Below are 63,740 nucleotides of genomic sequence, written 5' to 3' on the forward strand. Positions count from 1 at the left end.
CAAGATGCAGCTGCTTAACCGAAACAAGATAAAGTTGCTTATCCCCAGCTCAAGCGTGTGATGGGCTTTTGGTTATTCAAATTTGAGGGATGTTTCATTTATCTGTATGTTCGGGTCTTGCCATCAAATTTGAGAATATGACAGCGATGGGCAGAAAAGACGATTCCATAATATTAGCCTATGGTTCCTGCATTTGTAGAGTTGGTGGCCTATGGCAAACAACCTCTTCATAATTCTGTGTAAGTGTACCGTTTACCTTGAAACAACCAAATTATTTATTTCACTTTATTTCCTCTGTAAGTTTTGAGAAGGTTGTAGATATATTCCAATGAAGTTAGATCTATAATTTTTGAAAACAATAAGTACAAGTGGGAAAGCCTTAAGATTTTTCTGGGATAGGGGGCAGCATTTTCACTTTTGGATTAAATGCGTGCCCAGAGTAAAGAGCCTCCTACTCAGTCCCAGATGCTAAAATATGCATATCACTAGTACTATTTGATAGAAAACACTCTGAAGTTTCTGAAACTGTTTGAATGATGTATGTGAGTATAACAGAACTCATATGACAGACAAAAACCTGAGAGGAAATCCAAACAGGAAGTGAGAAGTCAATTTTCAAAACACTGCCTATTGAAATCCCTGTTAGTTATGGACGTGCATGCACTTACTTCCTAGGGCTTCCACTAGATGTCACCGTCTTTAGATCCTGGTTTTAGGATTCTACTATAAAGGAGGGGCTCATAGGAGCTCTTTGAGTGAGTGGTCGGACAGAAAGCATCGGTCTAATGACGAGAGAGTATGCTCCCGTTCCAATGCTTTTCTTCAGGCAATGAAATTCTCCGGTTGGAATCTTATTGATGTTTAATGTTAAAAACATCCTAAAGGTTGATTGCATACATCATTTGACTTGTTTCTACGACCTGTAACAGAACTTTGAGTTTTTGTCATGGAGGAAGTGCACGCATCATGAAGATGGATTACTGGGCTGAACACACTAACAACAAGTGGCTAAATGATGGACTTTATGGAACTTTATGGAACAAATCAGTCAAATCAGTCATTTATTGTCGAACTGGGATTCCTGGGAGTGCCTTCTGATGTAGATCATCAAAGGTAAGTGAATATTTATTGTGTTTTTTCTAGCTTCTGTTGACTCCAACATGGCAGATATTTCTCTGGCTGATTTGGGCTCTGAGCGCCGTTCTCAGATTATGCTTAAGTTTTTTTTTAAATCTGACACAGTAGTTGCATAGAGGATAATTCTATCTTTAATTCTGTGAATAACACTTGCATCTTTTATCAATGTTTATTATAAGTATTTCTGCAAAATCACCGGATGTTTTGGAATCAAAACATTACTGCACGTAACGCGCCAATGTAAACTGAGATTTTTGGATATAAATATGCACATTATCGAACAAAACATACATGTATTGTGTAACATGGTGGCCTATGAATGTCATCTGATGAAGATCATCAAAGGTTAGTGATTGATTTTATCTATATTTCTGTGTTTTGTGACTCCTATCTTTGGCTGGAAAAATGGCTGTGTGTTTTTTTGACTCTGCTATGACCTAACATACCTTAAGGGAACATTTCGGCAGTTGCTGTATGGTTAGTGAGAAAGTCCATATTGCAAATGTACGGTCCCTTACTAGACGTCCGAAAAAGTTTGTAAAATTCGCGGACGGCGTCGGGCCGAGCGGCAGGGCCGGACCTACCGGGAAGTCATCAAATGAACTTTGTCGGACATTCGGTTTCCGTTTTATAAAATAAATACAATTTTGGTCATTTTTCCGCTGTCCCGGAAAATCCCACGAGGGCATAAGCAATCATATTGCTATTGGACAAACCATCACGTATCACGACGGGGCCTTATCTCGAAAACGGAAAATATTTCGAAGCCGAAACTTGGTGAGCGTAGGTTTGGCATAATGGACAGTTGGCCCCGAACAAGATGGCGTCTAGTCCTCAACGGTTTTTGAGTTATGGCCATTTTCTCTGGGATTAAAGGTCCATAGTGAAAATAGAGAAATTATTTTTCCACCACGTCAAAGTCAAGGAGCCTCCGGTGTCAATAAAAAAGAACCAGCCATTTATCTATCGTACAATGACAGATTAGTGATGTTCAAAGATAGGTGTTTTTTTTCACCGGTTACAGATCCAGTTGCAGGGTGTTCATACGAATCTTTTTAAAGTGTGCTGCGGAGCTCTGCGAGATTTCTCTGATTTTCTATGATTTTCTGAAATAACACACACTCACTAAACCCTCCGTAAATAACTCAGTTCTTAACGTAAAGACTTAAAACTCAGGATTCTGTAAAGGCATACCCCAATCAGGATATGAGTTTATTTATAGCTTCCTGTGCCAACCGGAAGTGCCTTAAATGGTGTCACAGTGGCAGTTTCCAAGGGTTAAAAATGTCAGATCTTTTCAAAACTTCATACGTGTGATTAGGCAACCCCCATAAACTGTAAGTCAGTCATTTCTCCCAACAGATGTCAAAGAAAAGCTCTCTGTCACACACACACACACACACACACACACACACACACACACACACACACACACACACACACACACACACACACACACACACACACACACACACACACACACACACACACACACACACACACACACACACACACACACACACACACACACACACACACACAGAGAGATACACACACACAGCAAGGATGGAGTGACAAAGTGCTGTGGTTAAAGACACACAGAGCCTGCAATGGCATTTCCATATTCTCTAGGCTGTGCCGAGTTCAACGAGATATCCCGCTTAACCGTAGCTCGCTCGGTCTAAGCGCAGCGACCATTAGAAAAGTAGGCCCAAAATGAAGCCTTGACCTAAATGTCATTTGTTTTGGGTGACAGTGAGAGAACTGTTAGGGTGAGAAGCACAATTCGACCTCAGGTATGTTCCTAAGGTCCTCCCGATCCGTGCAAGCCTAACCTTGACCGTGTGGCATTAACCCTTACCAGTTAAAAGAAGGTGTTTACATCAAACAGTTTGCATTGACTTCTCTTTGCCTGCACCTCTAAATTCAACCTGAAGCCTATGTGGGTTATGAATGCCTTATGAACCTGTGTTCTATGACAGTCCATCAGACCACTATGAGGTCTACCTGTGTCGATTCTAAGCTTCCTGGACCAACCGGAAGTGGTGAAATTGACCCAAAAGGTGTTTTGATGTACATCACATTCAAAGGTGAAAATGACTACATTCATCCCTGTGTAGATCAGTCAATTCTTACCTTAAAGACTTAAAACTCAGGATTCTGTAAGAGGATACCTCAGTCAAGACATGTGTTTACCTATAGCTTCCTGTGCCAACCGGAAGTTTCTTTAATTGGGTCACACTGTCTGTTTTGAAGGGTTAGAAAAGTCACATCTCTCCAAAACTTCATATGTGTGACAAGGTAACCCTCCTAAACTGTAAATCAGTCATTTCCCCCAGCAGATGTCAAAGAAAAGCTCACACACACACACACAGCAGGGATGGAGTGAAAAAGTGCGGTGCTCAAAGACTCAGAGAGCAGGCAATGGAATAAACATTATCTCTAGGCCGTGCCGAGTTCAACGAGATATCCCGCTTGACCGTAGCTCGCTCGGTCTAAGCGCAGCGACCATTAGAAAAGTAGGCCCAAAATGAAGCCTGCCCCACAACGTCATTAGCTTTTGGGTGACAGAGAGAGAACCGTTAGGGTGAGAAGCACAATTCGACCTCAGGTACGTTCCTATGGTCCTCCCGATCCGTGCAAGCCTAACCTTGACTGTGTGGCATTAACCCTTAATAGTTAAAAGAAGGTGTTTACTTCAAAGAGTTTGCATTGACTTCTCTCCCCATAGGAATACATTGCCTGCACCCCTAAATTCAACCTGAAGCCTATATGGGTTATGAATGCCATATGAACCTGTCTTCGGTAACAGTCCATCAGGCCACTATGAGGTCTACCAGTGTTGATTCTAAGCTTCCTGGACCAACCGGAAGTGGTTAAAATCGCCCAAAAGTGTAAATCCATACCCTGCCTGCAGTTTGATAGACATAGTGCATTCAACCCTGTGTAAATCAGTCAGTTCTTAACGTAAGGACTTAAAACTCAGGATTCTGTAAAAGCATACCCCAATGAGGATATGTGTTAACTTATAGCTTCCTGTCCCAACCGGGAGTGCCATAATTGGTGTCTCTTGGGCTGTTTCGAGGGGTTAAAAAAGTCAGATCTTTCCAAAACTTCATATATGTGATTAGGCAACCCCCATGAACTGTAAATCAGTCATTTCTCCCATAGAATTTCAAAGGAAAACTAAATCACACACACACACAGCTTGGAAGTAGGGACCCATTGGGGTGCGTAGAGACATACACTCCCTGCATTAGTTAACCTTGTTGGAACTTTTAAAGAACCGTCAGACCTAGAGTTCCGAAACTTTAGAATCCTGTTCTAGACCTCAGGCCGATAGAGTTACGTGGCTCTAGAAGGTTCTCGGACCGACAAACAGCCTCGTACATTTGCAATGACTTCAATTAATTTTTGCATCACGAAAATGACGACATTTAGAAATGTCCCAGAGTCGCAAGACTAGGTGCATTGCGACCGTCTCGGCCCATATAGACAGACCCCAACGTTTCTGTCCGTAGCAAGTCATGGAATAAAGTGGATTTTCAGCACCAATTAGGGTTTTGCTCGGACACCAAATGACCGATCGAGCCGAAACTTGGGATTCGGGGTCGCCTCAGCTAGGCCTACACATAACATAAGAAATGCACCCGCAGCTAGAACGTAACTACGTGTTTTATGTTTTTTTTTATGGTTTGAACCGAAGGCGTTGTGAATTTTGGGCCAGCTCTGAAGTATATGATAGTTGGCTACTAAACAAGTTGGAAAAAGTGGGTTTGGTGTCAGTTTGTATCAGTTTGGTGTCAGAATGATATCTAATTGACTGATGGACGGTGACTTGCTGGTGACTCTTGTCCATTTGCAATATGTTTAAACAGTGAGGTACCATCACCAAAGTGACATTCTGAAATCAAACCAAACGAGCGATTAGATGAACCAGAATCACGGCCCAGCCATCCCGAGTTCATCGGGCCAGTCAATTTCGCATTCCCGCAGGATTTTTATAGCATGACAAATTTGTGATGGTACCTGCCCATTGCACAGTGACTTTGTAAAAGTAAGAAAACATAAACAAATGGACATAATGAAATCACCATATTTTTATTTTTGGGTTACCAGTTGCACAACAATGCACGTGCATTTGCAATATGATTCTATAGTGAAAAAACATCACAAAATGGACATGATGAAGTCAACACAACGAGCGATGGAAAGGAGCAACTATCACTGCCAGGCCATCCTGTGTTCACCAGGCCAGTCAATTTTGCATTTCTGCAGGATTTTTGAGCATGTCAAATTTCTTATGGTAAATGCCTATTGAACCATATTGCAAATGCACGTGCACTTGCAATATGATTCAACAGTGAAAAAACGTCACAAAATGGACATGATGAAGTCAACACAACGAGCGATGGAAAGGAGCAACTATCACTGCCAGGCCATCCTGTGTTCATCAGGCCAGTCAATTTAGCATTTCTGCAGGATTTTTGAGCATGTCAAATTTCTTACGACATTTGGCCCCAAAAAAGTGACTTTTGACTTTGACTTTTGACTTCCTATGAAATCATATTGAAAATGGACAAAATATTCCTTATGCGCATGTAAAAGAAAAAAATTATGATAATAAAATTGGACAAAAGTGTGTTGATACAGTTCTTATACGTGTGTAATTGACACAAAATTCGAAAGAATTTTGAAAACGGTCCAGAAGGCACTTTTTTTAAGGGTGTGTGAAGTTCTTTACAAAATTTTGACATTTTTTACTTTTGACTTTTGACTTCCTATGAAATCATATTGAAAATGGACAAAACATATTACTTATGCCTGTAAAAATCTCTCTATATATATATGATAATAAAATTGGACAAAAGTGTATTCATACAGTTCTTACACATGTGTAATTGACAAAAAAAAAATCGAAAGAATTTTGAAAAACGGTCCAGAAACCACTTTTTTCAGGGGTGATAAGTTTTTGACAAAAAAAATCATTGTTGACTTGGGTTACATTTCCAATATGAAAAACCAAGGTGGAGCGGATTCGCCACCTGTTGGATTTTTTAAGTGTTACAACTGGCAATTGCCATTAAGGCATTTGCAATACACTTTGGATGAATCAACGCCGAATTGGGTGGTATTGGACAATGTGTATATGGTTTGTCCGATGCCAATGACATCCCATTCAATTTTTGTCCAATACAGAGGGGTAATTCCCTTACATAATCATCATATTTTTGACTTTTGCTGTAAATCGTTTTTGAATTCGGACACCATGGGTAGATTAACAAGAAGTTTCTTTCATTTGCTGTATTGGACTTGTTAATGTGTGAAAGTTGCATATTTTTGAATTTCGCGCAACGCCTGCCCTAGAAAGGAATAGACTTGTTTAGAGAGAACATTTCAAATAATTTTTGAGTAAAGTAATAAGATGTTGAATGAGTGTGTTGGGGGCAACTCCCCCCCCCCCCCCCCCAGGCCAGGTTCCCTTTCATGGTTATGAATGTGTATTGAGCTGTCATTTGGACAATGACTAGCCCAGTTCTTGCTAGTTTATGGTAAGTTGCTAGCTAGCAACTTCACTAGCAGTAAATGCTAGCAGGCTAGCTAATTAGCATAAGCTACTAGGAGTACTAGCTAGCACCATTACTATCAGATCGTCTTGAAGTAAAATACATTTAAAAAAGATAACGTAACTTAATTTCAGTTGTAAATGTTTCCACTAGTGACTGATAGCTTTACAGTTAAGGCACCTTTATTGCCTTTTCACTATTTTACAAAGCATTTTATGTCATATAGCTAGATGCCTATCTAAGTTTATAAGAGAGCTTTTCAAATGGCATCTTTCCCCTGTTTTTAGTCACAGGTGGGGACTGGATTAGGTGTGAGCAGTGGAGGACGTGGGCTCACAATTTCACTGGGGATAGCTTTATTTGTGACCTACAGGTACAAATTACAAGCGTGCAATAGCAGAGCATCAGAGAGTTGCCACATCAATGTTATACTGACTTAATTAGTTAAGTTGTTGTTATTAAATGTTATATTCCAATGTTATTTAATGTTATTATTTATATGTAATGTATATGTAATTTTAAAGACTGCTGGGATTTAAAATATTGTATTTTAATAATCATATTCAGTGCAATTGTACATCATGGATTGTATTGAAAGGAACAACAAAGAAAGAACAAAGAAAATGTATGTGCAGGTGAGTGAAAAACAGGGACAGTTTTCCAAAAATAACATTCATGAAATGAAACTGTAGCCATTTATTTCCCTTTATAGTTTATTCGCCTAAGCAAATATTAATCCACATACAATGTTCTTCCCAACGTTGCTTAGACATTGTTCTTAGCAGGGGCTAGTTACACCTAGTACCCTATAATTCTATTTTAACATCTTTTTACCAGATAATGTATATGATCACCAAAATTAGTAGCCTAGTAAATACAGCAGAGGTATTTTAAGTATGTTTCCACGTTATTATCTTGTTGTGCTGTAATGTAAAGTATTACCCAAATGTCTTATTAACAGCCTTTTTTTTTCTCTACACTTCCAAAGAAGGCCCTTTAACAATATGGTCAACTGTTACATTTTATTTAAAGCCAATGAAATACCCACAACAACTATATATAATACTATAAAATAAATTAATAATACAATTTATACTTTCATCCAAAATACAGAATACTAGATGAGTAAAACCAATAATAAATTCATAAAAAGCTAGTCCACAGAATTACAACATTGAATTAACAAGAAATGTACTTCTTGTTAAAATGTGGTAGGTAACTGTTACTTCCTAAACACACACAGGCTTGCCACTGAAAATTCACTTGGTGTCTTAAATGGATGAACCTTATTATTTTACTGTGTTGAATAAGATAGGAGAGTACTCTCTTATCAATGTAAAACAAAAAGGCTGGGATATAGTCTCATTGTGCTTTGTCGGCTACAGCGTTGACAGTTTGTTAGCTACATGCAACAGGATGTTTTTGTTACACACATTTAACCTTTGATGCTAGTTCACAAATCACAGTAGAGTGTTACTATATTAGCCGTGTTTATGTCAAAGATAGATATTTGAAATGGTCATACTGTAGGTGTTTTGTTCTTTGCTCAGATCAGTACGTCATTACTTACAGCCATGGTGAACTATGAACCTTAAATGGTATATTAAAATGCTGTAAATTAATAGTAACATAACATAGGTGATCGTAGATAATCTAGCCAAAATCAATGGTCCCGATTGATAAGATGGAAAATCAAATCCAATCAAGCTTTATTTGTATAGCACATTTTAGACATAGATGCAACACAATGTGCTTCACAGGAAGAAACTCTTGGCAGTGACCAGACATTTTTGGAATCCATGCGGATCAAAGCTTACTAGCTATAATTATTCAAGCACCACTACCAAATCTTATGAAGCTACCTGTAGCTGTCTGCAAAAATGGTATGTTTATTGGGAATCAAAATTGGGGGTGTCTGTGTGTTCTTGTGTGGATTTATTGTAATGTATTATTGGCTGGTGCAATCAAATTGACCTTTTGAGGGATTTATAGTACCATCTTATCTTATTTACTAATGCATTATTGGGTTTTACTGTCATCCATAGCTGTCTTTTACATTTAGTGGTCATTTCTTCAGGTTCTCCCCAGCTAGTTATCTAATAGTGGTGGGATAATCATTCTTGGTTTATCCCAGATTACCCTTTACAGGATAAAACATGCATTCTTAGAGTTATATATATTTTCAAATTAGTGACGGGAAGTGAACAAGTGCACTCTTTGGGAGGAAGGAGAAATAAGTAGATAATATAATTGGAACATACCACTTTTCAACAACCACAGGAAATGACATCACATTGGAGGAGCAGAAAAAACCACAAGGCCCAACTGACAGTGTTTCACCTCACATCATCTCTGCTCCAACTAAACACAATTATCTTCAGGTTCAATAGAGGACACATCAGAATCATCATAGAAATGTCCCTAGGCCTTGTGGTCATTCTTTATTCACTTTATTTAAGTAAGTGTTTGTCCATCCATCACTTACAATATTTTTTTCTCTCCTTCAATGCACCCTGGCCATGGAGCGACTGGAAATGACTTGTGGAAAATGTTCTCTCTGTCTGAATTTAGCCTATGATTGATGCAAAGATTGTGGACACGTAATTACTTGTAACTTTTGCTAATGTATTTTTGACTGAGTGTGTTGTTATCATGTTGCCATTGCAGTGTCTGTGGCAGGGCAGAAATTGGACCAGGAGATATCATGGACTAGGACACAGGGACAGGCTGTCTCCTTCAGCTGCAAAGACAAGGACCAGTGTGAAACGTATGTCTTCTGGTACCAGAAGAAGAAGGGAGAACCTTTTACCTTGATTCTCGACATCGAAAAGGATAACTGCGCTGTCGATGCAAGTTACAACCATCCTCAAAAATATGATTTCTCATCCGTGAGAAATAACAGATGTGATCTGAAGATCCAGTTAGTTAAAGTCTCTCATTCTGCCACCTACTACTGTGCCTGCTATCTTTCTAGGAGCCCACAGTGAGAACTGATCCACACACCCTGTACACAAACTCTGTGGTTATAATCAAGCTCTGAACTAATGGAGGAGAAAAAACAAGTTATTTTTGAACAGTAGGGAGGAACTGTTTGAAATGACACTCCCAGCTGGTGTTTCACCTCTGATCTTCATTATCGACTGTATGATACAAACCATACTTCAGTAAAGATCTGTGAAATCAATTAGATTTTCAGTGATCAAGATGACTTCTCAGTAACAACTGTGAATAACAACTGATCTAAAAATCCAGTCTGTTAAAGTCTCCCATTCTGCCACCTACTACTGTGCCTGCTGGAACCCACAGTGACAACAGATCCATTCACCCTGTACAAAAACTCTGTGGTTTTAGTCAAGCTGTGAATTTATAAAAATAAAAAAACATAATCAGAGGAACATTTTTAGATGTCTCTCCCAGCTGGTGTTTCACCTCTCATCTTCATAATCGACAATATGCTGAAAACCATACTTCAGTAAAGATCTGTGTAATAAATGTGACTTTTACTGATATTGCTTAATGTTATATCGAACACGTAGCTTTTCATTTCTTAAGCACAAATTCACTGAACATGGACTGTGGTATAATAATATTCTCTTTTTCTAGGTAAGTGGTTCATCCAACCTGCATCCAACTGGTATCTAATATTTGAATGTAGTAACTCTACTGTGAGTTCTTTAGTGATCCACTTCTGTTTCGCAGTGGCTGCTTCAGGACAACAGCTACAACAGGACCTGATATCGGAGACTAGGAGAGAAAGACAGTGTCTCCTTCGGCTGCAATGTTTCTGGTAGCAATGTTTTTGGGTAACGTAGTCCACTGGTACCAGAAGAGAGAGTGTGAATCCTTCACCTGGATTTTATACATTGTTTTTGATGACAATTGCATCACCTCAGATAGCACTCATCCTTAGAGAGCAGATTTCACTTTTGAGAGGGAGTCTGACTCAATAAGCTGAAAATCCAGTCAGTTAAAGTGCCCCGTTCTGCCACCTATTACTGTTCCTGCTGGGCCTTGGGACCCCAGAGGGAGAACTGAAGTGACATAAGAGGTTAGAGTAGATAGTGTCTTTCACAAATTCAAAGTTAAATCCTATTCTAAAAGGAATTCTAAATACATAGGCGAGATGTCTCGCCAATGAGCAAACCGTGTCTAAACTGCTTCTTCCTGATGTGTCCTGTATAAATCATGTGCAGAGATTGGGCAGAGGTTTGTGTGCTATCTGGGTATATCGTGAATATAGGATGGCTAAGGGGTGTTCTTAGGCATGGCAGAGTTGAAACGCCCAGTGATAGGTTGGTCCTGGCTGACAATACTCATGGATCAGCAATATTAATTGTGTTTCAGGTACATTACACAGATGATAGGCAGAATCTACCGCAAATCCATACCAGAGTTGTAATTTCTTAGTTGACAAATAAATTAAATAAACACAAACCAACGGACTTTACACAAATACACATTTATCCCACATTTATCCCACAACCTTTCCCACCCACAGGATCTTCTTACTTAGGTACTTATATTAAAGTGATGATTTTATAGTGTCAAGTGTTAATATTCTCAGATTATGCCAGTTCAAATTGAGCTACAGTATATTCAAGTTGAGCTACAGTATTCTCTTGGCTGCTGTTAGGACAGCAAGCCAAATCCTTGTCTGCCTCTGTTAGGTTCATCATTAAGAAGTAGCACATGGGCCTTCCCTGTGGCGCAGCAGTCTAAGGTACTGTATCACAGTGCTAAAGGCGTTACTACAGACCAGGGTTCATTCCTGGGCTGTGTCACAACTGGCCATGGCTCGGAGGATGGTGCACAACTGGCTCAGAGTCATCCGGATTAGGGGAGGAATTGGCTAGGGGGGCTTTACTCGGTACATCACGTCCTAGTGACTCCTCGTTGTGGGCAGACAAGATCGATATTGGTGAGAAAAAGTGGGGTACAAAAATAAAACATTTTAAATACGTAGAACATTGGGAAGACATTGGATGGATGAAAACAAGTTGCCTGATAATGATGAAGCCACAGATTGCCAAAAGGAGAAGACCTCTGGGCACTCCCAGATAGTATGAATGGATGTGCCAGGAGTACCCTGGGGGCGAAGCATACAGACAGGGGTTGAGTTTACGTTAAACTGAAAAAGTTTTGGAAGTCATAATTGTTGCGGGTGATTTGGGTTTCTGTCGTGGAATACCTAATCAAAGGGAAGAGAGAGACTGCAGGTTCTTTCAAACAACACTTTATTATAAGATTTGCAAAATGGAGAATCAACTATCCACTCAACAGCGTATAGTTGAAAAGATCAATGAACAATGCCGATTCAATGCTTCATATAAAAAATACATGCAACCCCTTTTTGTATACGTGGCAGTCAGCAGATAGTGTGTAAAAGGTCATTTGTTGTCTGTATAAACTTAAGATAGCACAAGGTTGATAGCCTGAGGGCTCAACCATCTAACTGCATTCACAACAACAAACACTATATTGTACTCCTTTCTGCAAGGTTCCATACATGTGACTTTCTGTAGATAATAAACCCACAGGATTTCACATGCTGCAGTTGCACCCAAATGTTTCTTATTACATTAATTTTATTAAACTCGGCCTACCCCAGCTAAACCCAGACAACACTGGGCAAATAGTGCACCGCCCTATGGGACTCCCAATCAAAGCCAGATGTGATGAAGCCTGGATTCAAACTAGGCACTGCAGTGACACCTCTTGCACTGAGATGCAGTGTCTTATACCACTCAGGACTTACCTGTAAACCCAGTCTTATGACTAAGTCACACCAAGACAGGTTTGCATCAGGTTAGGAAAAACACCAACATATAACAAGAGTCTATTCTTTAAGCAGTAAAACACGGGATAGCATGACTAATTATGCAATTTTCCACGACATTTCCTCCCTTTTAAGACTAAGTCTCAACCTAATAGAAAATTACTTTCAAGCATTTCCATTAAACACGCATTAAGATGAGGGAAAATAAAATACTTTCTTACACTTAGTACATTACTATTGTAAATTACCTCCGTTGTCATTGGGTTTCAACCCACCCTTCATTCTCAGAAGGGGGAAAGGAATATATGAATTCAAACATCCGTACAAACTATGACTACACACAAGCAATAGCTTCGTTGAGACTGTCCATTTTGCCACAGGGTCACCATGACGGTAGGCCCTTAACCCTACCTTGGGAGCACCATTCACATAACTCCCGCCGTGAGCATGGCCTATGGACATGCTGCACCATTAACTCAATATGTTTACGTCTGTGTTATGGATTATCATAAGTCTTCAACAGACATGTAATCAGGCATAGGGAAAAAAATCAGCTAAATAGGGTTATGAGGGGTCACTCAAATTCAAGACCCTCAACTTAGCACACACCAATAAAGTTAGAAAATACATTTGCAAATGGGATCAAATATAGACGGTTTGTACTAATTACCAGTATTAACTTTTTATCATTACATCCCCTGTTTTACACTGTCTTGAGTGGCATGTTAATGACAGATGGGTATCTCAATGTATTGTTAGCCTAAATAACTATACATTTAGCAGTGTGTAAACCTCCTCCGTGAATCTGATACCCCAAAATAACAATTTTAGACAAGTCTAACTCAATAGCAGATGACCATTCAATCTCTGGCATTTCTCATGTTTCTTCATATAGCTTCACAGTTCAAAGTGGATGGCCCCACTACAACTCTCACCTGAACCCCACCACAACCCCTATTATGGCTTGTCCATTGTCCATGCTCACTTGTCTTCTGTTCACCATGCTCAAAAGGCAGTTGATAAATTTAACTGGATGCTGTACACTGGTTGCTGGGTCGGACTCAGGTCTCTTGGTAGAAGTGGTGCAGGACAGGGCAGTAGTGAACGACATTTCTTCAGCCGGTGAGAGGGGGTTTGGAGGTCCACACAGTTTGGTCAAATTATCCCTTTCAATGCATCTAGATACCATATCGTCCAAAACCTTGTGAATGGACAGATCAGAACAACAATTCAGTTCATATCTGATTCAGGAAATCCAGACAAATGATCTACTTTATGACAAACTATTACTTCGGACAAATATTATTAATACAAACCTCTTTAAAATGTCAAAGAGAATACCAACACATTCTATTGTAACATTTTTTCCAAATTGGTTATACTCACTTTATCACACTGTCAACGTCATCGCAGAGACATAGGATCAGGAAATTATCCCGATCATCCAGCAGACCCAATCTGGTGAGATTTATTGAAAACAAAACAGAACAAACAATACAATTACACTCCTTCATATATCAGTCATTACATCCCTACATATCACTCAAGGTGTATAAACTTCAATCCAAAAACCTCAAAACACTGGTTATTCCCCATTTTGACACATACTCACCATCGTGATTAATGTGTAAAAAACATAAAACAAAACAACAGTGAATTAGAATCACTACCCATAATAACTCCATAAAGAAAAATGTATATACCCATAACGTGATTCAAGGAATAGAAAAATAGACTAGAGACAGGACTATCCATCTTGTGGTCCGAATCACACATATAACTATTAAATATATACTTTTCTGTAATTATCAGTATTATAAATGACCTTCAAATCAGTATTACAAATTACCTTAAATCATCAAATCATCAACCAACCATCTCTTGGCTTTCCAGTGAGGGCGATCAAACCACACTAGAAAGTGTTTCTTTCTGTATTAGATTAATTATTTAAAAACAGTCAAACATGTCATACATTTCATATTCCAGATTACAGTTGCTTCAGTACATTCTTTACCAAAAGAATACACATGTTCAATTAAAACTCAGAAATTCTATTTGTGTAACCCTTTCAAGGTACCTTAGCTATAACTGGTGAAAAACCCACTGAAATCTAATAAAAATAACCCCACGCAATAAATCAAATGGTATTGAAACACTAACAAGCATTCTTGATGTAGGTGTAACGATCGTTGTAAGAAGTAGACCAAAGCGCAGTGTGGTGTGTACCCATTATTTTATTGAATGACAAAAAACAAGAAGAATACTTAACCAAAACAACCGTGACGCTACGAAACCGTGTGCAGACACAGGCAACTACACAGACAATCACCCACAACCCACAATGACAAAACAGGCCTAAATATGGTTCCCAATCAGAGACAATGACTAACACCTGCCTCTGATTGAGAACCATAGCAGGCCAAACACAGAAACAGACAAACTAGACATCCAACATAGAATGCCCACTCAGATCACACCCTGACCAAACAAAACATAGTAACATACAAAGCAAACTATGGTCAGGGCGTGACAGTAGGGTAAAAACAAACAACATTCCCAGGCCTTATTTAATGTGGGAGTTCCCTTAACATACATGTGGTAGTGGACTTCCATCAGTCCTGGAAGAAAGAATCCTACTCAAAACAGATAATATAGTCACATTACGAGGAATAGACACCTTCCAAAGTAAACAATCCCAGAGCCCCTTTCTGGCAATCCTATCCTTTTAACCTATTGGATTGATTTAGTCAAAATATAAAACATTTTTTAAACAAATCTAGGACCTTCAAAAAGTTGGTGCCATCAGCTCAGTATTTATCAGCTCAATATTCAGTGTTAAAACATTCACTTTATATACTTGCCACTGTTCCACGTAATGGAAACAGACTTGGTTTTCGTTTTAAATTACATTACCTTCCTGCTCAAATTCACTGGTCTTACTTTATTAAAGTACAAAACCGAGCAACAGTAATCAGAAACTGTCAAAGATCGTTTGATTCAACTATTCAGACCTATGCTTCAAATGTCCCACTGCGTCCCTTACAGCCTGATATAGCCCAGCGAACAAGACTCGCTTTCACCCACGGATTGAAACTTGCCGTTATTAGTCTATCCAAAAGCCACTAATAACTAATAACATATTTCCTATTCAGATCATTAGAAGGCATTGTTTTAATTTCATTCCATCCTAACAATATTACTCTATATTTTTAATACCAACTTCTGCTGGGTATTCCCTTTCTTCTTCACACTTATTAAACCTGTATTATTATAAGATGAACATATAATGCACCAAATCCACGAAATACATCAGCCAATTCCTAAGGAAAAAGAGAGTGACCTCAAAAAATAAAACAATTCTAAATGGTTTGTCCTCGGGGTTTCGCCTGCCAAATAAGTTATGTTACACTCACAGACATCATTCAAACAGTTTTAGAAACTTCAGAGTGTTTTATATCCCAATACACTAATAATATGCATATCTTATGTTCTGGGCCTGAGTAGCAGGCAGTTTACTTTGGACACGCTTTTCATCCAGATGTGAAAATTCTGCCCCCGATCCCAATGAAGTTGAACATATTTAATAATCTCTTACCTAGCTTGATGACTGTGGGCATTTTTGTTTACTTTTTATTGTTCTAAATTGTCGGCTAGAAGGGCCATGGGTCATATTAGATTGTGTAGAAATGCAGAAAATGTGCTTTAGATGAAAATGTGACGACCCCAGACCCCTGCCAAGTTATGTCCCCCTCTGCAAATAGCACTGCTGGGTGATTTAAAAAGTCATAGTCAATCGTTCAATAATATAATAATACTCGTTGTAAACATTGTTTTTACATTTACAATATGGAGAATCTATGAGAATAGAAAGGTTCAGAACTTTGGTGAAGCATCACATTAAGGTTGGGAAAAAAAGGCAAATAGAAATCAAAACTGTATGGTGTTCAAAGATAGATGGGAATGGTTGAGTGGAACTGAAGGATGGGACTAAAAACAAAGAAAAGATAACTATTGTAAAATATACTGTGTTTTTTAAAATGTATATAGTATGTGTCACGTAAGTTAGAATGGACCAAAGCGCAGCGTGCGTAGAGTTCCACATGTTTAATTTAAGAAACTCACCAAAACAATACAGAAGAAAGGCAAGATCGTGAATCAATGCAGTGCTCACACGCAACAATGCATAAACACAAGATCCCACAAACAACAGGTGGGAACAGGCTGCCTAAATATGATTCCCAATCAGAGACAACTATAGACAGCTGCCTCTGATTGGGAACCATACCAGGCCAACATAGAAACGAAAAAAAAAACTAGAACTAGCATGCCCACCCTAATCACACCCTGACCTAACCAAACAGAGAAATAAAAGGATCTCTAAGGTCAGGGCGTGACAGTATGTATGAGCTAGAAGTAGAAGATAAGTGTTGTTGTCCATTAGATTACTCTAAAAATGGGAGGGATGGTAAGGTTAGGGGAAAATAATAAAGGAAGGTATATTTACAAAAATGTAAATCAAATCAAATCAAATTTTTATTTGTCACATACACATGGTTAGCAGATGTTAATGCGAGTGTAGCGAAATGCTTGTGCTTCTAGTTCTGACAATGCAGTGATAACCAACAAGTAATCTAACTAACAATTCCAAAACTACTGTCTTATACACAGTGTAAGGGGATAAAGAATATGTACATAAGGATATATGAATGAGTGATGGTACAGGGCAGCATACAGTAGATGGTATCGAGTACAGTATATACATATGAGATGAGTATGTAGACAAAGTAAACAAAGTGGCATAGTTAAAGTGGCTAGTGATACATGTATTACATAAGGATGCAGTCGATGATATAGAGTACAGTATATACGTATGCATATGAGATGAATAATGTAGGGTAAGTAACATTATATAAGGTAGCATTGTTTAAAGTGGCTAGTGATGTATTTACATCATTTCCCATCAGTTCCCATTATTAAAGTGGCTGGAGTTGGGTCAGTGTCAATGACAGTGTGTTGGCAGCAGCCACTCAATGTTAGTGGTGGCTGTTTAACAGTCTGATGACCTTGAGATAGAAGCTGTTTTTCAGTCTCTCGGTCCCAGCTTTGATGCACCTGTACTGACCTCGCCTTTTGGATGATAGCGGGGTGAACAGGCAGTGGCTCGGGCGGTTGATGTCCTTGATGATCTTTATGGCCTTCCTGTAACATTGGGTGGTGTAGGTGTCCTGGAGGGCAGGTAGTTTGCCCCCGGTGATGCGTTGTGCAGACCTCACTACCCTCTGGAGAGCCTTACGGTTGAGGGCGGAGCAGTTGCCGTACCAGGTGGTGATACAGCCCGCCAGGATGCTCTCGATTGTGCATCTGTAGAAGTTTGTGAGTGCTTTTGGTGACAAGCCGAATTTCTTCAGCCTCCTGAGGTTGAAGAGGCGCTGCTGCGCCTTCTTCACGACGCTGTCAGTGTGAGTGGACCAATTCAGTTTGTCTGTGATGTATATGGTGGATTGGAAATTAGGCAGACAATTACATTGATGGAAGCCACAATCTATCTGCACTATTAAAGCTGATCTACCCTTAAAAATATATATACTGCATATAAACTCAGCAAAAAAGAAACGTCCTCTAACTGTCAACTACTTGTTGGGGTATGTTCCTTGTTCCTTGGCTTATTGGTGAAATCAGCAATCAGACTTATCTTTAACCTTTTGCGACGAGCAATCCCGGATCCGGGATCGTAATCATAGCCTTAAATACATTTGCATAACGCAGCAGACATAAGTTCCCCAGAAACGTTTCCTATTCATGAAAATCACAAATGAAATGAAATAAAATATATTCAAACACAAGCTTAGCCTTTTATTAACAACACTGTCATCGCAGATTTTCAAAATATGCATTACAGCCAACGCTGTAATGTAAGTTTATCATGGCATAATGCTATGCTTGGCTCTGCTGGCAGCAGGCAACATTTTCACGAAAATAAGAAAAGCAACAAAATTAAATAATTTACCTTTGAATAACTTCGGATGCTTTCACTCAGGAGACTCCCAGTTAGATAGCAAATGTTCCTTTTTTCCAAAAATATTATTTTTGAAATAGCTCCCATTTCATCATGCTTGGTTGAGAAATCAACCGGAAAATGCTGCAACTGAAACGCCAAATTTAAAAAAAAATTTGCTCCATAATATCGGCAGAAACACGGCAAACGTTGTTTAGGATCCATCCTCAAGGTGTTTTTAACATATATATCCGTCGAGGCAATTGTTTTCTCATAAGAAGCGATTGGAAAAATGGCTACCTCAGTATTTTACGCGAGATTTTCTGGCTAGCTTAGCCAGTTAGCTTTGGTGCTTGGTTGGGACAAGCATGCATTGGCAGGCAAGCTGCAGAAGGATGAGTAGGCTACAATTCCCCATCATTTATGAGTGCGATTTTTGACAGCCATCTAGCTGAAAACGTTTGAGGGTTTATCTAATTTTCCTTCATTAGATTTTAGCTCATCTTGCTCTGGCTAGCGTTAGTTGATGTTCTTGTTGTTATTGATGTTTATAACTGAGGGAGAGGGAGCCTACCTTTTCTTGGTTATTTGATCAATAGGACAGTAGGGATCCCAAATATAAGAGGACTCACGTGGTGTTTACATATTTGCAGAAATCCATTCAGGTGTATTTTGTGGCTTTTGCGCTGTTGCGTCGTTTATTAGGTTTTATTTTCTGCAGTGTTTATTCATTTTCCAAACGCACAGCCACTTTCCAACTCAATATTGCTATAGAATTTTCACAAATGCCTTAGTATGCGTAATTCCCAAACATTCTAAGAATTTATGAAAAAGTGAATGATCTTGGTGCTCGCTTGTCAGCTTTTTAAATATGTCATATTCTTCCTGGGGGTGTACATGAACAGATTTTAAGAAGATTTAATGTTGCTAAAATGCTGTCAGTTCCACTTTGTCCATTCATCACTTACAATCCTTTTTTCCTTCAATAAACCCTGGTCATGGAGCAACTGAAAATTACTTGTGGAAAGTAGTTTCTCTGTCTGAATTTTAAGTCTTTGATTGATGCAAAGATTGTGGACACATGTAAATTATTTTAATTATTTTTGCTCATGTATTTTCTTCTCAGTGTGTTGTTGTTGTCATGTTGTCATTGCAGTTTCAGTGGCAGGGTAGAAATTGGACCAGGAGATTTTTTGGACTGAGACAGAGGGTGAGTGTCACGAATCCCACAGAAAATGGTGCCTCTTCCTGTTCGGGCGGCGCTCGGCCGTTGTAGTCACCGGCCTACCAGCTGCCATCTCTTCCCTTTCCTTTTGTTTCTGTTAGTTGGGTCTAATTGTTTACACCTGTTTTGAGTTTAGTTTTGTTTGTAGGCTATTTAAGGGCACTAGGCCTGCTGGTTATTGTACGGGCTTGTTCTCTGTTTTATGGTGTTGGTTGATTATTGTGATCTCTATTTTTCCGGACAGTTTTAGTCCTGTTTATTTGGACGGGTTGTTTCATGCGCCCTTGTGTTTTTGCATGTCCGTTTTTCAGCTGTCATTGGAATAAAAGATCCACGTATGGAACTACCAGCTCTCTGCGCTTGACTCCTCCACCCAGCATTCATAGAAGTCTTGACAGGACCCGCACCAACTGAATGGAGTCAGCAGGAGCAGCGAACACCCCTCTCCCAACTATGGAAGAGCGCGTCCATCATCATACAGCTGTCCTCCATCGAATCGGTTCGGCGATGGACCAGATGATGGAGAGGATGGAGCGATGGGAGAGGAGTGGTCTACCGACATCTACCCCAGCTCCTCCACAGACGACGCCACCGACTCCACCTATGTTGTCGTCTGGGTCCAGCACATTGCATCTCTCCCCCCGAGGGAGTACGATGGGAGCGGCGGCTGGCTGCCAGGGATTTTTGCTCCAGCACGAGCTCTACCTGCCTACCGTGCGTCCGACTCCCTCGAGTGAGGAAAGTGTGAGCCTCCTCGTCTCCTGTTTGTCGGGTAGGGCCCTGGACTGGGCCAACGCTGTCTGGAACAGCCCGGACTCGGCTCGGGACCACTACCCGGAGTTCACCCGCCGCTTTGCCCTCTGGTGGGTGGTCAAACACAGCTCGAAAACGGTGGGTGAACTCCGGGTAGTGGTCCCGAGCTGAGTCCGGCCTGTTCCAGACAGCGTTGGCCCAGTCCAGGGCGAGCAACTGTTCAACCTCAGACAGGAGACGAGGAGTGCGCAGGACTTCGCCTTGGAGTTCCGGACCCTGGCTGCTGGTGCAGGGTGGAATAATAATAATAATAATATATGCCATTTAGCAGACACTTTTATCCAAAGCGACTTACAGTCATGTGTGCATACATTCTACATATGGGTGGTCCCGGGGATCGAACCCACTACCCTGGCATTACAAGCGCCATGCTCTACCAACTGAGCTACAGAAGGACCAATGACAGGGCCCTGATGGAACATTACCGATGCAGCCTCCGGGAGGACGTCCGCCGGGAGCTAGCTTGTCGGGACACCACACTCTCCCTCGATGAATTTATAGACATGTCGATTCGACTGGACAACCTGCTAGCTGCCCGCGGGCGTTCAGAAGGGGTCCTGTCAATTCCACCTTACAGCTCTCCCGCTCCAACTCCGATGGAGTTGGGAAGAGCTGCATCTATGGGGACCGGAGGAGGAGGCTCCTCCTGCGCCTACTGTGGCCGGAGAGGACACACTTCGGACCGGTGCTGGAGGAGTCCCTCTGGGAGTCGAGCTGGCAGGCGGGACACTTCTCTGCCACCCCAGGTGAGTAGGCACAAAACTCACCCAGAGCTCCCTGTTGGTCACATGTTTTTGTTTATTTTTTCCCCCTGTGTTTTTCCCCTTTCTCCAGCATAAGGCGCTAGTCGATTCAGGCGCAGCTGGGAGTTTTATGGATCGCGGACTCGCCCGTAAGTTGGGTATTCCGTTGGTGGAGATAGACCCACCTTTCCCCGTGCACTCCTTAGATAGCCGACCGTTAGGATCAGGGCTGGTCAGGGAGGCCACGATTCCGCTGGACATGGTAACGCAGATTAGTTTCTACCTTATTGATTCACCTGGGTTTCCAGTGGTGTTGGGGGTTCCCTGGCTATCTAGTCACACTCCCCTCATTTCCTGGAGACAGAGGGCTCTTCAGGGGTGGTCAGACGAGTGTTCAGGTAGGTGTATAGGAGTTTCCATCGGTGCTACGACGGTGGAGAGTCCAGACCAGGTTTCCAAGGTGCGCATTCCCCCAGAATATTGCCGATTTGGCTATCGCTTTTAGTAAGAAAAAGGCGACCAAATTACCACCCCATCGACGGTGGGATGGCGTGATAAACCTCCAGGAGAACGCTGCACTTCCCCGGAGTCACGTGTACCCATTGTCACAGGAGGAGACGTTGGCTATGGAAACATATGTCACGGAAGCTCTGAGACGGGGACATTCGGCCCTCCATGTCACCCGTCCCCTCAAGTTTATTTTTTGTGAGGAAAAAGGAGGGAGGACCGCGTCCGTGCATTGATTATCGAGGTCTCAATTCGATCACAGTGGGATTTAGTTATCTGCTACCTCTCATCGCTACGGCGGTGGAATCATTCCACGGAGCGCGTTTCTTCACAAAACTGGACCTCAGGAGCGAGTATAATCTGGTGCGTATTCTGGGAGGAGACGAGTGGAAAACAGCGGTTAGTACCACATCAGGCCACTATGAGTACATTTACATTACATTTAAGTCATTTAGCAGACGCTCTTATCCAGAGCGACTTACAAATTGGTGCATTCACCTTATGACATCCAGTGGAACAACCACTTTACAATAGTGCATCTAAATATTTTAAGGGGGAGGGGGGTGAGAAGGATTACTTTATCCTATCCTAGGTATTCCTTAAAGAGGTGGGGTTTCAGGTGTCTCCGGAAGGTGGTGATTGACTCCGCTGTCCTGGCGTCATGAGGGAGTTTGTTCCACCATTGGGGAGCCAGAGCAGCGAACAGTTTTGACTGAGCTGAGCGGGAACTGTACTTCCTCAGTGGTAGGGAGGCGAGCAGGCCAGAGGTGGATGAACGCAGTGCCCTTATTTGGGTGTAGGGCCTGATCAGAGCCTGGAGGTACTGAGGTGCCGTTCCCCTCACAGCTCCGTAGGCAAGCACCATGGTCTTGTAGCGGATGCGAGCTTCAACTGGAAGCCAGTGGAGAGAGCGGAGGAGCGGGGTGACGTGAGAGAACTTGGGAAGGTTGAACACTAGTCGGGCTGCGGCGTTCTGGATGAGTTGTAGGGGTTTAATGGCACAGGCAGGGAGCCCAGCCAACAGCGAGTTGCAGTAATCCAGACGGGAGATGACAAGTGCCTGGATTAGGACCTGCGCCGCTTCCTGTGTGAGGCAGGGTCGTACTCTGCGGATGTTGTAGAGCATGAACCTACAGGAACGGGCCACCGCCTTGATGTTAGTTGAGAACGACAGTTTGTTGTCCAGGATCACGCCAAGGTTCTTAGCGCTCTGGGAGGAGGACACAATGGAGTTGTCAACCGTGATGGCGAGATCATGGAACGGGCAGTCCTTCCCCGGGAGGAAGAGCAGCTCCGTCTTGCCGAAGTTCAGCATGAGGTGGTGATCCGTCATCCACACTGATATGTCTGCCAGACATGCAGAGATGCGATTCGCCACCTGGTCATCAGAAGGGGAAAGGAGAAGATTAATTGTGTGTCGTCTGCATAGCAATGATAGGAGAGACCATGTGAGGTTATGACAGAGCCAAGTGACTTGGTGTATAGCGAGAATAGGAGAGGGCCTAGAACAGAGCCCTGGGGGACACCAGTGGTGAGAGCGCGTGGTGAGGAGACAGATTCTCGCCACGCCACCTGGTAGGAGCGACCTGTCAGGTAGGACGCAATCCAAGCGTGGGCCGCGCCGGAGATGCCCAACTCGGAGAGGGTGGAGAGGAGGATCTGATGGTTCACAGTATCGAAGGCAGCCGATAGGTCTAGAAGGATGAGAGCAGAGGAGAGAGAGTTAGCTTTAGCGGTGCGGAGCGCCTCCGTGATACAGAGAAGAGCAGTCTCAGTTGAATGACTAGTCTTGAAACCTGACTGATTTGGATCAAGAAGGTCATTCTGAGAGAGATAGCGGGAGAGCTGACCAAGGACGGCACGTTCAAGAGTTTTGGAGAGAAAAGAAAGAAGGGATACTGGTCTGTAGTTGTTGACATCGGAGGGATCGAGTGTAGGTTTTTTCAGAAGGGGTGCAACTCTCGCTCTCTTGAAGACGGAAGGGACGTAGCCAGCGGTCAGGGATAAGTTGATGAGCGAGGTGAGGTAAGGGAGAAGGTCTCCGGAAATGGTCTGGAGAAGAGAGGAGGGGATAGGGTCGAGCGGGCAGGTTGTTGGGCGGCCGGCCGTCACAAGACGCGAGATTTCATCTGGAGAGAGAGGGGAGAAAGAGGTCAGAGCACAGGGTAGGGCAGTGTGAGCAGAACCAGCGGTGTTGTTTGACTTAGCAAACGAGGATCGGATGTCGTCGATCTTCTTTTCAAAATGGTTGACGAAGTCATCTGCAGAGAGGGAGGAGGGGGGGAGGGGGAGGAGGATTCAGGAGGGAGGAGAATGTGGCAAAGAGCTTCCTAGGGTTAGAGGCAGATGCTTGGAATTTAGAGTGGTAGAAAGTGGCTTTAGCAGCAGAGACAGAGGAGGAAAATGTAGAGAGGAGGGAGTGAAAGGATGCCAGGTCCGCAGGGAGGCGAGTTTTCCTCCATTTCCGCTCGGCCTTCCGGAGCCCTGTTCTGTGAGCTCGCATTGAGTCGTCAAGCCACGGAGCGGGAGTACCTCGTCATGCTGTATGGGTTGAAGAATGCTCCAGCCGTCTTCCAATCCTTTGTAGATGAGATTCTCAGGGACTTGCATGGGCAGGGTATGGTAGTCTATATTGATGACATCTTGATTTATTCTGTCACACATGCCGGGCATAATTGGCTGACTCTGACCACGGTAAAGGAGATGCAGCGGTTTTTAGGGTTTGCCAATTACTACCCGACGTTTATCCGGGGTTTTGGACAAGTGGCGGCGCCCATTACCTCACTGCTGAAGGGGGGGCTGGTGCGTCTACGGTGGTCGGCCGAGGCCGATGGAGCCTTCAACCAATTTTAGTCCTGTTTATTTGGACGGGTTGTTTCATGCGCCCCTATGTTTTACATACCCGTTTTTCTGCTGTCATTGGAATAAAAGATCCACATACGGAACTACCTGCTCTCTGCGCTTGACTCCTCCACCCACCATTCATAGAAGTCTTGACAGTGAGGCTATCTCCTTCAGCTGCCAAGACAATGATCAGTGTACTATGTATGTCTACGGGAACTGGAAGAAGGAGGGAGACACTTTTACCTTGATTCTTGAGCTGTCAATTAATCAAGCTGTATTTTAAAAAAAACATTTTTAAGTTTTAGCACCAGCGGAAGTCACATAATCAGAGGAAATGTTTGACGACACACCCCAGCTGGATTTCATAATTGACTATATGATACAAATCATACTTCAGTAAAGGTCTGTGAAATCAATTAGATTTTCAGTGATCATTTCTTATTTATATTCATATTGTTCAATGTTATATAGTAATAATAATAATAATAACACATGTAGCTTTTGATTTTCTCAATTCTTAAGCACATATTCACTGAACATGGACTGTGGTATAATAATATTCTCTCTTTCTCTGGGTAAGTCATTCATCCAACCTGTATACAAATATTTGAATGTAGTAACTCGGCTGTGATTCTTTTTGTGATCATTCATGTTTTACAGTGGCTGCTTCAGGACAGTTGCTGCAACAGGACCAGATATCAGAGACCAGGTGTGTGTTGGGGTAAACTTGTCTATTAGTACCAGAAGAGAGAGGGTGAACCCTTCACCTGGATTCTATACTTTGATTTTGATTACAATTCCGTCACTTCAGATACATCTCATCCTCAGAGAGCAGATTTCTGTTTTGAGAGGGAGTCTGACACCAGTTAACTGAAGATCCAGTCAGTTATAGCGTCCCATTCTGCCACCTACTCTGCCTGCTGGGACACAGGACTCCACAGTGAGAACTGATCCAAACAGCCTGTACAAACACTCTGTGGTTTTAACGAAGCTTTCAATTCATGAGAAGGTTTCTGCACCACAGGATGTGACATAATCAGAGGTTAGAGTGGTGTCTTTTTCAAATCCAAGGTGAAATGCTACCCTAAAAGGAATTCTAAATACATTTGCAAGATGTCTTGCCAATGAGTAAACAGTGTCTAAACTTCGTTCTCCTGATGTGCCCTGTGTGTATGTAAATTGATTTTTGATAATGACTGAGCTTTCGGTCAGTCAACCTTCATCAGAGACCTACACAGGAAAGACTAGGAGGGAAAGAGTGTCTCCTTAATTTGTAGTTGTCAGCCAGTGTAGGGCTAACTTCTTCTACTGGTACCTGAAGAGATAGGTGAATGAGACATGGCAGAAATCGGGAGCTGTTTCTCAGATCTGCAAGGAGGAGTAACAGAGGGCCAACTTATTGGAATGAAATGCAGGTCAGGATTCTCGTTTCCTACCATGAGTAAATTATAATTTACATCATTAATTTTCATTCTTATATTTTGATTCTTAACTTAAAATAATATACATGTATATATATTTTTATTTGCTGTAGCATGTGACATTGCACAGCTGGAGACCTAAGCTGGTTTGAAAATGGTCGATTTACATAATGTAGAAACCTATTTTTCCACAGATAACGTTGTAATTTCAATAACCGGTATTTCTATCAAACTTTTCACAATAAACAAATATCTTTACAGGGTTACATTTAAGCTTCTAGGGCACAGCATGCGCTTCAGAAGACGCTATAATTCATATAGGCCCATTATAGATTATATCTCAACCAATTTTATCATATTTTCTGGTACTCCTAATTTGTATGATGTGCTCCAAACTTTAAATTGGGAGTACCATTCTTACCAAATATTTGTTTTAACTAAGTGCTGTAGGCATCATGTTCCAACTCATTCTGCGTAATTGTGTGTGTGTGTGTTGTGTGTGTGTGTGTGTACTTTTACTGCTGTAAAGGGAATTAAGGGACGATTGTTTTGTTGATAACCTTGTAAATTATACATGTAAAAAAATATATTATGGAGAAAAACATGAAATTCTGTTAATTGGCTAACATTTGCAGAGGCTACGTGACCATAGGAGGCATAGGGGCATGTGTTCCCTCAGATAAGTCCATTTTATTTTACATAGATTTTTTTTAGACATAGGATTAATTATTATTATTATTGCTCTAGATTGCAGGAAAAAGCAAATGCAAAACTCTTCAATTTACAGACAGGGCCCTGCAAAGACACAATGCAGACTACTTTTTGTCAAGGGAATATTCACTGTGTATGGATTTGTATTTGGCTCTGGCACAAGACTTTATGTGACAGGTAAGAGATCCATTCTTCAGATTTTTCAGCAGATAAAGAAAGCAACAGTAATTAATAATTCATCTATATGTCTAATCAGTTTCCAAAATAACTGATAAAACGTCCTGCAGTACAGCTCTTCAAATAGGAACTATTCAATTAGCCTGTACCCTGTACAATTGATCCTTCAGATTTTCAATTAATCCAAATGCACAATTTGCATGTCCTTACTTTAAGAGATATACACAATCAGGTAAATGTGTGATATAAATGTAAAGTAATTTGATATAGGGCAAGAAAGTTGAACTGTATACTGAGCTAAGAATCCTATGTTTTAAATAATATTTACATTATATTTAAATAAGATATTCTATAAAGGACAGTGATGAAAAAAATAATGAGTTGGTACATGTGGTTTATTTATTTATGTAATTATTTGTTTACTTAAATATAGACAGTAAATCTGGATATAAAACAAAACTTCTAAAAACTTGTGTAATGTCCCTTTCAAGCAGACTGTAAATGGTATTGTTTTTCTTGAAAATCAGACAACAAGCATGTACAAAAACCCAAAGTGACGGTCTACCCAGCGTCCAGCCCTGAGCCGAATGGGAAGACCACCCTGCTATGTCTGGCAAGAGACATGTTTCCAGACTTAGTCAAGATCTCATGGAAGATGGAGGATGAATACAGCAGAACAATGGAGGTGCCCAAAGCAGAGAGGGAAGAGCTGGAGCAGAGGGAGGAAGGACAGATGACCAGTATGATCATCATTGACAAAGACAAGACATACAGGAACAAATACATCTGTTCTGTGGAGCATGAATGGGGCATTCAAGATGTTGACATACCAAGGGGTAAAGCCAGCTATTTAAATAGTTTTACATTAGTATGTAATGTGCTTTTCAGAAATCATTATTCATGTATATTTATTCACGTATCCTAATATATTTATATGAGGGGACTATCATGTGGGACATATTCAACAATGTAAATTCACTTGAATGCCAGAGAGCGCTCAGACTGCCCTCTGGGAGTTCTAAATTCAGAGAGTTGTCAGATTGTCAGTTGGCTCTGGTGGAGGAGTAGGGTTGATACGAGTGTTCTGACCTCACTACCGCAGTCAAGCACCCAAGCTAACTGGCTAAAGTTGGCTAGCTTGCTAGTTTCTCCCAGACTTAAATGAGAGAACACCTCACTCTTTCCATTTTACTTGCCCGAACTGAGCTGGTTAGGCTGTTTTCATGTTATCCAGAGCGCTGATGACTGTAACTGTGCTGCAGGCAACAATTGAATTACTCTTTTTTTACTGAGGTTTACTGACACCGACGATATTTAATAGGTCTTTGAGCGTTCGTAAATTCATCAGTTATTCTGCGCTCAGACGAGAGTGCTCTGAAATGGGAATAGATAGCCAGAGCGAATTTACAATGGCATATTACCTTTCAGGGCCGAAAGTCTCCCCCTGCCAGAATCCCCCCCCCTTCTAATTTCATTAATTTGGTGGCTAGAGTCAAATGCTTTCTGTGGCACACATCAGAGTCAAATACTTTCTATAGAACAAACTTCACATCAGAATAGGCAACCAAAATTAAAAATGAATGTATGTGTTATATTAAACATAGAGGAGGGACAAAAAGGTTGGCAACCAATAAACATTTCACATTAACTATGGCTGAATTATTATCCTTACACTTACAAAAATACTAGTCGAATAATACATGGGAGAGATGACGAATTTTGGCAAAGATGTTTTTTTATAGACCAATTCAAATCAGTATCGGATTTAGGTATGGGCAACACCCGCACCCGGGGGAGGGTGCTGAAGGGGGGGGGTGTTCGCCTTGGGCGCCACATAAGCTAGAACCACCACATACACTTGAAACAAAAAGCCAAACCAAAAACTGCAGACAACAATGCTTTCTGCTACTAAGATCAGTGAAATGTAGGCTAAACTGACAACGGATTGAAGAGCAGAAATCACAACTAGCAAGCAAGTCCCAGCAATTAAGAATGCGAAGGGGGGGAGAATTCTGGCAGGTGGGGGAGGTTTTCGGCACAACACCGGCTCCAGGCATATGTGAAATACCGTTCGCTTAGGGCCCCTTAGTCAGCGTCCAAATTTACTGTTGAGAGTTGTACCCTTTTCTTACTTAAGACAGGTTGATAGCGACAACTGATAACCTTTCAGAAAATTTTAGAAAGTCCCGCATCAGAAGCGTCTATACCTTATCAGACAGTAGATTTCTACTCCAGCATGGAATGTTCGGTACTGTTTCTCTGACAACAATTAAAGTTGCTGATTGATAGATTACAGTTAAATGATAATGCCCAAGAAGCTAAAGTTGACAGAAAAACGTGTTGGTTTGAAAGGTGTAGGCCTAGCCTTGCCCAGTGGCCCTGACTTCCAGGGGGCCCACATTGATTCTGTTAGTTACTCTTACTCAGATATGTTCATGGCAAAATGTGTGGAATTGCTGGGAATTTGCTTTAAAACAGCTCAAATGTAGGCCTATCTCTGGCACATGGCAAAATGAGTAGAATTGGACTACATGAAATGTGTTATAACATTGCTACATCTTCTCTCTGCCCCATGGAACAAAGGTATATAACTGCAAAAACTTGCTTTAAAACTGCAACATTTTATCAAAGGCCAATAGATAAATGTGTAGAATTGCATGAAATTAACTTTAAAAATTAACATTAACAGATTAGAGTCTTCTCTTCTCAGCAGGAGCCATTTGGAATCCAACTCATTTCCCACGATTGTATTTGAAATATTGCGAAAGGCCTGATTTGTCTGGATGCTGTTCACTGAGAGATTTGCCGTTCGTTCCTGACTGTAAACTATGCGTTGTTAATGGTCTACACACAATCCACAGCTAGGCAATTTTTTAAAAGGAGCTATTGATCCTCTGTGGCTAAATTATCGCCATTTTCATGGTGTAGTTAGCTATTTTGAATTATTTCATTTCTTTCTGAACAGACAGTAGTTATACTATAACTTTGGCAAATGTTTTTCAATTTATCAGGGGTGCTGCAACTCCTCCAGAACCCTTCGCGTAGCTATGATTCTATAAATAAATGATGAAGTGCAATGCTGAAGAGATGAGAGATGCAGGCTCATGTTTATCAGATAGAGGGAGATCATAGGAAGTTAATCTCATTCTAGTTCTGTGAGAGATACAGGCGTGCTACTCACACAGCCAATGGCCACGCATGGGTTACAATGTTACGAAACCATAAGCCCAGGCCGACCCAACCCGAAACAACTCTTAGAATATCAGGGCCAGGCTGAAAATCTACCTTTTTAACTGTTTTATTGTGAGAGGGGGGAAATGGAAGAGGCTACTCAAATAAACTTTGATCGCTTTTATTAGAACTTTTACTTTGCAAAAAGTGACAATTACTTTTCATGCCACGAGAGGTCCTGGATCCGGCCAAATAGGTCCCTGAATGGAACATTCCAAAACGGAGAGGTGCGGATGCTGTTCCGGCAGGATCCGGATCAAATTAAGCACTACCTTTCCAAAGTAAAAAATCACATAGGCCCACATAATATTTGGACTCACACTTGGTGATGTTGTGTAGCCTTCCTAGTTAGTTTCACTAGTTTAAACAAATCACATTTTCTGGCATACAATTATCAAATGAAATCAGATTGTATTTGTCACATGCGCCGAAAACAACAGGTGTAGTAGACCTTACATTGAAATGATTACTTACAAGCCCTTAATCAACAATGCATTTTTCTGAAAAATACCTAAAGAAAAATAAGAAATAAAAGTAACAAACAATTAAAGAGCAGCAGTAAAATAACAATAGTGAGGCTATATAGAGGTGGTAGCGGTACAGAGTCAATGCACCTGTTAGTTGAGGTAATTCAGGTAGTATATACATGTAGGTAGACTTATTCAAGTGACTTATGCATAGATAATAACAGAGAGTAGCACCAGCGTAAAAGAGAGAAGGGGGGGCAATGCAAATAGTCTGGGTAGCCATTTGATTAGATGTTCAATAGTCTTATGGCTTGGGGGTAGAAGCTGTTTAGAAGCCTCTTGGACCTAGACTTGGCTCTCCGGTACCGCTTGCCTTGCGGTAGCAGAGAGAACAGTCTATGAGTAGGGTGGCTGGAGTCTTTGACAATTTTTAGGGCCTTCCCTTACTCCATGTAGCCTAATACCTACAGTAGCCTACGAATTACCTCTACATGGCGCATAGCTGACAGAGTGCAATCGGAAATATGGACTCAGATCGGGGTTATAGGTATAGCCTACAGTAGCAGTGCTTGGAAAAGCCAATACAATAAAAAAAGCCATATTACAACCTATGTTGTGATATTTGCGTTGTTTGCTCTATAACCCATATGCTACCATGGTATAGCCTACAATAAGGCCATGACAACAAAAAGACAACAGTCACACAGTGGTGGAATAAATTCAACTACACATAGGCCTACATTTGTTTCATCACAACGTTGGAGAGTAACACAATGGTGAAGTACACACATGAAATATTGCACGTAACAAACAGTTATATGACCTGCAGCATGGTCAAGCAAGTTAATGTTTTTGACAATTTACAAAACAACTAGCCTACTGATTTAGAACCACGGAGTTTCCGCAAGTCAGCACAAAGACAACAGGAGCAGTGCCTCTGCTACTTCAGCACCATTTCAACTTAAACATTTAAATATCAAAACAGGATACATATGCTTAATTTAAAACACTGAAAACAAACTTAATGACACCAAAAACAATTTATTCCAATCAATATTGCTAAATATCATGTGTCTGTCAATGGTACTGATTTCTGTGTGTGTGTGTCTGTGTGTGTGTGTGTGTGCATGTGAGAGAAGTGCTACACATGGTGGAGAGAGGCTGTAAGACATAATTATTTGCTTTATGGGTGCTGTACATTATGCCATAACACGTTACGGTGTAACGTACAGCGTCAGAGGTGTCTGTTTTTTTTCAACTTTTCTCCAATACTATAGGGTCATTACCATGTCAATCAACGCTTGAATAGAAACGCAGTTCACACCCCAGATGTTTGTCAACACAGTCTCTACAGTCCCATTTAGTTTTCTTTGCAGCCTCATTTGAATGTCGCAGTTATGTACATTTGTACGTAATGGGGTTAACGTACAGAGAATTAAGTCAAAACCACAAATCCAAATCTCCATCCATGCCTTAGGAAAAGGCCCATTTAGCAAGCTAGCTACTGCAGGACATCAACACAAGCAGACCAGAAACAGACACATTTGTCTGACAATGATTATGTTTTGCTTAGGATGTGATTTGATTGGTGTGAAGCCAAATCCAAACTGACCTTTTGAATCACCAGGACAACCCACAGTTGAGCTCAGCATCGCTGATTGAACAATTATTTGACGTTGTCTTATCAAGGGAGGCCAAATGCTTGCTGGCGTCAGTCAAATGCTACGGCAGCAATATGTTATAGTCTTTTGTTCCCTACAGCATCAGCTACATGGGCTACACATACTGAGACAAAGGGGATCTGTTTTCCTTTCTGTGATGATTTCTCCGGCGAGATTCAGCCACTTGCGAATTGATGGAAAATTATGAAAATACAGAGAGATGAAAGATAAATGATTTAACAACGTTTATTTTTGTATTTTTCAAATAATTTTGCAGTAGCCAGACTTCCCTTGGCATCCATTAATACATGCCACTGTCGGTTTAGTGACTTTTTAAAGGCAATGTTCAGTTTTTGCGGAGACCCCATCCATGACAAACGTTGCATATTTCGGCTTGATCGGAAATTCGGAATACATTTTTTTCTAGGCCTACAGAAACAACATATACAAAGTAATAGGACACAGTAAATACTAATGAACTCGTGAAAAAATTGAAAATAAAATAAACAAGACTGGTTATTATTCCGTTGGTTACCTCGGGGCAGATGCCCCAGTGGCTCACACTCATTGAATATGACACTTTTAAGTGTTTAAGTGTGTCTCTTGAATGACCTCACTACTGAGAGCAAAATTGATTGCATGTTTCTCACTGAAACATGGCTGTCTTCAGACTGTAGTGCCGCTCTTATTGAAGCAACCACCCGGACTACATCTTTATCAGAAACGGGGAAAAAGGGTGGGGGGACAGCCTCTATTTTTACTAATGCTCTCAGCTGTAAGGACATTTCATTTGTGTCTTTTGAGCATCATGCTATATTGTTTAAATGTCACCCACCAGTGCTGTCCATAACCCTGTACATTCCACCAAAGCACTACCCCACTTTCTTTAATGATTTATCTGTGTATTGTCCATTATAAAATCATAGTGTTGGTTGATTTTAATATTCATGTTGACAAAGAGACTGACTCTTTTTACGATAGCGTCCCATCTGGCCGATATCCGGTGAAATTGCAGAGCGCGAAATACAAATCACAAAATTCATAAGATTAAATATTCATGAAAATACAAGTGTTATACATCGGTTAACCGTTCTAAGGCAGGCGTTTTGCTAGCGGAACCCCTCGACAACATTCCGCTGAAAAGGCAGCGCTCGAAATTCAAAAATATTTTTTATAAATATGTAACTTTCACACATTAACAAGTCCAATAAAGCAAATGAAAGATAAACTTCTTCTTAATCTTCCCATCGTGTCCGATTAAAAAAAAAATGCTTTACAGTGAAAGCACAACATATGATTGTTAGGTCATAACCAAGTCAAAAAAACACAGCCATTTTTCCAGCCAAAGATAGGTGTCACAAAAAGCAGAAATATAGATAAAATTAATCACTAACCTTTGATAAACTTCATCAGATGACACTCATAGGACATCCTGTTACACAATACATGTATGTTTTGTTCAATAATGTGCATATCTATATCCAGCAATCTCAGTTTACATTGACGCGTTACGTGCAGTAATGTTTTGATTCCAAAACATCTGGTGATTTTGCAGAATTACTCATAATACACATTGATATAAGATACAAGTGTTATTCACAGAATTAAATATAGACTTCTCCTTAATGCAACCGCTGTGTCAGATTTCCCAAAAACGTACGAAAAAAGCATAATCTGAGAACGGCGCTCAGAGCCCAAATCAGCCAGAGAAATATCCGCCATGTTGGAGTCAACAGAAGTTAGAAATAACCCCATAAATATTCACTTACCTTTGATGATCTTCATCAGAAGGCACTCCCAGGAATCCCAGTTCGACAATAAATGACTGATTTGTTCCAGAAAGTTCCAGAAAGTCCATTTATGTCCAAATAGCCACTTGTTGTTTTTGTGTTCACCCAGTAATCCATCTTCATGAGGCGCGAGCACTTCGTCCAGACAAAATCTCGAAAAGTTCCATTACAGGTTGTAGAAACAAGTCAAACGATGTATGGAATCAATCTTTAGGATGTTTTTAGCATAAAACATCAATAATGTTCCAACCGGAGAATTTCTATGTCTGAAGAAATGTACTTGAACGAGAGCTAACTCTGTCGGGAGCACGTGTCACGAGCCTGAGACACTCTGCCAGACCCCTGACTCAAACAGGTCCCATGAGCCCCTCCTTTGTAGCAGAAGCCTGAAACAAGTTTCTAAAGACGGTTGACATCTGGTGGAAGCCGTACGAAGTGCAACTTGACTCCATAGACAGTGTGTATTCGGTAGGCCAAGCTTTGAAAAATTACAATCCTCAGATTTCCCACTTCCTGGTTGGATTTTTCTCAGGTTTTCGCCTGCCATATGAGTCCTGTTAAACTCACAGACATCATTCAAACAGTTTTAGAAACTTGAGAGTGTTTTCTAACCAATACTACTAATAATATACATATATTAGCATCTGGGACAGAGTAGGAGGCAGTTCACTCTGGGCACGCTATTCATCCTAAAGTGAAAATGTTGCCCCCTATCCCAATGAAGTTAAAAGCTTAACCTCTCATTAATCCAGACGCTTTGTCAGATTTAAAAAAGGCTTTGCGGGGAAAGCACACCATGTGATTATCTGAGGACAAAAGCATTGCATACATTTTCCAACCAGAGGCATCACAAAGTCAGAAATAGAAATATTTGTTTTTATTTTCATTGTTTGTATTTGTTTTTTTCCTGTGAAGCACATTGTGTTGCATTCCATGTCTGAAATGTGCTGTATAAATAAAGTCTGATTTGAAGAAGATGACCGCAAACAAAAACTAACTGAAAACAAGACTTATTCAAATAAATTCACTGGTTAAAATCTCAGCCAATATACTATTTTCTTTTCCCCAGATTCCTTCCCCTTCATGTGCAGTCTGAACCTGGCTTCTCTGGTTTATACAGTGATGATAGTGAAGAGCATGGTGTACTGCTGTGGGCTCTCTCTCCTGCTGCACCACAGGAACATGGGGAAGTAGACACAACACCTGTAGAAAGGATACCCCCCCCCCAGTGTGGATAAAGATGTAGTAGTCTGGGAATGACATGGATTTTACATCCTATTGAGGTCTAACATCTCAATTGTTGGCCTATTGCCTTAATTTTTTAACTGTTTAATCTGTTTTTTAATCTGTTTTTCAGATGCTAAAATATTGTGAGCCATAGATTTCTATGTCTTCCGATAACTTAATTAAATAGACAATTATGACATTAATTGCAAAACATTTCATGTAAATTGTGTTTCATTGCTTAAAATAAAAATTAAGCCAAATATTGCATTTTTTTTCATAACTGTGGGGGCTACCCACTGCAGAACCTTGAATAAAGGTTAAGTTAAGGTTGTCTGGAAAATAATTAAAGCAAATCTTGAAGATAGATCCTGACGATTCAAATGTAGAATGTTTTATGAAGGTTTCCCTTGAGTATCTGTCATATAGCTTAAATAATTTTGTACAAAATCTGAATTTGATTTATACAGAAATATTTTACCTAAATATTACATTTAACAATACATTATTAAATATGTAGGCTCATGATTTCCAAGTATCCTATGTCTCGTTAGCCAATATAATATTTCGTAACTTGTTGTGTGTATAAAGTGTATCCCCCCCCCAATAAATGTGTCCATTTCATATCATAATTAAATTATTTTGTTCATTACATGAGAAATAAAAAATATATATTTTATATTTTCATTGAAGAACTAAAATTATTGCTTATTAAGCAGACATTGATCCGAGTGAAATGATTAATTGGTGTGTTTTTTTGTGTTTTTTTTGCATTAATACTATGTTGTTGTTTACATTGATAGGTTTGTATGAAGAGTAACATTTTCCTGCGTAACACATTAATCATGTCCTTTCAGATGGGGAAGGGTTTAATAATTGCTGCCTTCATGAAAGAAATGTTACAACAAACATTACTCTGCAAAGTATTCTACATACTGTATTGTACAGTATTGGGCTGTTTTGTATGAGGAAATTATCACCATAACAGAAAAAAATAAAGGTTACTTTAAACCCCCAAAACATTGTATTTCTTTACTATAAGATTATCTATTCGTATTTGTGAAAATGGTATTTTATTGAATCTCTTCAGAAGCAGAAACAATTGTCATGTTTTGTCTTATATTGTCTTGTCATTATGCTTTCCCTTCTGTTAGTTTCCCCCTGCTGGTCTTTTTAGGTTCGTTCCCTTTTTTCTCTCTCCCTCCCTCTCTCTCTTCTCTCTATCGTTCCGTCCCTGCTCCCAGCTGTTCCTATTCCCCTACTCAATCATCTAATCTTTTCACACCTGTTCCGTATCTTGCCCTCTGATTAGAGTCCCTATTTCTTCCCTTGTCTTCCGTTTCTGTCCTGTCGGATCCTTGTATATTGTTCGCCATGCTGTGTCTTGTTTCCCTCAGATGCTGCGTGTGAGCAGGTGTCTGAGTCTGCTACGGTCGGTGCCTTCCCGAGGAAACCTACAGTTTATGGTCGAGTCTCCAGTCTGTCCTCGTCACTACGAGTGGAATTAGTTTTTTATGTTTTGTTTTCTGCTCTGATTTGTCTAGGAGTATTGCCTATTTCCTTTACTGGAATAAATACTCTGTTTTCGCCAAGTCGCTTTTGGGTCCTCATTCACCTGCATAACAGAAGGATCCGACCAAGAATGGACCCAGCGACTATGGATTCTCTCTACTCTACTCTCGAGTTCCAGGGAGCGATGCTCGGCAGACACGAGCAGGAATTGTCAGCTGCTCGGCATGCCGTTGAGACCCTGGCCGCTCAGGTCTCCGACCTCTCAGGACAGTATCAGAGTCTTCGTCTCGTGCCACCAGCTACTTCCGGGTCTTCCGAGCCTCCGGAACCTAGGGTTAATAACCCACCATGTTATTCTGGGCAGCCCACTGAGTGCCGCTCCTTTCTCACCCAGTGTGATATAGTGTTCTCTCTCAACCCAACACATACTCAAGAGAGAGAGCTCGGATTGCCTACGTCATATCACTCCTTACTGGTCGGGCTCGGCAGTGGGGCACAGCTATCTGGGAGGCAAGCGCTGAGTGCACTAACGATTATCTGAACTTTAAAGAGGAGATGATAAGGGTTTTTGATCGTTCAGTTTTTGGGAAAGAAGCTTCCTGGTCCCTGTCTTCCCTATGTCAAGGTAATCGATCCATAACGGATTACTCTATAGAGTTTCGCACTCTTGCTGCCTCCAGTAACTGGAACGAGCAGGCGTTGCTCGCTCGTTTTCTGGAGGGACTCCACGCTAAGGTTAAGGATGAGATTCTCTCTCGGGAGGTTCCATCCAGCGTGGATTCTTTGATTGAACTCACTATTCGCATTGAACGACGGGTAGACCTTCGTCACCGAGCTCATAGAAGAGAGCTCGCGTTAACTGTGTCTCCCCTCTCTCCGACACTACCATCTTTCCCCACTGACTCTGGTGTTGAGCCCATGCAGCTGGGGGGTATTCGCATTTCGACTAAGGAGAGGGAACGGAGAATCACCAACCGCCTCTGTCTCTATTGCGGTTCCGCTGGTCATTTTGTCATTTCATGTCCAGTTAAAGGCCAGAGCTCATCAGTAAGCGGAGGGCGACTGATAAGCGCTACTAGACGGTCCTCTCCGTCAAGTACCTGTACTACCTTACCGGTCCATCTACGCTGGACCGGATCGGCAGCTTCCTGCAGTGCATTAATAGACTCTGGGGCGGAGGGCTGTTTTATGGACGAAGCCTGGGCTCGGGAACATGACATTCCTCTCAGACAGTTAGGGAGCCCACGGTCATGTTCGCCTTGGATGGTAGTCCTCTCCCCAGTATATTATGTGAAACACTACCTTTAACCCTCACTGTATCTGGTAACCATAGTGAGACCATTTCTTTTTGATTTTTTGTTCACCTTTTACACCTGTTGTTTTGGGTCATCCCTGGCTAGTGTGTCATAATCCTTCTTTTGATTGGTCTAGTAATTCTATCCTTTCCTGGAACGTTTCTTGTCATGTGAAGTGTTTAATGTCTGCTATTTCTCCTGTTTGTTCTGTCCCCTCTTCTCAGGAGGAACCTGGTGATTTGACAGGAGTGCCGGAGGAATATCATGGTCTGCACACGGTCTTCAGTCGGTCCAGAACCAACTCCCTTCCTCCTCACCGGTCGTATGATTGTTGTTCTGATCTCTTCAAGAAGCGTTTTGCATCCGCTCCTATCCTTGTTGCACCTGACGTCACTAAACAGTTTATTGTTGAGGTTGACGCGTCGGGGTGGGCGTGGGAGCCTATGATGTGGCCCGCGAACTTATTCTGTCCCAGCGCTCCGATACTGACGATGGGGTCCACCCTTGTGCGTATTTTTCTCATCGCCTGTCACCGTCGGAACGTAACTATGATGTGGCTAACCGCGAACTGCTCGCCATCCGTTTAGCCCTAGGCAAATGGCGACAGTGGTTGGAGGGGGCGACCGTTCCTTTTGTCGTTTGGACTGACCAAAGGAACCTTGAGTACATCCGTTCTGCCAAACGACTGAATGCGCGTCATGCTCGTTGGGCGTTGTTTTTCGCTCGTTTCGAGTTCGTTATTTCTTATTGCCCGGGTACTAAGAACACCAAGCCTCATGCTTTATCCCGTCTCTTTAGTTCTTCTGTGGCTTCTACCGATCCCGAGGGGATCCTTCCTGTTGGGCGTGTTGTCGGGTTGACAGTCTGGGGAATTGAAAGACAGGTTAAGCAAGCACTCACGCACACTGCGTCGCCGCGCGCTTGTCCTAGTAACCTTCTTTTCGTTCCTGTTTCTACTCGTCTGGCTGTTCTTCAGTGGGCTCACTCTGCCAAGTTAGCTGGCCATCCCGGCGTTCGAGGTACTCTTGCTTCTATTCGCCAGCGCTTTTGGTGGCCTACTCAGGAGCGTGACACGCGCCGTTTCGTGGCTGCGTGTTCGGACTGCGCGCAGAATAAGTCTGGTAATTTTTTTTCTGCTTCTGCTCCTGGTCTTGCTGGGTCTCAGTCTGTTCCCTGCCACCGCATCTCTCCTGGTCTTGTTCCTGCCCTTGCTGTGTCTCAGTCTGTCCCTAGTTGTTACTCTCCTGGCCTGTTTGGTCCTGTTTGCTCTAAAGCTTTCAGTTCTCTACCCGTGTCTCATTTTTTTTTTAGAGTAGTACCCTAGTTTCCCTTTTTATCGTTTTCCGTTACGGTCCTGAGGAGAGGAGTTGGGTTCTTTCTCGGGACGTGCTGGACCGTTTGTGATCTATGATTTCCTCCGTTGCTGCCAGTGTTCCTCCTCGAGAGCGCCAGGAGGCGCTCGGTCTGAGTGGGGGTACTGTCATGTTTTGTCTTATATTGTCTTGTCATTATGCTTTCCCTTCTGTTCGTTTCCCCATGCTGGTCTTTTTAGGTTCGTTCCCTTTTTTCTCTCTCCCTCCCTCTCTCTCTTCTCTCTATCGTTCCGTCCCTGCTCCCAGCTGTTCCTATTCCCCTACTCAATCATCTAATCTTTTCACACCTGTTCCGTATCTTGCCCTCTGATTAGAGTCCCTATTTCTTCCCTTGTCTTCCGTTTCTGTCCTGTCGGATCCTTGTATATTGTTCGCCGTGCTGTGTCTTGTTTCCCTCAGATGCTGCGTGTGAGCAGGTGTCTGAGTCTGCTACGGTCGGTGCCTTCCCGAGGCAACCTACAGTTTATGGTCGAGTCTCCAGTCTGTCCTCGTCACTACGAGTGGAATTAGTTTTTTTATGTTTTGTTTTCTGCTCTGATTTGTCTAGGAGTATTGCCTATTTCCTTTACTGGAATAAAAACTCTGTTTTCGCCAAGTCGCTTTTGGGTCCTCATTCACCTGCATAACAACAATAAGATCATAAGATCCCCTTTTCTCTGTTTTCAATCAGTTTGCTTCCATCTGCATGTTAAGACGCAGATGTTGAGCCTAGACTCAATAGTGATGGGAAAATGTGGTTAATATGTTCATTTGGTTTTCTAATAAGGTGGAAACAAGATATAGCTGCATAACCACCACACCATTTTTACATTTAGCGGAGGGTAATTCTCATTCAGTGTGACTAAAACCAATAAAAACTCCTAAAAAGCTACGCAGTATTGCTTCGTTGCAGTGGCGGTTCTAGCTTGTATGGCTCCCTGGGGGAAACCACCCCCCCCCGCCGCCAACATAAAAAAACACCACACTGCACTGGAATTTTAATTCAGACATTGGGAACAACAAAAAAATAGTAATCATAACATTTAGAACTATATAAAAATATATACAAGAATAAGACTAATATATATCAAAAAGAGGTAACAAAGACAAGCAGAAACAAATTGTAGTATATAAATAATAAAAAAGATTTGAATTATTACATTATTGCTAACAAAAACACACAAATAAAACTAAATTGTACAAATCCAATGTCACAGAAATACACAAATAGAATAACACACTTGTAAAGAAGAGAACCTGATTATTACACTATTGCACATCAAACAAGAAACACACAAATTAAATTGCACAACCAATTGCATTAGTACTGTACAAAGTTAGAGGTGCGCTATTTGATAGATTCCCCTGCTCCGCCTCCATCGGCCTTCCAGTAGGGAGACCTGAGGTCAACCTACCCCTGCTACCCTCCCCGTTTCGTACTTCTGAGTGGGACAACTTCCCCGGTTAGTTTCCTGCCTAACTAGAATCAGGGAGCCCCGTGCCGCCTCCGGCAAGATGCCGCCCTGGGCAGCTGCCCATGTCGTCTATACCTAAATCCGCCACTGCTTCGTTGAATTAACAAACAGTGTAACTTCTGATCAAATGTGGCGTTGTGTTGCAACATGCACACAGACTTGCTACTGTGAAAATGTACTTGGTCCCTTGAACGGTGAACCTTATTATTTTACTGCAATGTATAAGATAAATTCCCCTTTCGTGGATTCAATCGGATAATATTTTGTCGGTTACAGAATTGACAGTTCGTTAACTACATGAAGCAGGATGTTTTTCTCAGACATCAACACTTGCTAATGGCGATGATGGTTGTCGCTGTCACGACTTCCGCCGAAGTTGGTCCCTCTCCTAGTTTGAGCGGCGTTCGGCGGTCACCGACCTTCTAGCCATTTCCTTTGGTTGTCTTGTCTTTTATCACACCTGGTTCCAATTCCATCAATTACAAGTTGTGTATTTAGCCCTCTGTTCCCCCCCATTCCTTGTTGGTGATTGTTTGTTGTAAGTGCTTGTGCACGTCTGTCCTGGTGTGCGTCGGGTTATGTACCCATTTATCGATTTGTTCTGTTTTCCGGTGAGTTTTTGTTATTAAACTGCGCCATTGGAAACACAGTTTTGCTCTCCTGCGTCTGACTTCTCTGCCTCCAGTACGCACCCCTTACAGTCACATTTAAGTTATTTAATCAGTGACAGATACAAATTTCCAGTAAAGTGGGCGACCTAATCTAATCACCAACATGAGTGTCTTCGTATATTTTTTCCAACGTCTTTGAATTATTGATTATTGTGTAAACATGCTCTGACCATCTCCAATTCATCCTCTGATGCCAAAGTGGTCTGGTGTGGCTCAGTTGGTTGTGTGTTCGATTCCCACGGGGCTGCAATTTTCTTTTTAATATGCTGGTAAAAATATTTGAGAGATATTATTATATTATTATATTAGATATATCCTGAGAAATTCTAAATAAATTATTAGCTATTTAATTACCACAAAATTCCATGAAAAACGATAGAATAACAAACCAAATAAATGTGTATAGCAGCTTAGAAGTAACCAACTCTGAGTGTGCTGCTGAACTAAGTTAGTTATTAAGTTACAGCATTAAGTTACAAAAGAACGGTGCGTATTAGAACACTGTCGTGGAAATTTCCTCTATTTACCAAATCATGGGAGCAAACCACACACACAAGTCAGAGTTAGTTATCAAAGTCCATCTTTATTTATATGAGCTATATCACAACCCTGTGACTCTCAGGTAATTCAATGTCTCTCAGTGAATTCTCTGAGAGCCCCCTCTGCATTGCAACTGCGATCCTTTAATAGCAAAGAACACACATAGTCAGACAGCATAGACATAATAAATCGTTCAGCTTTGTCTCCTTACTTAAACCCTAGAACCATAAACCAACCCTCCATATCAACAGGCATATATCAACTTGTCATTTAGATACAACCAATTCTAAATACAACAAATCCTATCTTGACAAGATCACAGAGACACCCTGACTGGCACACAGACATTGTGGAGCCAAGAGATCCACGCTTGATGATCCCTTGACCTCTCCCCTCTCTGCGGCCCATGCAACTTAGTCTTGACATAGAACAGATAACTGCAACCCTGCCACAGTATTATACAAAAATAACATTCTTGATGAGAAGTAACTTACAAACATATGATGATTATAAAACATCTTACCTATGTTACCAACCAATTCTGATTATTTCCACAACAACACGCTGGGTACCAAGCTCTTTCCTGGTCCAACAAGCTCTGCGCTCTGTCACGCCCTGACCTTAGAGATCCTTTTTATGTCTCTCTATTTTGGTTTGGTCAGGGCGTGAGTTGGGGTGGACATTCTATGTTTTGTGTTCTATGTTTTCTATTTCTGTGTGTTTGGCCGGGTGTGGTTCTCAATCAGAGGCGGCTGTCTATCGTTGTCTCTGATTGAGAACCATACTTAGGTAACCTTTTCCCTCCTGTGTTTTGTGGGTAGTTGTTTTCTGTTTTTGTGTCTGCACCAGACAGAACTGTTTTGGTTTCGGTCGTTCTCTTTGTTGTTTTTGTTATTCAGTGTTCAGTTCTATTAATAAATCATGGACACTTACCACACTGCGATTTGGTCCACTTTTTTTAAACATTGGAATACTTACCACACTGCAATATACACTTTTTTAAACATTGGAATACATTCACAACCGATTTCACAACACATGAAGTATGTTCCCAAAGGCCCCTACTCTGCTACCACATATCTACAACACAAAATCCATGTAGGACCTGCAATATTGATAGTGCTGTTATGGAGGTAGAGCAGGGCTTTATTATGACCAGACTTCTTGCTATCTTAGCTACTGTTGTATCAATATGTTTTGACAGTGACAGTTTACAATCCAGGGTTACTCCAAGTAGTTTAGTCACCTCAACTTCCTCAATTTCTACATTATTCATTACAATATTTACAGTGCCTTGTGAAAGTATTCGCCCCCCTTGAACTTTGCGACCTTTTGCCACATTTCAGGCTTCAAGCGACTTACAGCTGTAATCGCAGCAAAAGGTGGTGCTACAAAGTATTAACTTAAGGGGGCTGAATAATTTTGCACGCCCAATTTCTCAGTGTTTGATTTGTTAAAAAAGTTTGAAATATCCAATAAATGTCGTTCCACTTCATGATTGTGTCCCACTTGTTGTTGATTCTTCACAAAAAAATACAGTTTTATATCTTTATGTTTGAAGCCTGAAATGTGGCAAAAGGTCGCAAAGTTCAAGGGGGCCGAATACTTTCGCAAGGCACTGTAGTTCAGTTTTAGGGTTTAGTGAGTGATTTGTCCCAAATACAATGCTTTACGTTTTTGAAACATTTAGGATTAACTCCTTCCTTGCCACCCATTCTTAAAACCACATAGTCACTGAACAAGGACTGTTGTCTGGATTTCCTCCTATTTCTCCTGTCTTATCTGGTGTCCTGTGTAATATTAAGTATGCTCCCTCTAACTTTCTCTCTCTTTTCTCTCTTCTCTCAGTGGACCTGAGCCCTAGGACCATGCCTCAGGACTACCTGGCCTGATGACTCCTTGCTGTCCCCAGTCCACCTGGTTGTGCTGCTGCTCCAGATTCGACTGTTCTGCCTGCAGCTATGGGAACACTGACCTGTTCACAGGACATGCTACCTTTTAGACACTCTCTACCGTACCTGCTGTCTCTAACTCTGAATGATCGGCTATAAAAAGCCAACTGACATTTACTCCTGAGGTGCTGACCCTCTACAACCACTGTGATTATTATTTTTTGACCCTGCTGGTCATCTATGAACATTTGAACATCTTGGCCATGTACTGTTATAATCTCCACCCGGCACAGCCAGAAGAGGACTGGCCACCCCTCAGAGCCTGGTTCCTCTCTGGTTTCTTCCTAGGTTCCTGCCTTCCTAGGGATTTTTTTCAGAGCCCCCGTGCATCTACATTGCTTGCTGTTTGGGGTTTTAGGCTGGGTTTATGTGTAGCACGTTGTGATATTGGCTGATGTAAAAAGGGCTTTATAAATTAATTTGATTGATATAACAATATGCCTTTTACATTAATTGCAGGACCTTTCATTTTGTACATGGTGCATTTTGTGCACACTACTTAAAACCAAAATGAATCACTTTTTATTTTTGATGATTGTGGGACCTACCTACTGCAGACACCTGAATAAAGGTGTAAGGTTCTGCTTCTTTTTTCTTAGTCAACCTTGTGTTCTTTTTCTTTGTGTTCTTGAAAGTAGCCCTGTTTCTTTGTGTTCTGGAACGTAGCTCTGTCTTTCATTTTTGTTCATTGATTTCACCTGTGTTCGTTTCTCACCTGGTCTCATCAACTCCCTATTTAGTTCATTTATTTCTGTTTGTATGATTGTGAGATATTGTTTGTTTTTGACTGCCTACCTGTGTTTGACCATTGCCTGCGACTGCGATTCTTGCCTTCTGCAAAGGCTTAGTAAAGGCTGGTTCATCCTTGGAAGCAATTTCCAAATGCCTGAAGATACCACGTTCATCTGTAGAAACAATAGTACGCAAGTATAAACACCATGGGACCACGCAGCCGTCATACCACTCAGGAAGGAGACGCGTTCTGTCTCCTAGAGATGAATGTACTTTGGTGCGAAAAGTGCAACTCAATCCCAGAACAACAGCAAAGGACCTTGTGAAGATGCTGGAGGAAACATTTACAGAAGAATGTACATCCACAGTAAAACGAGTCCTATATCGACATAACCTGAAAGGCCGCTCAGCAAGGAAGAAGCCACTGCTCCAAAACTGCCATAAAAAAGCCAGACTACGGTTTGCAACTACACATGTGGACAAATATCATACTTTATCGAGAAATGTCCTCTGGTCTGATGAAAAAATAGAACGGTTTGGCCATAATGACCATTGTTTTGTTTGGAGGAGAAAGGGGGAGACTTGCAAGCCGAATAACACCATCCCAACTGTGAAGCATGGGGGTGGCAGCATCATGTTGTGGGGGTGCTTTGCTGCAGGAGGGAATGGTGCGGTTCACAAAATAGATGGCATCATGAGGTAGGACAATAATGTGGATATATTGAAGCAACATCACAAGACATCAGTCAAAGCTTGGTCACAAATGGGTCTTCCAAATGGACAATGACCCCAAGCATACTTCCAAAGTTTGTGACAACAAAGTCAAGGTATTGGAGTGGCCATCACAAAGCCCTGACCTCAATCCTATAGGAAATGTGTGGGCAGAACTGAAAAAGTTTGCGTGAGCAAGGAGGCCTACAAACCTGACTCAGTTACACAAGCTCTGTCAGGAGGAATGGGTCAAAATTCACCCAAGTCATTGTGGGAAGCCTGTGGAAGGCTACCCAAAACGTTTGACCCAAGTTAAACAATTTAAAGGCAATGCTACCAAATGCCCCAGGCATCATTGCTTCTGTTTCATGTCCGTGTGTTGTTCGTGGTTCTTTGTTCTTTGTTTAGTTTATTCATTAAATGTATTCACTCCCAGAACTTGCTTCCCTTCTCCCAGTGCACATGTTACAGAATGACGCCTCACCAAAGGGAAGCATCTGTTTTTTGTTGTTTTTGTGTTGGACGTGATGACGGGTCCGGGTGTCCGAAATGGAGCTACCTGGGAGGCCTCAGCCGGTTTGTCGAGTTCTCAATCCTCAGCTGGCTCGACAGGCTGCCATGCCTCAGCGGGTTCAATAGGCCCCCATGCCTCAGCTGGTGAACAGGTTCCCGTGCCTCGACCGAGGCAACCAGGGATGTCTCAGCCGGTTCATCAGTCTCTCACCCCTCAGCCGGTTCATCACGTTTCTGTGCCTCAGCAGAGGTGACCGGTACGCTCCGGATCCCCGGGATTTCCCTTTGGTTGGCATCCTGATGCTGGAGCCGGATGTGCCGGGGAGGGGGTAATGTCACGTATGCTCTATCCCCGGCACTCCCTCTCTCTTCTTGTGCTCCCTCTTCTGGCCTCTAGGTCACCAGGCTGCTCGTTAATGGTGCACACCTGTCACCATCGTTACGCGCATAATGACACTCACCTGGACTCCATCACCTCCTTGATTATCTATATCTCTCACTCCCTTTGGTTCCTACTCCAGGGGTCATTGTTTCTGTTTCATGTCTGTGCGTTATTCGTGTTTCTTGTTATGTTTCGTATATTCATTAAATGTATTCACTCCCTGAACTTGCTACAATGGCCTTATTTCTATAACAGCATATGGGATGACTGTCATTCATATTCCATTCACCCAGCTCAATTTAAAAATGGATAGGTTTTGGCTACTACATGATACTACAGTTTTTCCTATACCCATCATGAGGTTACTACAGCATAGCCTACGAATGAAAGTTTATAGCGTAGGTGCACAGATCGATGGACAAATTGGAGTAATCAAAGTGACAGACAGATAGTGACAAATTCAATACAGCCTTGCACAAACTGGATCTAGCTGATCTTAAGTGTAATCATTAGTCCAATAGTTTAAAACAGGCATGTTTATTCAAATGTTTTCCAACAGAATCAGCAGCATGAATACACCCCTGATCACTGGAACACACAATTCACTTTCATAGCAGCCACATACAAACAGTATCCGCAATTTGCAATTTAAAAAAATATTTTTTACATTTAATTTTAAAACATACATGCTACCTGCAGCCTACATTCATTACATTCGGTCATCTAGCAGACACTCCCATCCAGAATGACCCACAGGAGCAACCAGGATCAAGCGCATGCCCACAGGCACATCGACAGATCTCCCACCATATACAGTATCTTCCAACTATGCTGTGACGTTTAACATACAATGTGAATCTATCTAATTGAATAGAATCCATAGACTGCGAGTTGAAGATAAATACATTTACTAAGAGTATTAATTTATTAGCAATTGACTGACCAGGTCTCTCCAAATTTCCCAACAATACAATTTCTAGGGTCAATTTTTGATTTATGTTTAGCATTTTCAGCCATTGTGGACTTCAGTGCACAACTATCTGTGAACAGGTGAAAAACACTTTCAGAGCCAAACCTTCATGCCACAACTGCTACACACATCCTACATCATTGTCACCATATTAGCGAACGTCATAGTCAACATACCTATTAGAATTAACGCATTAGTAAACCTGCTACAATCACACGGTGCACTGTACAGCAAGCAGTTTAGCAGTTACACCAGTGGGCCTTGGTCAAAATAAATAAAACTGAAAGCTTACCTTGACTTGGAAGAGAGCCTTAAAACAATTCAAAATACATGTATGTTTAATCCTCAGGTACCCTAAAATGTTAAACTATAATATTACATACGGAAAGAAGTATGTTCAATAGGAAAGCGATATTAGCAGGTGCGCGTCCTCTTCATCGCGCACAGACTGTTTTCCAACTCTGTGTTCCTGTATCGAAACTCTGAATTCTTGTTCGTTTTGGAAGAAACAAGCATGGAACCTTGAACAAACACTGTTAACATCTAGTGGAAGCCATAGGAATTGAAATCTGGAAGCTGGATTGAACTTTTTCCCTATACGTTCTAATGGAAGAGCATGGACTCTCAAAAACAAGTCTGGTTGGTTTTTCTTTTGCTTTTCTCCTACCATATCTAATGTGTTATAGTCTCCTACATTATTTTAACATTCCTACAAACTTCAGAGTGTCTCGTTTGCAAAGGTACTAAGTCTATGCATATCTGGGCCTGAGTAACAGGCAGTTTACTTTGGGCACATCAGTCAGGCGGAAATTCCGAAAAAAAGGACTCTAGCCCTAAACAAGGTAGGATGGTCTTCCCTTCGGGGGAGACTAAACTGGATAGTCAACTCCAAAATAGTAAATTCCTCAACTCCTTGACTACCAAGAGTCGGAGTCAACTCCAGAAATCCTGGAGTCGTTTAATGAAAAATAGCCTAGGCAGCGAGGCTGACATAGCCTACTGATTAGCCTTGAATTTGATGGTTAGTAGAGATTATCAGACGGCTCCAAAGCCATTGATAAGTAATTACCCAGTTTAATAGGGTGCGTGCACACAGTCTGACATTGCAGCTGTAGTAAACATTAGCTCATTTTGGTCAGTTTCTTTCATTTGACATGGTCATAGGTTGGTTGTTCTTTACTCAGATCACCACCTCCATACTTATAACTTTGGTGAACTATAAACCTGAAATGGTAAATAAAAACGCTGTGAATTAATAATAACACAACATCAGTGATAGTAGATCATGTAGCCAAAATCAACAGTCTCCATTTATAAGATTGAAAAGATATAGCCATTGGTTTGTTAGGTGAACCATTTCTCTGTTCAACTTTTTCAAACATGATTTATGTTTTTTCACCATCTTGTGGAGAAAGACACAGGGGTGCAATGTCAGTATTGAAAGAGCAATATGGAACTTGTATATAGAGGTCTCCATCAAAAGATAGGAGGACCTTGAACAAGGATACACCTAGAATTGATCACTTAGCTGAGTAGTATTGATAAATCTGGTACAAAGAAAATAATGGTTGAATTTAGACAGTGAATGGGTGCCTCCATAATATCAACTTTCTCCCTTCATTGAATACGTGGGCATTGGCTAGTGGCCTTTCCACCATATTTATTTCAAATCAGTGAAGGAAGTGAACAAGGGCACACTTTGGGAGGAAGGAGAGATAATATAATTGTAAAATAGCCCTTGTCAACAACCAGATCAGATTGGAGGAGCAGTTAGTGACAGTGTTTCACCCTCACATCATCTCTGCTTGATCTAAACACAATTATCTTCAGGTTCAAAAGAAGAGATCTCAGAATCATCATAGAAATGTCTCTAAGCTCTGTGGTCATTCTTTACTCACTTTGTTGAAGTACTGTAACTTTTCTTCTTACAATGCACCCTAGTCGTGGAGCAACTGGAAATGCCTGGCAGAAAATAGTGTCTCTGTCTGAATTTAAGTCTATGATTGATGCATACATTGTGGACACATGTAATTACTTTTAAGTTTTGCAGTAAATTGTCATTGCAGTGTCAGTGGCAGATATCATGGATTAGGACAGAGCGAGAGGGTGTCTCCTTCAGCTGCAAAGACAATGATCAGTGTACAACGTATTTCTACTGGTACCAAAAGAAGGAGGGAGAACCTTTCAAATTTAGTCTTGAGCTGCGAAAGAATCAAGCTGCACCACAGGAAGTGACATTGTCAGAGGAACTGTTTGAGACGACACACTCCAGCTGGTTTTTCACCTCTCATCTTCATAATCAACTATATGATCCAAACCATACTTCAGTAAAGATCTGTTAAATCAGTCTCATGTTCAGTGTTATTTATAACGTGTAGCTTTTCAATTCCCCAAATCTTAATATTCACTGAACATGGACTGTGGTATAATAATATTCTCTCTTTTTCTGGGTAAGTGGTTCATCAAACCTGTATCCATATATTTGAATATAGTAACTCTATTGTGATTTTCTTTGTGATCCACTTCTGTTTTACAGTGGCTGCTTCAGGACAGCGGCTACAACAGGACCAGATATCAAAGACTATGAGAGAGAAACAGAGTGTCTCCTTCAGCTGCAAAGTTATTGGTCGGTGTTGGGGTAACCTGGTCCACTGGTACCAGAAGAGAGAGGGTGAACCCTTTACTTGGATTCTATACTTTGATTTTGATGACAATTCTATCAGTCGTGATTCCACTCATCCTCAGAGTGCAGATTTCACTGTTGGGAGGGAGTCTGACACCAGTGAGCTGAAGATCCAGTCAGTTAAAGTGTCCCATTCTGCCGCCTACTACTGTGCCTGCTGGGACTCGTCAACCCACAGTGAGAACTGATCCACACAGCCTGTACAAAGCCTCTGTGGTTTAAATCAAGCTTTGAATTCATAAAAAGGTTTCTATACCACAGTAAGAGGTTAGAGTGTAGTGTCTTCTTCAAATCCAAAGTGAATTGCAATTATAAAAGGAATTATAAATAAATAAACAAGATGTCTTGCCAATGAGAAAACAGTATCTAAACTTCATCTTCTTGATGTGTCCTGTATATGTACATTCTGTGCAGAGGTTGGACAGAGGTTTGTTTGCTTTTTAAGTATATATGGGTATAACGGTCTGAATAACTTGTTTACATAAATATTCCAATCGTTTGCTATGAGACTCAAAATTGAGCTCATGTGCATCGAGGTTTCCATTGATCATCCTTGAGATGTTTCTACTACTTGATTGGAGTCCACCTGTGCTAAATTCAATTGATTGGACATGATATGGAAAGGCACACCCCTGTCTATATAAGATCCCACAGTTGACAGTGTATGTCAGAGCAAAAAACTAAGCCATGAGGTAGGAGTAATTGTCCGTTGAGCTCTGAGACAGGATTGTGTTGAGGCACAGATCTGGGGAAGGGTACCAAAAATTGTCTGCAGCATTGAATGACCCCAAGAACACAGTGGCCTTCATCATTCTATCGTTACATTACCATACCCCTGTCTGCGCATTATGCCCTGAATATATTCTACCATGCCCAGAAATCTGCTCCTTTTATTCTCTGTCCCCAACGCTCTAGACGACCAGTTTTGATAGCCTTTAGCCGCACCCTCATTCTACTCCTCCTCTGTTCCGCGGGTGATGTGGAGGAAAACCCAGGCCCTGCATATCCCCAGGCACCCTCATTTGTTGACTTCTGTGATCGAAAAAGCCTTGGTTTCATGCATGTAAACATCAGAAGCCTCTTTGTTTTACTCACTGCTTTAGCACACTCTGCTAACCCTGATGTCCTTGCCGTGTCTGAATCCTGGCTTAGGAAGGCCAACAAAAATTCTGAGATTTCCATACCCAACTATAACATTTTCTGTCAAGATAAAACTGCCAAAGGGGGAGGAGTTGCAGTCTACTGCAGAGATAGCCTGCAAAGTAATGTCATACTTTCCAGGTCCATACCCAAACAGTTCGAACTACTCATTTTGAAAATTACTCTCTCCAGAAATAAGTCTCTCACTGTTGCCGCCTGCTACCGACCCCCCTCAGCTCCCAGCTGTGCTCTGGACACCATTTGTGAATTGATCGCCCCCCATCTAGCTTCAGAGTTTGTTCTGTTAGGTGACCTAAACTGGGATATGCTTAACACCCCGGCAGTCCTACAATCTAAGCTAGATGCCCTCAATCTCAAACAAATCATCAAGGAATCCACCAGGTACAACCCTAAATCTGTAAACAAGGGCACCCTCATAGACGTCATCCTGACCAACTGGCCCTCCAAATACACCTCCTCTGTCTTCAACCGGGATCTCAGCGATCACTGCCTCATTGCCTGTATCCGCTACGGAGCCGCAGTCAAACGACCACCCCTCATCGATGTCAAACGCTCCCTAAAATACTTCAGTGAGCAGACCTTTCTAATTGACCTGTCGACCTGGCCCGGCTATCCTGGAAGGACATTGACCTCATCCCGTCAGTTGAGGATGCCTGGTCATTCTTTAAAAGTAACTTCCTCACCATATTAGATAAGCATGCTTAAAAAATGCAGAACTAAGAACAGATATAGCCCTTGGTTCACTCCAGACCTGACTGCCCTCAACCAGCACAAAAACATCCTGTGGCGGACTGCAATAGCATTGAATAGTCCCCGCGATATGCAACTGTTCAGGGAAGTCAGGAACCAATACATGCAGTCAGTCAGGAATGCCAAGGCCAGCTTCTTAAGGCAGAAATTTGCAACCTGTAGCTCCAACTCCAAAAAGTTCTGGGACACTGTGAAGTTCATGGAGAACAAGAGCACCTCCTCCCAGCTGCCCACTGCACTGAGGCTAGGTAACACGGTCACCACCGATAAATCCATGATTATCAAAAACTTCAACAAGCATTTCTCAACGGCTGGCCATGCCTTCCGCCTGGCTACTCCAACCTCGGCCAACAGCCCCCCCGCAGCTACTCACCCAAGCCTCTCCAGGTTCTCCTTTACCCAAATCCAGATAGCAGATGTTCTGAAAGAGCTGCAAAACTGGGACCCGTACAAATCAGCTGGACTTGACAATCTGGACCCTCTATTTCTGAAACTATCTGCCGCCATTGTCGCAACCCCTATTACCAGCCTGTTCAACCTCTCTTTCATATCGTCTGAGATCCCCAAGGATTGGAAAGCTGCCGCAGTCATCCCCCTCTTCAAAGGGGGAGACACCCTGGACCCAAACTGTTACAGACCTATATCCATCCTGCCCTGCCTATCTAAGGTCTTCGAAAGCCAAGTCAACAAACAGGTCGAATCCCACCGTACCTTCTCCGCTGTGCAATCTGGTTTCCGAGCCGGTCACGGGTGCACCTCAGCCACGCTCAAGGTACTAAACGATATCATAACCGCCATCGATAAAAGACAGTACTGTGCAGCCGTCTTCATCGACCTTGCCAAGGCTTTCGACTCTGTCAATCACCATATTCTTATCGGCAGACTCAGTAGCCTCAGTTTTTCAGGTGACTGCTTTGCCTGGTTCACCAATTACTTTGCAGACAGAGTTCAGTGTGTCAAATCGGAGGGCATGCTGTCCGGTCCTCTGGCAGTCTCTATGGGGGTGCCACAGGGTTCAATCCTCAGGCTGACTCTTTTCTCTGTATATATCAATGATGTTGCTCTTGCTGCGGGCGATTCCCTGATCCACCTCTACACAGACGACACCATTCTATATACATCCGGCCCGTCCTTGGACACTGTGCAATCTAACCTCCAAATGAGTTTCAATGCCATACAACACTCCTTCCGTGGCCTCCAACTGCTCTTAAACACTAGTAAAACCAAATGCATGCTTTTCAACCGTTCGCTGCCTGCACCCGCACGCCTGACCAGCATCACCACCCTGGAAGGGTCCGACCTTGAATATGTGGACATCTATAAGTACCTAGGTGTCTGGCTAGACTGTAAACTCTCCTTCCAGACTCATATCAAACATCTCCAATCGAAAATCAAATCTAGAGTCGGCTTTCTATTCCGCAACAAAGCGTCCTTCACTCACGCCGCCAAACTTACCCTAGTAAAACTGACTATCCTACCGATCCTCGACTTCGGCGATGTCATCTACAAAATTGCTTCCAACACTCTACTCAGCAAACTGGATGCAGTTTATCACAGTGCCATCCGTTTTGTCACTAAAGCACCTTATACCACCCACCACTGCGACCTGTATGCTCTAGTCGGCTGGCGCTCGCTACATATTTGTCGCCAGACCCACTGGCTCCAGGTCATCTACAAGTCCATGCTAGGTAAAGCTCCGCCTTATCTCAGTTCACTGGTCACGATGGCAACACCCAGCCGTAGCACGCGCTCCAGCAGGTGTGTCTCACTGATCATCCCTAAAGCCAACACCTCATTTGGCCGCCTTTCATTCCAGTTCTCTGCTACCTGTGACTGGAACGAATTGCAAAAATCGCTGAAGTTGGAGACTTTTATCTCCCTCACCAACTTCAAACATCTGCTATCTGAGCAGCTAACCGATCGCTGCCGCTGTACATAGTCAATCGGTAAATAGCCCACCCATTTTTACCTACCTCACCCCATACTGTTTTTATTTATTTACTTTTCTGCTCTTTTTCACACCAATATCTCTACCTGTACATGACCATCTGATCATTTATCACTCCAGTGTTAATCTGCAAAATTGTAATTATTCGCCTGCCTCCTCATGCCTTTTGCACACAATGTATATAGACTCCCCTTTTTTTCTACTGTGTTATTGACTTGTTAATTGTTTACTCCATGTGTAACTCTGTGTTGTCTGTTCACACTGTTATGCTTTATCTTGGCCAGGTCGCAGTTGCAAATGAGAACTTGTTCTCAACTAGCCTACCTGGTTAAATAAAGGTTCATTCAATTGGAAATGGAAGAAATGGAAGAAGTTAAATGGAAGAAGTTTGGAGGCATCAAGTCAATGTCCTTGAGTGGCCCAGCAAGAGCCCGGACTTGAACCCGATCAAACATCTGCAAAGAAGTAACTCCCCAAATACAGGTGTGCCAAGCTTGTAGAATCATACCCAAGAGAATGCTAGGCTGTAATCGATGCCAAAAGTGCTTCAACAAAGTAATGACTAAAGGTTCAGAATTATTAGGTAACAGTGATATTTTTAAAATCAAAAAATATTTTTTGTTTTTGCTTTGTCATTATGGGGTATTGTGTGTAGATTGATGAGGGGAAAAAACTATTTATTTAATCTTAGAATAAGTATGTAACAAAACAAAATCTGAAAAAGTCAAGGGGTCTGAATTCACTGTATACATCTGTTGCTCACAGATACCTTTTTAAAAACTGGAGGTGCGTGGATCAGTAAACCAGTCAGTATCTGATATGACCACCATTTGCCTCATGCAGTGTGACACATCTCCTTCGCATAGAGTTGATCAGGCTGTTAATTGTGGCTGTGGAATGTTGTCCTACTCATCTTGAATGGCTGTGTTAAGTTCCTGGATATTGGAGGAACTGGAACACGCGGTCGTACAGGTCCTTCCAGAGCATCCCACACATGCTCAATGGGTGACGTGTCTGGTGAGTATGCGGGCCATGGAATAACTGGGAAATTTTCAGCTTCCAGGAATTGGGTACAGATCATTGCTGAAACATGGGTTGGTTAGTGCATTGGGCCAGTAGCCGAAAGTTTGCTGGATCGTATCCGTGAGCTGACAAGGTAAAACTCTGTCTTTCGGTGTTTCCCGGAGGGCTGTTATTGTAAATAAGAATGTGTTTTTAACTGACTTGCCTAGTTAAAAAAGGTTATATTGAAGAAAAAAACATGAGGTGATGGTGGCGGATGAATGGCACGACAATGGGCATCAGGATCTCGCCACGGTATCTCTGTGCATTCAAATTGCCATCGATAAATGCAATTATTTAACATAACCTCAGCGCCACCGTGGGGCACACTGTTCACAACGTTGACATCAGCAAACAGCTCGTCCACAGAACACCATACACTCTGTCTTCCATCTGCCCGGTACAGTTGAAACTGGGATTCGTCCGTGAAGATGAATCTCTTCTCCAGCCTGCCAGTGCCCATAGAATGTCAGCATTTGCCCACTGAAGTCAGTTTCGACACCGACCTGCAGTCAGGTCATGACCCTGGTGAGGACGACGATCACGCAGATGAGATTCCCTGAGTTTCTGACATGTTTTGCAGAAATGATTCTCTTGTGAAAACCCACAGTTTCATCAGCTGTCCAGCTGACTGGTCTCAGATGATCCTGCAGGTGAAAAAGCCGGATGTGGAAGTTCTGGGATGGTGTGCTTACACGTAGTTTGTGTGGCTACGTTGGTTAGAGTATGTTGCTTACAATGCCAGGGTTGTGAGTTTGAGTCCCACGGAGAATAAGTACATAAATGTATGCACAATCCCTCTGTGAGTCACTCTGGATAAGAGTGCCTGCTAAATGACAAAAATGTAAAAAATGACAATGTCTGCAGTTGTGGGACCGGTTGACATACTGTCAAATGTTATAAAAGAATGTTAGATTTGGCTTATGGTAAATAAATGAACATTCAATTCTCTGGCAACAGCTCTGGTGGACATTCCTGCAGTCAGCATGCCAAATGCAGACTGCCTCAAAACTTGTGGCATTTTGTTGTGTGACAAAACTGCACATTTTAGAGTGGCTTTTTATTGTCCCAAGCACAAGGTGCAACTGTGTAATGATCATCCTGTTTAATCAGCTTCTTCAAATCAAATGTTATTAGTCAGGAATAAAACACAGTGAAATGCTTACTTACGAGCCCCTAACCAACAATGCAGTTAAAAAAATAAACGTTTTTTAACTGCATTGAGCAGCAGTATAATAACAATAGCAAGACTATTTTACAGAGAGGTACCAGTACAGAGTTAATGTGAGGGAGCAACGGTTAGTTGAGGTAATATGTATATGTAGGTGGAGTTATTAAAGTGACAATGCATAGATGATAACAACAGAGAGAAGCATCAGTATAAAAGAGGGGGGGAGGACCTAGACTTGGCACTCCGTCCGGTATCGCTTACTGTGCGGTAGCAGAGAGAACAGTCTATGACTAGGGTGCTGGAGTCTTTGAAACATTTTAGGGCCTTCCTCTGACACCACCTGGTATAGAGGTCCTGGATGGCAGGAGGGTTGGCCACAGTGATGTACAGAGCCGTACGCAGTATCGTTTGTCGTGCCTTGCGGTCAGAGACCGAGTAGTTGACATACCAGGCAATGTGATGCAACCGGTCAGGATGTTCTCAATGGTGCAGCGGTAGAACCTTCTGAGGATCTGAGGACCCATGCCAAATCATTTCGGTCCCCTGAGGTTTTGTCATACCCTCTTCACAACTGTCTTGGTGTGCTTGGACCATGTTAGTTTGATGGTGATGTGGACACCAGGGAACTTGGTCTGCTTGGTCCTCTTTTTCCTGTAGTCCACAATCTTCTTCTTTGTATTGATCATGTTGAGGGAGAGGTTGTTGTCCTGGCACCACACGGCCAAGTTGCTGACCTCCTCCCCATAGGCTGCCTCGTCGTTGTCAGTGATGAGGCCTATCGCTGTTGTTCCATAGGCAAACTTAATGATGGTGTTGGAGTTGTGCCTGGCCTTGCAGTCATGAGTGAACAGGGAGAACAGGAGGGGGCTGAGCACTCACCCCTGAGGGGCCCCTGTGTTCAGGATAAGTGTGGTGGATGTGTTGTTACGTACCCTTACCACCTAGGGGCGGCCTGTCAGGATCCAGTTGCCGAGGGAGGTGTTTAGTTCCAGGGTCCTTAGCTTATTGATAAGCTTTGAGGGCACTATGGTGTTGAATATTGAGCTGTAGTGAATGAACAGCATTCTCACATTGGTGTTCCTTTTGTCCAGGTGGCAAAGGGCAGTGCACAGTGCAATAGAGAGATTGCATCATCTGTGGATTTGTTAGGGCGATATGCAAATTGAAGTGGGTCTAGGGTTTCTGGGATGATGGTGTTGATGTGAGCCATGACCAGCCTCAAAGCACTTCATGGCTACAGATGTGAGTGCTACGGGTCGGTAGTAATTTAAACAAGTTACCTTAGTGTTCTTGGGCACAGTCACTATGGTGGTCTGCTTTAAACATGTTGGTATTATAGACTCGGACAGGGAGAGGTTGAAAATGTCAGTGAAGACACTTGCCAGTTGGTCATCGCATACTCGCAGTACACGTCCTGGTAATCTCTCCGGCCCTGTGGCCTTGTGAATGTTGACCTGTTTAAAGGTGTTACTCACATCGGCTGCGGAGAGAGTGATCTCAGTCTTCCAGAACAGCTGGTGCTCTTATGCATGTTTCAGTGTTATTTGCATCAAAGCATGCATAGAAGTAGTTTAGCTTGTCTGGAAGAGGGGCAGCTCTCGGCTGGGCTTCTCTTTGTAGTCTGTAATGGTTTACAAGCCCTGCCAAATCTGACGAGCATCAGAGCCGGTGTAGTACGATTCGATCATAGTCCTGTATTGAGGCTTTGCCTGTTTGATGGTTTGTCGTAGGGCATAGCGGGATTTCATATAAGCCTCCGGGTTAGAGTCCCGCTCTTTGAAAGCGGCAGCTCTAGCCTTTAGCCCAGTGCTGCCTGTAATCCATGGCTTCTGGTTGAGCTAATTACGTACGGTCACTGTGGGGACAATTTCATCGATGCACTTATTGATGAAGCCAATGACTTATGTGGTGTACTGACGCCATTGGAGAAATACCGGAACATATTACCGTCTGTGCTAGCAAAACAGTCCTTTCGCTTAGCATCTGCATGTTCTGATCACGTTGTCATTGATCGAGTCACTGGTGCTTCCTGCTTTAATTTTAGCCTCTATGCAGGAGTCAGGAGGATATAATTATGGTCAGATTTGCCAAATGGAGGGTGAGGGAGAGCTTTGTATGCATCTGTGTGTTGACTACAGGTGGTCCAGAATTATCTTTCCTCTGGTTGCACATATAACATGCTGATAGAAATTTGGTAAAACGGATTTAGGTTTCCCTGCATTAAAAAACCCTACTAGGAGCACGGCCTCTGGGTGAGTGTTTTCTCGTTTGCTTATGGCGGAATATAGCTCATACAATGCTGTCTTAGTCCCAGCCTCTGACTGTGGTGGTATGTAAACATCTACGAAGAATACAGATGAAAACTCTCTCGGTAGGTAGTGTGGTCTACAGCTTATCATGAGATAGTATACCTCAGGGGAGCAATAGCTCGAGACTTCCTTAGATATCGTTTACCAGCTGTTATTTATCTATCCTGCCGGTACATCATATAACCAGCCAGCTGTATGTTGATATTGTCGTCGTTCAGCCACGACTCTGTGAGGCATAAGATGTTAATTTTGAATGTCCCGTTGATAGTTTAATCTTCCGCATAAGTTGTCGATTTTATTCTCCAAGTATTGCACGTTTGCTAGCAGAATGGAGGGAAGTGGGGTTTATTCGATCGCCTACGAATTCTCAGAAGGCAGCCCGCTCTTCGGCCCCTATTCTCTGCCTCCTTTTCATGCAGATCATGGGGATCGGGGCCTGTTCCCGAGGAAGCAGTATATCCATTGTGTCGGGCTCGTCAGAGTCGCGAAAGGAAAATAAATATTCTGCTAGTCAATGTTGAGAAATTGCAGTGCTGATGTCTAGAAGTTTTCGGTCATAAGAGACGGTAGAGGCAACTTTATGTACAAAATAAGTTAAAAAATAAGTTACAAATAAACAAACTCAATCGGCTGGGGGCACGTCTGCCTTCTACTTCGGCGCCATCTTGGTGTATCAATAGTAACCCTTTGCAGGGGAATTTTGTAGACATGTCTTTGTATTGTGTTTTGAGAATCCGAAGAGAAGAAAATTAGGTGGTTGTGTCATTACTGTTGTAGTCATGATTTTATACCTTTATTATCCCTAGCTGGTTACTGTCCACAATCTTGTTGTGCTCCATAACTGCAAGGTGTGTCAGCTACCTCATGCTGGTGTACAGAAAATTCCCCCACTTTGGGGTATTTTCCAAAAGGGCACTGTGTGCAATGCCGAACCACAGCAACCTTGTACAGTAATTGGACAATAGAACAAATATGGCTGAGCTTGCTTGTTGCAGGTTGCATCATTATGCACCTGTAATTCAAAATTTATTTGCAAAGTGTAGGTCATCACTATGTTAAAAGTTTAACTACTTTCAGTCACTAATTTGGAATGAAAACGTCTAGGTAGCCTGGCCAGCCAGTGCATTTGTGGCACAAATCATACATCAGGGTCAGATGATGGCTTGGGTCTCTGAGCAAATTTATTTAAAATTTAGTGCACAAATTTGTTTACATCCCTGTTAGTGAGCATTTCTCCTTGGCCAAGATAATCCATGCACCTGACAGGTGTAGCATGTCAATAAGCTGATTAAACAGCATGATCATAATACAGGTGCACCTTATGCTGGGGACAATAAAAGGCCTCTCTAATATATACAGTTTTGTCACACAACATAATGCCACAGATGTATCAAGTTTTAAGGGAGTGTTTTTAATACAATTCATTTAAGAGTAAGGCTGTAACGTAACAAAATGTGGAAAAAGTCAAGGTGTCTGAGTACTTTTCAGAGGCACAATAATATATATTGCTGGTATATCTTTGTTCCATTTTGAATAGATTGGTAGTTGGTGATATGTTGGTTCGATGTAGAATGTAACACTTTGAGAATATGGCCTTACCCTTGCTGTCATTATTTTGTGGATAGAATTGGATACTCTATCTGGATCTCAGGGTACTCCATAATCACGTAGAGCAGAACAAAGCTGCTAATGAAAGCAAAATGAAGAACCAGGCAGATCATTTTGCTTGATCAAGTCTTGGAAAGCACGTAGGCTACAACTGTCCACAATATCAGAGAGAGTATGAATTCCCCTCTCACTCCAAGCTGGAAAAATATTTACTGGGAGACTGTGATTATTAAACAATGTAAAATGGGGGTGATGATTAATAGTATTAACAGTATTTGCAATGACTCCCCATTTAACACCATATTGTAAGCATTTGCGTGATGACAGGGCTGAAGGTGAGCATTGGCATTTTTTGATAGAGATCATGGAGCCTGTAAGATTAGTGAAGGTGCTGGAGGCAAAATGCAAAGCTGAAAAAGTTTCTGTACACTTCCAATCAGATGCAAATGTATTTGAATAGTAGCTGAGCTTTCGCCCAGTCAACCTTCATCAGAGCCCAACATAGGAAAGACTAGGAGTGAGGGGAAAGTGTATCTGCAAGGAGGAGTTAAAGGGCCTGTCACACTGTGATCTGATTCACCTTGTGATTGCCTCCAGCACCTCCCGGTGTCGCTTATTTTCCCCAGTGTATTTATCCATGTGTTTCCTGTCTCTCTGTGCCAGTTTTGTCTTGTATGTTTTTCATGTCAACCAGAGTGTTTTCCTGTACTCCTGCTTCTATTTTCTTTTTGCTAGTCCTCCCGGTTTTGACCCTTGCCTGTTTTCTGGACTCCGTACCTGCCTGCCTGACCGTTCTGCCTGCCTGCCACTCTGTACCTCCTGGACTCTGGTTTTAACCTTTTGCCTGTCCTCAACCATTCTCTTGCCTACCCCTTTTGGATTGTTTAGTAAATATCAAAGACATCTGCCATCCGTGTCTGCATCTGGGTCTCTCCTTGTGCCTTTATAGGGCCAACCTATTGCAATGAAATGTAAGTCAGAAGTCTCTTGTTTCCTCTCAAGTCAGTGATAATTTACATCATCCATTTTCATTATCATCACAAATTAACATACTTGTTTAATTGTTGGAGATTTGCTGTAGTGTGTGACATAGCACAGCAGTAAGCCTAAGCTGGTGTGGGCAGTGTGTTTATACAATGTAGAAACCTAAGATTCTACAAATATCCTTTTAATTCAATAACAGGTATTTGTATCAACATTTTTGCTTTTTATAATAAACATGTCTTTACAGTTATATTAGTTTCAATGGAACGTGTGCTTCAGAAGTAGCTAATACAGGCTACACCTCAATTGATTAAAAACATAATTTCTGTGTCATGCAGGTGAAAGAGGACCCAAAAGCGACTTAACAGAAACAGAGTTTATTCAAGTCCAAACAGAAAACGACAAATCCTGAATCCTTAACAGGAAATGTCCAAACAGGGAATAACAGAAATCCTCTAGTCTGTAGAGGGGAATAACAGGAGAAGCGGCCACAGACTGCAGGTCGCTTCGGGTAGGCGCAGGCCGTAGCTGACAGAGACACCTGCTCACACGCAGCATCTGATGAAGGCAAAAACACGACAGGACAGGGCGATACACAATCACAGCACGGTGAATTCTAAACAAGGAACCGACAGGACAGGAACGGAACACAAAGGAAGAAATAGGGACTCTAATCAGGGAAAGGATCGGGAACAGGTGTGGGAAGACTAAATGATGATTAGGGGAATAGGAACAGCTGGGAGCAGGAACGGAACGATAGAGAGAAGAGAGAGCGAGAGAGTGAGAGAGGGAGGGGGAGAGAGAGGAATAGAAAGAGGGAAAGAACCTAATAAGACCAGCAGAGGGAAACGAATAGAATGGGGAGCACAGGGACAAGACATGATAATAAATGACAAACATGACAGTACCCCCCCACTCACCGAGCGCCTCCTGGCGCACTCGAGGAGGAATCCTGGCGGCAACGGAGGAAATCATCGATGAGTGAACGGTCCAGCACGTCCCGAGACGGAACCCAACTCCTCTCCTCAGGACCGTAACCCTCCCAATCCACTAAGTATTGGTGACCCCGTCCCCGAGAACGCATGTCCATGATCTTATGTACCTTGTAAATAGGTGCGCTCTCGACAAGGACGGGAGGGGGAGGGAAGACGAACGGGGTGCGAAGAAAGGGCTTAACACAGGAGACATGGAAGACAGGATGGACGCGACGAAGATGTCGCGGAAGAAGCAGTCGCACAGCGACAGGATTGACGACCTGGGAGACACGGAACGGACCAATGAACCGCGGAGTCAACTTACGAGAAGCTGTCGTAAGAGGAAGGTTGCGAGTGGAAAGCCACACTCTCTGGCCGCAACAATACCTTGGACTCTTAATCCTGCGTTTATTGGCGGCTCTCACAGTCTTCCCCGCAGACAAAGGCAGACCGGTAATGAAGTCTAAGGCGATGTGAGACCATGGTCGAGAAGGAATGGGGAGCGGTCTGAGACGACCGGCAGGAGGAGAGTTACCCGACTTAGTCTGCGCGCAGTCCGAACAAGCAGCCACGAAACGGCGCGTGTCACGCTCCTGAGTCGGCCACCAAAAGCGCTGGCGAATAGACGCAAGAGTGCCTCGAACACCGGGATGACCAGCTAACTTGGCAGAGTGAGCCCACTGAAGAACAGCCAGACGAGTGGAAACAGGAACGAAAAGGAGGTTACTAGGACAAGCGCGCGGCGACGCAGTGTGCGTGAGTGCTTGCTTAACCTGTCTTTCAATTCCCCAGACTGTTAACCCGACAACACGCCCATAAGGAAGAATCCCTCGGGATCAGTAGAAGCCACAGAAGAACTAAACAGACGGGATAAGGCATCAGGCTTGGTGTTCTTGCTACCCGGACGGTAAGAAATCACAAACTCGAAACGAGCGAAAAACAACGCCCAACGAGCTTGACGGGCATTAAGTCGTTTGGCAGAACGGATGTACTCAAGGTTCTTATGGTCTGTCCAAACGACAAAAGGAACGGTCGCCCCCTCCAACCACTGTCGCCATTCGCCTAGGGCTAAGCGGATGGCGAGCAGTTCACGGTTACCCACATCATAGTTGCGCTCAGATGGCGACAGGCGATGAGAAAAATAAGCGCAAGGATGAACCTTATCGTCAGACTGGAAGCGCTGGGATAGAATGGCTCCCACGCCTACCTCTGAAGCGTCAACCTCGACAATGAATTGTCTAGTGACGTCAGGAGTAACGAGGATAGGAGCGGACGTAAAACGTTCTTTTAGAAGATCAAAAGCTCCCTGGGCGGAACCGGACCACTTAAAACACGTCTTGACAGAAGTAAGAGCTGTGAGAGGGGCAGCAACTTGACCGAAATTACGAATGAAACGCCGATAGAAATTAGCGAAACCTAAAAAGCGCTGCAACTCGACACGTGACCTTGGAACGGGCCAATCACTGACAGCTTGGACCTTAGCGGAATCCATCTGAATGCCTTCAGCGGAAATAACGGAACCGAGAAAAGTAACGGAGGAGACATGAAAAGAGCACTTCTCAGCCTTTACGTAGAGACAATTCTCTAAAAGGCGCTGTAGAACACGTCGAACGTGCTGAACATGAATCTCGAGTGACGGAGAAAAAATCAGGATATCGTCAAGATAGACAAAAACAAAGATGTTCAGCATGTCTCT

The 63,740-nt window shown here is 42.3% G+C and overlaps 1 protein-coding gene and 1 gene segment (V, D, J or C); both read left to right on the top strand.

Moving 5' to 3' along the window:
• Positions 1–9,057: 9,057 nt before the first annotated feature.
• Positions 9,058–36,295, top strand: LOC124035140 (immunoglobulin lambda-1 light chain-like). Its single transcript, XM_046348558.1, has 5 exons — positions 9,058–9,162; positions 9,372–9,681; positions 26,882–26,916; positions 27,444–27,752; positions 35,135–36,295. Exons 1-5 carry the CDS (start codon positions 9,120–9,122, stop codon positions 35,257–35,259), a joined length of 822 nt encoding a protein of 273 aa, XP_046204514.1. The 5' UTR covers positions 9,058–9,119; the 3' UTR covers positions 35,260–36,295.
• Positions 36,296–49,662: 13,367 nt separating this feature from the next.
• LOC124036019 lies at positions 49,663–50,331 on the top strand. The segment is given in 2 exon segments: positions 49,663–49,844; positions 49,931–50,331. Coding segments are annotated over 2 exon segments (372 nt in total).
• Positions 50,332–63,740: the final 13,409 nt, after the last annotated feature.

The sequence above is a fragment of the Oncorhynchus gorbuscha genome, linkage group LG05 (genome assembly GCF_021184085.1).
Source record: "Oncorhynchus gorbuscha isolate QuinsamMale2020 ecotype Even-year linkage group LG05, OgorEven_v1.0, whole genome shotgun sequence".
Lineage (NCBI taxonomy): Eukaryota > Metazoa > Chordata > Actinopteri > Salmoniformes > Salmonidae > Oncorhynchus > Oncorhynchus gorbuscha.

What these genes read in the sequence shown, in the direction of transcription:
- LOC124035140 (XM_046348558.1), top strand. Translation starts at nt 9,120, where the DNA reads ATGTCCCTAGGCCTTGTGGTCATTCTTTATTCACTTTATTTAA. An exon ending in TCTTTATTCACTTTATTTAA is followed by an intron (nt 9,163 to 9,371) that starts GTAAGTGTTTGT and finishes TTGCCATTGCAG; the next exon opens with TGTCTGTGGCAGGGCAGAAA. An exon ending in GCCTGCTATCTTTCTAGGAG is followed by an intron (nt 9,682 to 26,881) that starts CCCACAGTGAGA and finishes TGTGTATGGATT; the next exon opens with TGTATTTGGCTCTGGCACAA.